The sequence below is a fragment of the Paramisgurnus dabryanus genome, chromosome 22, assembly GCF_030506205.2.
Source record: "Paramisgurnus dabryanus chromosome 22, PD_genome_1.1, whole genome shotgun sequence".
In the NCBI taxonomy this organism is placed as follows: Eukaryota; Metazoa; Chordata; class Actinopteri; order Cypriniformes; family Cobitidae; genus Paramisgurnus; species Paramisgurnus dabryanus.
In genome coordinates this window covers 7,526,088-7,598,176 of record NC_133358.1, presented here as the reverse complement: position 1 = coordinate 7,598,176, position 72,089 = coordinate 7,526,088, and the positions used below count along the sequence as shown (strand labels likewise).

General features: G+C 39.3%; 1 protein-coding gene and 2 long non-coding RNA genes across 5 annotated transcripts; all 3 read right to left on the bottom strand.

Moving 5' to 3' along the window:
* Positions 1 to 33,107: 33,107 nt before the first annotated feature.
* Positions 33,108 to 69,342, bottom strand: LOC135787811 (uncharacterized). Of its 3 annotated transcripts, none has more exons than XR_012335787.1 (6): positions 68,477 to 69,342; positions 67,624 to 67,785; positions 67,477 to 67,528; positions 36,590 to 36,748; positions 36,064 to 36,164; positions 33,108 to 33,305 (listed from the first exon to the last, which is right to left on the bottom strand). It is a non-coding gene; the product is annotated as an uncharacterized lncRNA (long non-coding RNA). The 3 variants fall into 3 exon arrangements; XR_012335786.1 differs by lacking the exon at positions 36,064 to 36,164 and having other exon boundaries at positions 67,624 to 67,667; positions 67,742 to 67,785; XR_012335785.1 differs by lacking the exon at positions 36,064 to 36,164.
* Positions 38,752 to 62,127, bottom strand: LOC135731867 (uncharacterized). The gene is made up of 36 exons (XM_073813221.1): positions 62,083 to 62,127; positions 61,925 to 61,990; positions 61,755 to 61,820; positions 61,558 to 61,623; positions 61,364 to 61,429; positions 61,168 to 61,233; positions 60,973 to 61,038; positions 60,778 to 60,843; positions 60,583 to 60,648; positions 60,388 to 60,453; positions 59,998 to 60,063; positions 59,803 to 59,868; positions 59,607 to 59,672; positions 59,412 to 59,477; positions 59,218 to 59,283; positions 59,022 to 59,087; positions 58,827 to 58,892; positions 58,633 to 58,698; positions 58,437 to 58,502; positions 51,957 to 52,062; positions 51,734 to 51,804; positions 49,658 to 51,623; positions 49,376 to 49,450; positions 48,590 to 48,622; positions 48,361 to 48,423; positions 47,985 to 48,035; positions 47,842 to 47,874; positions 47,648 to 47,710; positions 47,272 to 47,322; positions 47,129 to 47,161; positions 43,258 to 43,290; positions 43,033 to 43,092; positions 42,657 to 42,707; positions 42,514 to 42,546; positions 41,292 to 41,354; positions 38,752 to 40,154 (listed from the first exon to the last, which is right to left on the bottom strand). The coding sequence occupies exons 1-36, from the start codon at positions 62,125 to 62,127 to the stop codon at positions 39,895 to 39,897; spliced, it is 4,278 nt and encodes a 1,425-aa protein (XP_073669322.1). The 3' UTR covers positions 38,752 to 39,894.
* LOC141281444 (uncharacterized) lies at positions 62,203 to 64,189 on the bottom strand. The gene is made up of 3 exons (XR_012335791.1): positions 62,752 to 64,189; positions 62,484 to 62,646; positions 62,203 to 62,301 (listed from the first exon to the last, which is right to left on the bottom strand). It is a non-coding gene; the product is annotated as an uncharacterized lncRNA (long non-coding RNA).
* Positions 69,343 to 72,089: the final 2,747 nt, after the last annotated feature.

Here is a 72,089-nt window from a genome sequence, read left to right as displayed (position 1 = left end):
TACATCCATGCCGAGGGTAACCTCGGACAGAGGAAACAACAACAGGCAATGGGTGTCGTCCAATGAAGCAACAGGTCAACACATTCTATCCTCAAAGGAAAAAAAACGTGCGAGTTTGGGGAGGGTATCTGGCAAATATATTGCATAGCTGAGACAGATCTTACATAATACCAAAGGACAGGTTGATCAGCAAATCTATGCCAGAGAGTGTCAGTCTTGCTGCTTTTGTTTAGGTTGTTTCCTGATTAAACTAAAACTTCCCTCTTATTTTACACATTTTTGTGTAGGATTCTGTCCAAACCTTAATGCATTGTGCAGAAATCTTATTCATTTTAACCAATTTGAGTCTTGCTAATTATGTTTTTTTTTACAGAGGGTGATACAGGAGAAAAACGTTTTGTTTTTATCAATAATACCTGGATGTCATGGCATGATGCTCAGAGATACTGCAGACAGCATCACACAGACCTGGCCACCATTCGGAGTCAACCTGAGCATTTCAAGCTGACGGATATGATGATAGGATATAAAAGAACATGGCTTGGTCTGTTCAGACCCTGGAGGTGGTCAGACGGAACAAATGTCAGCACTTCCTCTATCACCTGGGGGATTGGACAACCTGACATGACTGGGACAAACAAGCTTTGTGGTGCTGCAGATCCTGATGGTCTAATAGACGATCTGTCCTGCTCAGATAGCCTTCCTTTCATTTGTACACAATGTAAGTTCCATGAAGAGCCGATTCTAGACTTCTGGGGGCCTAAGCACCTATGTGGGGGGGGGGCTGTCAGGGCAGTCATAAAAACTCATTCACTGTCTCTGCTTAAATGTAGCTTTCATCAAAATGTTGGCTAAAACATTATCTTATAGCTGTACATTTTTGCCATATGAACATTACTGTGACACTCAGAATACTTTCTAATTATAACATTGCCATGTGTTTCTGAAAAGCTCTTAACTCCTACCACGCCATTGACAAGTTATCTCGTCAATTAAGAGAAAACGCTTCCCTGCCAATGACGAGTTTTTACAGCAATCCATATTTATGCTATTGTCCACTAGGTGGTGCTCTTACACAACTTATAAAACACTGAAGCATCCACTGATCTAAAAACAGTAAAAACTCATGAAAAAATGCTGGTGCTGGGTGGCAACATTTTTTAAAACGCTGGCAGGGAAAGAGTTAATCTGTTACAATGGTTAGAAAACAAGGTCTACTGACAAATATATTAGTTAGAAAATGTAGAACATCACAGAAACAAATAAAAAAAGTATGAATAAAATAAAACCAAAATTGTATTTATAATACACAGTAGACTATTCATGCATTTATGGCAAATAACATACCCATTTATTTATTATATGATATAGTATAAAACCCAGCAACTATTTTTTTTAAGTATTTTAAATATTTAAAGTTTACGATTGTTTTTTTTATGAAGAAAAGAGCAAAAGTGATCACACTTCCCTGTAGATATCAGATCTGGTGTACACTTATTCAAAAATTGTCGCCAGAAGAAGCGATGATAAGTCATCTTTGATTGTGAAATAGCATTGGCTTTTGTGTGTCTTGTCATCAATTGCATAATTACGTTGACTGAGTATGTGAAGCGCTATTGGCTGTCGTGAGCAACTGCATCATGCTCTAATGTTCCGGTTTATATTTGAATGAGATCTGACTGTTTGCTTAGCATTTATGGATTTTTTCATATAAAGTGATTGTTTGGCATCAGTTCACAAGGTTTGCAACACGAATTGTTTGTAATACTTTTATACTGTTTTTTTTTGTTTCCACTAGATGGCAGTAGAGCACAGATAAGTACATGCAATAGAGAGTAAGCGAGGAAGTGAAGTGTTGTATTGCTGATAGTTGTGCAGATATGCTCTCGGACTTAAACACAAGTTTATTTGAATGTTGCTGGTTCTTTTATTCTTCATTACTTTATACAACACCACAAATTGGCGACGAGGATACCATGTACTGCAGTTTTGCTTTGCTTTTAAAAATGTCTGTGAATGTTCCTGCTCCAGCGATGTTTTTGCCCTGTCCGGGGGACCCGTCATTGCCATTTGATATGTGGCTGCGGATGTTTCAAAACTACTTGCTAGTGATTAATGTGACGGGGGATGCTTGGCCTGATGTCCGCAAGAGAGCCAATTTACTACACTGTTTGGGAACGGAAGGACAGGGGATTTTTTACGCTCTACCAGATACAGTTGAAACTTATGCCTCTGCTATCCATGCAGTGGAGAAACACTTTACTCCAAAAGTTAATATTGTGGTCGAACGGTATGCATTCAGAAAGCGAGCTCAATTCCCACATGAGACTACAGCACAATATGTAGCTACCTTACGTGCCCTTGCAGCCACCTGTGGTTTTGATGATAAATCAGATGACATGATACGTGATTAATTACTGGAACATTTGCTTAGTGACAGTATTAGAGAAAGATTGCTATTGGAGGCAGACCTTACACTAGATACAGCTGTTACTCTTGCAACACAGATGGAGGCTGCTGCTGACCAAGCCAAAAAAATGATTTCAGACAGAGGAGCGCTGAGTCCCAGTACAAGCTATGCACTACAAATCTCACAAACCTGTAAACAAACAGCATCGCCGCCCTGCTAAACCACACGCCACCGTTACTCCTTTGCATAGATCTTGCTTTAGATGTGGTTCTGATAAGCATTTAGCAAATTCCACTCAATGTCCTGCTGCACATGCTCAGTGTAAGTCTTGTAATAAAAAGGGACATTTTGCTCGTGTTTGTCGTTCTGTACCAACAAGTAAAGTACATGAAGTACAGTTACCTGATGTGACTATATTGTATACAGGCAATACTGATCATACCTTAAAGAGACTTTTTTGCAATGCAACCATCTATACACCAGCCTCTGCTGCCAAGGAGATACAACTTACTGTTGATACTGGCTCTGCAGTCTCCATTCTGCCACAACACGTCTACAAACAATATTTTAGCTCCACTCCTTTGTCATCATCAACTGCTAGACTTGTGACTTATACACAAACACACATCCCAGTGCTCGAATGTCTTCATGCCGAGGTGTGTATATCAAACTCCAGCGCTCCAGCCACATTCTTTGTGGTAGAAGAAGGAACTGCATTACTAGGAATGGACTTAATTACTACATTGCACCTCTGTATTAATGCTGATTCTGTTACCACCTCAGATAAAGGTCAGCGCACAGCCATATACCTCCATTCTTTCTTTTTGTAACGATTATAGGAGAGACCCAAGCAGAAGCATCAAGCTCTTCTATAATGCAAGGGGGTTTTCAAGAATTCATCTGATGCAAAGCTGACATCAAATGCTCCGCCACGTCTGATTACCATGGGTGTTGGAGGAAGAACCAAACTCTACCAAAACTTCTTTTGGGATTTATGGCACCAATATAACGCCATACTGGCAAGGCAAGCTGACACATGAACCTGGGGCTCTCAGTGTCTCTACCTACTAAAGGTGAGTACACAGGAGGAAACTGGTTCAACACCAACACTATAAAACCTAGTGAATGTATTGGGTTTTGCCCAGCCCTCAGCCCTACAAATGTCTTTCAGCGAGGCGCCGCGCGCCAGCGCCCATGAAGACGCTATGCTCCAAGTGGCATGCACCCGTAACCTGAGCGGGCACGGGAGGTCTTGCGATTGATATGCAAGGGAAACGGTGTCCACTATCCAGTGTGACAGCCTCTGCTTGGAGACAGCTTTTCCCTTCTGCTGTCCTCCGTAACAGACAAAGAGCTGATCTGAGGTCCTAAAGCTTCGCGTTCGGTCCACGTACAGTCGCAAAGCGCGGACGGGACACAGCAAAGCTAAGGCTGGGTCTGCCTCCTCTGGGGGCAGTGCTTGCAGGCTCACCACCTGATCTCTGAAAGGAGTGGTGGGAACTTTGGGCACATAGCCAGGGCTGGGTCTCAGTGTAACACTGGAGTCAGCAGGCCCGAACTGTAGGCACGACTCGTCGACCCTACCCTCTTTATCGAGGCCAATGCGAGTAGGGTCAAAGTTTTCATAGAAAGAAACTTGAAATGCGCTGACTGGAGAGGCTCGAAGGGGGCGTCCTGGAGAGACTTTGGCAACACGGACAGATCCCAAGAGGGTATGGAGGGGGGATGGGATGGATTCAACCTCCTCACCCCCCCTAAGAAACCTGATGACCAGGTCGTGCTGACCAACCGACCTGCCTGCTATAGGGGCATGGTAGGCGGAAATTGCCGCAGCATAGACCTTAATGGTGGAGGGGGACAGCCTTCTCTCCAACCGGTTCTGTAAAAAAGAAAGCACGACGCCGATCGGGCAATCCTGGGGGTTCTCTTGCTGAGAGGAACACCACTCGACGAATAGGTTCCACTTCAGTGCGTAAGCCTGTCTAGTAGAATTGCACTTGAGCATTGACTGAACACGTTCCTCTGTAAGACGTGCCGTAAGTTCGACCGAATCCAAAATCATACCGAGATAAGAGATCCTCTGCGTGGGGCAGAGTTTGCTCTTTTCCCAGTTGACCCGAAGACCCAAGCGGGCAAGATGCCTGAGCACCATGTCCCTGTGTTCGCAAAGCTGCTCTCGAGTCTGTGCTACTATGAGCCAGTCGTCGAGGTAAGCAAGGATGCAAATGCCATGTTCCCTGAGGGGAACGAGGGCACCCTCCGCGACCTTCGTGAAGACACGGGGGGACAGGGAGAGCCCGAAGGGCAGGACTTTGTACTGATATGCTCGTCCGTCGAACGCAAAGCGGAGAAAAGGCCTGTGTCGGGGGAGTATCGAGACATGAAAGTACGCGTCCTTCAGGCCGATGGCTGCAAACCAATCCCCTGGATGGACACATTGAAAAATACGTTTCTGCGTTAACATCTTGAACGGCAGTTTGTGAAGTGCACGATTCAAAGTACGCAGGTCGAGGATCGGTCGTAACCCACCGCCTTTCTTGGGTACTATGAAGTAGGGGCTGTAAAACCCCGACCTCATGTCGGCTGGAGGGACCAGCTTTATCGCGTTCTTCGCCAGAAGGACAGCGATCTCCGCACGCAAGACGTGGGCATATACATCTTTCACCGTGGTGAAGAGGACGCCCGCAAATATGGGGGGACGCCGGGCAAATTGGATCGCATAGCCGAGTCTGATGGTGCGAAGAAGCCACCGCGACGGGCTGGGGAGCTCTGACCAGGCTTCCAGGAACCGTACGAGCGGGACTAGAGGCACTACAGACGTACCCACAGTAGGGCAGCCAAGCGAAGCCGAGATGCCCACAGCGGTGCGCTGTATAGGCGCCCGTGAGGGGACAGGCGAGCGTATGGGAACACTCGCCCGGCTCCGCTGTTGGACGGCCGGGCAGCGAGGATGCCCGTGCACGTCCGCTGGCAAAGGAGGAGTGAGCGGGCGGGTTGGCTCCAGAGGGCCACCCAGCGTGCTCATCACTCTCTAATAACCTGGAGAAGGAATAGGAAATTGCTCTTTTGGTGAAGTTGTGGGTACCGGCTGAAAAGCCGGCCGAACAGAAAAGAACTGTAACAAAAGATTCTCCACCCGGCCCTCCTCCGGGGGAGGGAGCGGTGCGGTCACCGTCTCCCCGAGAGCAGTCCTCGCCATCTCCAGGTGACCCATCTCAGGGCCGCTTACCTCTGTGCTTCCTGCCAGGGTTCACGGGATGCTGGACGGGCGGGGCGCCCTGCCGACGACTGGATCCACAACGCCATTTAGGTTGCTGCGGGGGCAGCGCGGGACCTGAGGCGGCCGCCGGTGGATGCCCTCGGCGGGAAGCAGGCTGAGGCGCTGCCGCCGGCGCAGCGATGGTAGCAGCGGGCTGACGCCGAGGCAGTATGTGACGGATTGCCTCGGTCTTCTTCTGTGCGGCCGAAAACTGCTGGGTGAAGCTTTCGACCGCATCGCCGAAGAGGCCGGCCTGGGATATGGGGGCGTTCAAGAACCGTGTCTTGTCCGCCTCGCTCATATCGGCCAGGCACAGCCAGAGATGGCGCTCCTGGACCACAATGGTGGACATCGCATGCCCAACAGCCTGTGCGGTGACCTTGGTCGCCCGTAGCGCCAGGTCGGTAGCCGCACGCAGTTCTTTAAGGGCATGGTCGTGACCACCCTCGTGCAGGTCCCCCAGTGCCTTGGCCTGATGGACCTGGAGCAGTGCCATGGCGTGCAGGGCTGAGGCCGCTTCCCCACAGGCCCTGTAAGTAGCTCCCATCAAAGCGGACGAGTACTTACAAACCCGCGAGTGCAGGGACGGCTTATCCCTCCATGAGGCAGCGGTGGCCGGACACAGCTGCATCGCGACCGACCGCTCCACAGTTGGGATAGCCGTGTACCCCTTGGCAGCCTCGCCGTCGAGAGTGGTGAGGGGGGAAGGCTTTTGACTCGGTTTGCGCTGCGAGCCCCGACGGCGGCAGCGGGTCCGAGCCGACATCCGAGAGTGACTGCCCACCCTCCGATGCTGCGACCGACATACGGTCCTCATCGGGAGAGCCGAAGTATAGGTGTGGTACGCTTGGTCCACTACCTCCCTCCGAACTCTCAGCTGGCAGCGGAGCTGAAGAGTGAGAGGACCCGGAGGGTTGGTTCCCTGCGGGGAACACTCCCACTGTCACCCGTGGCAGCCCGGAGCTCTTCAACACCGACCCGCAATGGGAACATGAACCATCCATGAACGCTGCCTTGATCTGACCATCCGACGGTCCCATAAATCAACCACATCCAGAAACACACGGACGGAACGCCATCTTTAAAAAGCCGTGAAACCGCCCGTGGGGCACAGGGAAATGTAGTCTTTAAAAAGACACAAATCACTGGGCAGCTCTTTTTGTGAGGAAACTACTCTTTTAGTGCAGATGGAAGATGAAGCATACAGGGGAACAGTAACCACACGCTCTGACTTAAACTTAAAAATGAACACAGGCAGTGGAAGCCGCTGTAGCGCTATCACGCCAACAACTACACACAGGTTCCTACCAACAAACACACAAGTTGCTTCTAACACAACTGCAGAAGCAGTGCACAGCTGATGGCTCCGAAGCGAATTGCTACTGAATGCAGTCTATTGCTGGCATTTATACCCATCTGGCGGGGTGGAGCCAGCATTATGCAAATACTGCATGCCAACATTCATTGGCTCTTTTACATACAAGCGAAGCTGATTGGTCTCTCTATGCGAGTTCCCAATTCGTCGGTCACGACGTGACGTCGTAGTGACCGACTGAAAGGGAACCATACAGCAGACTGCCTTTCACGTCTCCCTCTGGATATGCCAGCAGACCTTTCTACAGATGTGGAACCTGAACTTGTAGCAGTAATTACTTCCACATTAAGTTCCCTTCCTGTCTCTGACTTTCTTACTGCTTGTTCTTCATGCCCAGAAATGCTAGCTCTACGTGAACAGATCACCTATGGCTGGCCTCCTTCCATACGGGCTGTTACACAAGATTACGTGCCCTATTACAAACTCAAAAATTAACTGTCATTTCAAGACCAGTAATTTTTCGTGGCTCCAGATTAGTGGTGCCTGTCTCTTAGCGCCATGCGCTGATCAACCTGGCTCATGAAAGCCATCAGGGGATTGTACTCACTAAACAGTGCCTGTGCAGCTTTTACTGGTGGCCTCGTATGGACTCTGAATCCCAGACCTGTATATCTGCCTGTGTCCCCTGCCAGACTAGCGATAAAACAGCTCTCACTCGTCCAGCTCCCCTATGACCTGTTCCACTACCGGATGGTCCCTGGAAGAAATTAGGCCTTGACATTGTTGGGCCGTTTGAGACTGCTGTCCCTGCTTGTCTTTATGCTGTAATGTTGACCGACTACTATTCAAAGTGGCCTGAACTTGCCTTTTGCCCTTCTGCTACTGCTGACTGTGTCATAGACTTTCTGACCACTGTATTCAGCCGTCATGGTAATCCAGAAACTATTGTTATGGACAACGGGACAAAGTTTACGTCAGCTGCCTTTAATGCATTACTTCAGGCTAGATGTATACATCACTACAAGACGTTTGTGTATTACCCTGCAGCCAATGGGGCCATTGAGAGGTTCCACCATGCTTTGAAAAGTTGTATACAAACCGCCATCCTGCAGTCAGAGCCTTGGAAGGAAGCAGTGACAAACTGGCTTCAAGTGTATCGCGCTACACCTCATGCCACTACTTCAACCTCACCTTATGAACTGCTCTATACGTAAAATGCGAATCAGACTGAACATTTTGCCCATTGCGCATGTACCAAATTCATCCATTCATGACACTGTGGAAAGGAAACAAGCCAAGATGAAGCAGTACACTGACACTAAGCGGCATGCACGCACTCCATCTTTTGTTGTAGGTGACAAGGTGAGGGTCAGACTCCCTCGGTTAGTGCCTAAAGCACATCCCAGGTTCTCTGCACCCTTAACAGTAGACAAGCGTGTGGGCCCAAACACTTTCATGCTAAGTGACGGGAAGAGATGGAATGCCACACACTTGGCTCGTTCTACTGTGCCTGAAAATAGACACCAAGATTCCACACTATCTTGCCTACATCCCCCTCAGGGGTCTTCTCCAAAGCAGCCACATGTTAGAGTTAAACCTAAGTGGCATAATGACTTTGTTATGTAATTGATTGAGATTTTGAGTTTTAAGGCTTATTATTTGGTTGAACTCAACTGTTGAATGTGTATACATTACAACTGTTCTTGATTTCATAAATGCTAAAGCAATCCATTGTAATTGTGAAAGCCTTGTCTACCTGACATAATAATTTTGCCAGTCCTTAATTTCTCTGTAACTATTGTTGCTAACTCGGTGGTTCATTCATTCTTTAAGGTGAAAGTGTTTAATCACTTAAGTAGGGTTTTCCCTAAACAGAGGGGAAATATGTTATGTTCTGTGAATCAATATTGTTCTGAGTTTCCACTAGATGGCAGTAGAGCACAGATAAGTACAAGCAATAGAGAGTAAGCGAGGAAGTGAAGTGTTGTATTGCTGATAGTTGTGCAGATATGCTCTCAGACATTAAACACGAGTTTATTTGAAAGTTGACGGTTCTTTTTTTATTCTTCATGACTTTATACAACACCACACTCCTCTCCTCAGATGCTGTGACGAAATGGCATTCCGCACACAATTCTCAAAACAGCCAAAAGATAGCGGCGTTTATTGGTCAATTTGATATTACAAAACCGATATCCCTTATCCTGGAAAATGCTTAAATATCGGTATGATAGTTAGAAGTTACACGAAGTATGATAGTTATGAAGTTAAAAAATAATGCAATCAGTACTTTTCATCCTAACTCTCATTAAGCCTGCATCTCTAAAATATCAACAGGGTCAAAGAAGGCAATTCTGAGATTGGAGGTGAAATCTAATGAGAATCTAAATGACCCCGCAGTGATGGAAACCATCTTAAAATCGGTAAGTATTAAATTATTTTTGTTGAAACTAGAATGCAGCAAAGGGCAAAATTCATTGAATACAATAGTCAAACTTTATTATGACTTTGGTGCAGGGGTTTATATGTTGATAATATCGGTGAGTTTTTGAAAAATTTGTAATATATTCGATTAAATTATTTAGCAAATTGTTAAAACAACAATTAAGATAAAATCTCAAACAATAAATCTTGAACACCCCTTCTTTGGTGTTGCATGTTTTATTTTAAACATTAAAGCAAGACTATTGTGTTCTTGAGCCATCCTGCAGGGTGCTAGAAACTAGTGATGTGACATCTGAAGCGAAGCTCCGGAGCTTGTGTCGAGCAAAAAGGGGCGTTCCAGATGAAGCCCCGATTCGAGGCTTGTATCGTTTCCGTGAAAATCACGTGACGATGACAAACGAGGCCTCGTTTTCTGTTGAATACGTCATTGCTTCACTCTAAGTATCGCCTCCGGATAAAAATGATTCGAAACTCGCGCCTCTTGTGGGTTTTGCAGTACGTTTGCATTGGTGTTGAGGTGTTGGTTGTACGTAGTGGCGAGTTTGTAGAGAGTTTGTAGTATATTTATCATTATATATCATAGCCTTTATTATATATTATGTTACACTTAGTTTAGACGATTATTAGAGTAAATTATACATAGCCTAAGAAAGTAGATCATTAGAGTAAATTAGCATTATATCTAGTTCTAATACCTATAATACGTAATTATTTTGCTATATATATTATGATATATATATAGCCTATATTAGTAGTAGTTTTTTTATTATATATATAGTATTGCTGTTATTATTATTATTATTATAAGACTAGACTGTATTAGGGATAGCCTAGGAGGACTGAGGATCCATTGGGATATTGAAACAAACAGAAGCTCCAATATCCCAATTTATATAAGCTGGCACTGACCTTCTAATGTTGTCCAGCATCATCAGTGCCTTGTGAAAGGGTGTTTTCTAAGGCTTGAGAGGAGCTTTCTAAAAAGAGAAACTGCTTCAATCCAAATACTGTTAAAAAACTTTTGTTTTAAATAAAAACCAGTAAACACTTTTCCGTGTTGCAGTTTGCTGTTTCACACTTCCAGTCCCATAAGCATTGCACTATTGCACCCCTCAGTCCCATAAGCATTGCACTATTGCACCCCTCAGTTCAATAAGCATTGCACTATTGCATTCCCAGTCAGCACTGCACTCATAATAATTTATTTATACTCATTCGGGGCATTCACGGTTATCAATAACCCAAAGAACTACTGAACAGTTGAACACAAAGTTGTGTATGTATGAGTTGTGTGTACATAGGTTAACACAAGCAGAGTAAAATACTTTATTTAATACACAGGCAATAGATAAAGCCCACACCACGACAATTTGGTTGCTCAGAATGAATAGATTTGTGTGCAATACATTGCTTTCCACAGCAGGTGTCACTAGAGAGCACACTGTTCATGAGGCTTCGGGTAACTGAACCTTTTGGCGAACCAATGGGCTGGAAAGCCTCAGTGGTTCAGGAAGCCTCATTTGGCCATCACAACTAGAAACAGTGCATTGTCACTGGCTAAAAATTTAGTCATTCTGATGTGCAGGCTAATTGGAACTATCTGATTGCAACACTGGGAACTATTGGCCTGCATGTCAAGAGTTTGATTAGATTAACAACACAACTCTTTCATTTACATATGACATAGGTCAGTCATCAGTGTAAGAGTGGTGTAAAAGCAGTAATGAAGCATTCATTCTGTTCTTCAGATAAATCAGAAACTAAAGGATCATGGGATAGAGAAGGAGACAACACTGACATGGAAAGTGCAACCAGATGAAAATGTTTTTACAAAAAAAGAGGACAAAAGAGGTGCTGAGGAAAAAAATCTTAACCAAACAGAGTGTTCTGACTTTCTTTTTGAACTACAGTAGCACACGTAGCACATTAAGATATATTTAGGATATATATACACGTAGCACATTAGGATATATTTAGGATATATATACACGTAGCACATTAGGATATATTTAGGGCTGTTATTTTACACTAACTCTATTTATAGCCTGTTCTAATATTCTGTGCTGATGTGTATTATGTTATACCTCTAAGTGAGATATATAGGATATATATATATATATATAACCAAAAAGCAAAAAGTTAAGGAACTTCTGCTTTAAAATTAAATTGAAGGTTTAAAAAAACTCTTCATTGTATAATTTATATATTTAGTATGTATGTTTCATGTATCAACTCTTTCCCCACCAGCATTTTTCATGATTTTCTCAGAAAATGCTCTTCTTTAAAAATATAAACATACAATATATCAAATGAAAGAACAGACCCTCTGCTTTCAAAAAATAAAAAACTTCATTAGTTATCTTTTATCACCTCTGAAATATTGGTAGGTTTCTTAAAACACAACATTTTGAGCAAAAAGCTGAGATAATTTTGCAGAGAGATCCTCAAAACTTAGACGTACATACAGATGGGGCGATACTTCTGGGTTTTATAAGTCGCGGAAGTGCGCCACCTGATGGATAATAGCGGTATTGCGGATTGACGAGATAACTCGTCAATGGCGGGGAAAGAGTTAAGGCTATTAATGTTTTGTTGCATTTCTAAAAGTTTTAAACTACATTAAAGATTGCACACAGAGCTATACCGTTTTCAATTTTCTTTCAGCACAGTATCACTCAAAAAAACGATTCCTGGCAATATTTACTTTTAAGTATTTGGATCATTTAGATTTTATTTAAATACTCGTTTTTCAAAATATATGTAATCCATACACGGATTGGCAATCTGTGCGTTCTGGAAAAGTCCAGAACGGCTGTTCAACGGAGGGCCGTCGCCCGGCCGTGGGCAAAAAAGTCTAATAACGCAACATGTACAGCCAACAGCAGGGGCACTAATACGATCACTTATATGCTGCTACGTGTAAAAAAAAAACGAAGAAGAAGAGTCGGCCTACTAGACGTGATTGGTCCACGGATTCCCGGAATTCGCGAGCCTGAGCATCCACAGCCTGGTCATGATAAGGGACAGACAGAAGCCGTTTCTCAATGTCAAGGAAGGATCCTCGGAAGCCAGAATTTCGAGGATGCTACATCATCGACATCCGTCGAATGACTGTTCCAATGTCTAGGATCCTCGAAATCTCAGCCAAGGACTGAGTCCTTCGTTCGAGAAATATCCCATAAACAGGAAAAGATCGAATGTGTATCCTTTGCGCTCTTCATGTGCTGAAATCACCCACAATCCTATGCGCGCAGCACCGAAAGCACACCTTTCAATCCCACAATGACGTGCACTTGCTAGCCTGTTCCATTTAACGTAAGGTATCAGACGTCCCGAAATCTAAGCTGCTGTCCCGAATTCTGCTCTAATTGTCCCGAAAATTATACTGAAGCAAAATCTTAAAGTAGTAGTAGTAGTAGTACATTTATTTATAGAGCACATATAAAAACAACCACAAGGTTGACCAAAGTGCTGTACAATACTTAAAAGTAACCACTTCAACAGAGCAAAATAAAATACACAGTAAAAAGTAATTAGTTATTAAACACTATGGATAAGAAATAAGATTTAAGCTTAAATTTAAAAGTGGAAAGGGATGGTACCATTCGAATAGATACTTGCAAGCTATTCCATAGTTTGGGGCCAGCCTTTGCAAAGGCTCTGTCCCCTCTATGTTTTAGCTTGGTCCTGCACACAGACAGTAATCCAAGATCACCAGACCTAAGTGACTTGGTTGGGTTATGAGGGTGTACTAAAACAGAAAGATAGTTTGGAGCCAAGCCATGTAGACATTTATACACAAAAACTAATATTTTATAATCTATTCTGGATTTAACTGGAAGCCAACACAAAGTCCTCAATATGGGAGTGATATGGTCATATTTTTTGCTGCCAGTTAAAAGTCTTGCTGCTGCATTCTGAACCATTTGTAAACGCCCAACAGATGAACAATTAGCTCCATAATAAAGTGAATTACAGTAGTCAAGTCGTGTGGTAATGAATGCATGAATAACGGTTTCAAAATTCTTAGCGGAAAGAAAAGGTTTGACTTTAGCTAGGCGACGTAGATGAAAAAAACATGATTTGACCACTGAATTGATCTGTTTGTCAAACCGGAGTTCTGAATCAATTAAAAAGCCAAGGTTTTTAGCGCACTGAGTAACATAAGGACTTAAAACACCAAGATCAAGAGTATTACGATCATAAAAGTCACTTGGTCCAAAGATCATAACCTCAGTTTTTTTTCTCATTTAAGGCTAAAAAATTTTGTGAAAGCCATGATCTAAGATCCTGTACACATGCTATCAAAGCCTTAATAGAACATGAATCATTGCGTTTTATGGGAAGATACAACTGTGTGTCATCGGCATATAAATGAAACGATACACCATGTTTGGAGAGCAGAGATCCCAGTGGTAGCATGTATAAAGAAAAAAGTGTTGGAGCAAGGATTGAACCCTGTGGAACACCACATGAGAGGTGTGCTACTGAAGAAGTATACTTTCCAATACATACTGAGAAATTCCTGTTTGTTAAAAATGACCGAAACCATTTGAGAACAGTACCCCGAATGCCTACATAATGTTCCATGCGAGAAATTAAGATGTCATGATCCACCATATCAAATGCTGAGCTGAGATCTAAAAGCACCAAAGCAACAGCATTCCCATTATCCGTAGACAACATAATATCGTTTGTGACTTTCAATAATGCAGATTCAGTACTGTGAAATTTTCTATAACCAAATTGAAAAGTTTCATACACTGAGTTTAAGGTTAGAAAGGCCTGAAGTTGTGTAAGTACCACCTTTTCTAAAATTTTTAAAATAAATGGGAGATTGGAAATTGGTCTAAAATTACTTAGCACTGAAACATCAAGGTTGGGTTTCTTCAGAATAGGTGTGACAGAAGCATGTTTTAAACAGTCAGGCACAATGCCAGTAGTCAAACAGATATTAATGAACGTAGAAAGATCGGACCCTACGATGTCTACAATTTTCTTTAGAAACCACGAGGGAATAACATCATATTGACATAAAGTGGGTTCCCCTTCGAGGGAACTCGAGCTGCGTCGCCGAAGCTACGCTATGGGAACGCCCTCTGCGTGATTGCGTCTGAAGCACGTATGTCAAATCAGTCCAATGGTCAAGTGACACGTCATAGGCGGGTGACGTGGGAACCAGGAAGCTATAAAAAGAGCACCCGGCAAGCCGACTTCAGCTCTTTGTGCCTCAGCAAGCGAGTGTGTGTCATTATCATGTCTAAGCAAAGTTTTAAGGAGTGTGCTTCCCCGTGTCCTCGTTTCATTACGAGCGAGGACTCGCATCGTCTTTGTGTTATGTGCCTCGGGGCACAACACGCACGATCATCTCTTGAGAGGGGTGGTTGTGCACATTGTGAAAGGATGCCGCTCCGTACGTTGCGCTCGCGGCTCGCTCTCTTCGAGGAGGGTGGTGAGCCGCGTGTTCCCCACGGTTCTGGCCCCGCTGCTGCCGAGGCAGGGCGGAAGCTGCGATCGTGGGGATCACAACTAGATCTCGCGGACGAGCTTGAGACGGGTCTCCCCCTTTCTCAGCCTTCACCCGCGGGATCTAGCGCCCCGTCTCTGGATTCGGAAGCACGCGCTGCGGTTTCTTCCGCCCAGGGCGGGAGCCCAGTTTTGCATGTATCGTCGTCCGAGGAAGTCGATATTATGTCTGTGGACGTGGTGGACGCTGAGGAGCCTTCTCATTCGTCCCCCGCGTTCGATGATTTGATGGAGGTTGTCACTAATGCTGTGGCTCGCTTAAAGTTAGACTGGCCGGCGGAAACACAGAGCGCTCGTCCTCAGAGCATGTTAGACGAGCGTTTTTTAAAGCAAAAATCTCAACCTTCGCGGCGCAACATGCCTTTTTTCCCTGATCTCCACAGCGAGCTGTCGAGATCATGGAAAGCTCCGTATTCGGCCCGTGTTCATACCCCTCACGCCGCCATGTATTCCAACATTGTGGGGATGGGTGAGCACGGGTATTTAACGATGCCCCGGGTGGAGCAGACGCTTGCGAGCTATCTCTCCCCCGCTGCGGCGTCATCTTTAAAATCGCCTTCGCTTCCCACGAAACCGGTTAGGTTAACCTCGTCTTTAGTGGGTAAAGCGTATAAGTCTGCAGGGCAGGCTGGGGCTTCACTGCATACCCTAGCTGTCTTACAGGCGTACCAAGCAGAACTACTTAAAGATTTGGATACCGAGGCGGGGGGTACGTCTGATGTTTTTAAAGAGCTTCGTCGAGTCACTGATGTGTCACTCAGGGCGATTAAAGAAACTGCGAAAGCCGTGGGTAGATCGATGGGAGCTCTCGTAGCCACGGAACGCCATTTATGGCTTAATCTGTCTGAGCTTAAATCCTCAGATAGGGCTTTCCTCTTAGACGCGCCCGTTGCGCCCTCTGGTCTTTTCGGCGATGCCGTTAATACTGTCGTCGAGAGATTTACGGAGGCTCGTAAGCAGTCGGCGGCGTTCGAACGCTATCTCCCCCGCCGTGCTCTTGATTCTAGGGCTGCTGGGCTTGTGTGCCTCGTGCGCGGGGCACGCAAGACCTCTCTCCGAGGAGGGAGGCATTAATATCACCCAGGTTGAACCCTGCCAGTTTGGTTCAGGGCACCGGGGAAAGTTTAAGCAGTACACAAAAAGCCAGTCTCGAGAGGCTGGTCCCCCTTATAGAAAATTCGGCAGCGTGGAAACTCCTGCCAAACGTGTCTCAGTGGGTTTTGCAAATAATAGAAAAGGGCTACAAAATTCAGTTTTGCAACCAGCCACCCCATTTCAACGGCGTGTTATCTACCATAGTGGGTGCTGGGCAGGCTCTAATAATGGAACAAGAAGTAGAAACTCTCTTGTGCAAGGAAGCCATAGAATGTGTTCCTCCTCACAACAGGGTTTTACAGCCGCTATTTCATAGTTCCAAAGAAAGACGGGGGGTTACGTCCGATTTTAGATCTACGTCATCTGAACCGGTCTGTTGCAAAACTAAAGTTCAAGATGTTAACTATAAAGCAGATCGTCACACAAATCAGATCCGAGGACTGGTTTGTGACGATAGATCTAAAAGACGCGTATTTTCACATATCTATCCTCCCGCAACACAGGAGATTCCTGAGGTTCGCCTTCGGGGGCGTGGCTTACCAATATCGGGTTCTCCCTTTCGGTCTATCTCTGTCACCCCGTACATTTACAAAGTGCATGGATGCAGCGCTGGCTCCATTACGACTCCGGGGCATCCGTGTCTTAAACTACATAGACGATTGGTTAATTTTAGCCCAATCAGAGAGTATGGCAGCGCAGCATCGAGATGCTGTGCTGACCCACATGAGAGAACTGGGGTTAAGGCTAAATGCAAAGAAAAGCATGCTCTCTCCAGTACAGAGGACAGCTTTTCTTGGCGTTATATGGGATTCAACGACAATGCAGGCACATCTGTCCCCTGCTCGTGTGGAATCCATTCTTTTGGCTGTAGGCAGAGTGAAGTTAGGCCAGTCACACACTGTAAAACAATTTCAGAGATTGTTGGGGCTCATGGCAGCAGCGTCCAATGTGATACCCCTTGGGCTGCTTCACATGAGACCGCTACAGTGGTGGCTCAAAACCAAAGGGTTTTCCCCGAGGGGCAACCCGTTCCGTCTGATCAAGGTCACGCGCAGATGTCTTCGTGCCTTAGATCTTTGGAAGAGACCATGGTTTCTCTCCCAAGGACTGATGTTGGGGGCTCAGTTCCGTCGAGTTACGATGACAACGGATGCTTCCCTCACAGGCTGGGGAGCAACTATGGGGAGCCATCTGGCTCATGGATTATGGGGGGCCAGGCAGCTCAGCTGGCATATAAATTGCCTAGAGATGATGGCAGTGTTCTACGCCCTGAGATGTTTCATCCCTCACCTGCGGGGCCATCACGTGTTAGTCCGGACAGACAATACGTCGGTAGTCGCGTACATCAACCACCAGGGGGGTTTGCGTTCACGCCCTTTGTACAAATTGGCGCGCCATATCCTTCTGTGGACACAGGGGAAGTTGCTGTCCCTCAGAGCAGTCTACATTCCCGGGTGTCTGAATCAGGGAGCAGACGTCCTGTCGAGACAGGGGCTGAGGCCCGGGGAGTGGAGGCTCCACCCTCAGGTGGTGGAGTCCATCTGGGCGAGATTTTACCAGGCGGAAGTGGATCTGTTTGCGTCCAGAGAGACGACACACTGTCCGCTATGGTTTTCTCTCACACTTCCAGCACCGCTGGGACTGGATGCCATGGTTCAGCCGTGGCCGAGGCTACGGCTGTACGCTTTTCCCCCGATCGCTCTGCTCCCGGGAGTTCTGGAGAGGGTTCGTCGCAACAACGTCCGCTTGTTGTTGGTAGCCCCACTCTGGCCGAACCGGATATGGTTCTCGGACCTGGTGTCCCTCCTCGACGGCTCACCTTGGGAAATACCCGTCAGGAGGGATCTCCTCTCTCTGGCGGGTGGCTCGATTCTTCACCCCCGTCCAGAGTTATGGAAACTGTGGGTCTGGCCACTGAGGGGGCCAGACTCATAGAATCTGGTCTCTCAGCTGAGGCTGCCGAGACCATTCTTCACTCCAGAGCTCCCTCCACGAGGAAGCTTTATGCCTTTAAATGGAGAGTCTTTACTTCCTGGTGCAGCAAACACCTGCACGACCCTGTGAACTGCCCAATTGGTACAGTCTTGGAGTTTCTGCAGGAAAAGTTCACCGCAGGGTTATCTCCTTCTACACTGAAGGTGTATGTGGCGGCCATCTCGGCTTACCATGTTCCTTTAGTCGGGCAGTCCCTTGGGAGAGACCCGCTGGTGGTTCGCTTCCTTCGTGGCACTCGGAGGCTGAGGCCTGTAGTCCGACCCAGGGTCCCAGCTTGGGACCTGGCCGTGGTGCTGGAAGGTCTGTCCTTGGCTCCGTTTGAGCCCATTGAGACCGTTCCAGTCAAGTTTGTGGCACTTAAGACAGTACTTCTGTTGGCAGTCACTTCTCTGAGGAGAGTGGGTGACCTTCAGGCCCTGTCGGTTTCCCCTACGTGCCTTGAATTTGCACCGGGGATGGTTAAGGCTTTCTTGTACCCAAGGCCCAGCTATGTGCCTAAGGTACCGACTAATGTGCCACGACCTGTTGTACTTCAGGCCCTCTGTCCTCCCCCATTTAGGGATAGGAATCAGGAAAAGCTTAACTTGGTGTGTCCAGTGCGAGCACTGGATGCCTATGTTCACAGATCTTCTTTGTGGAGAAGGTCTGAGCAACTGTTTGTGTGCTTTGGCTCGCCCAAGAAAGGCCTGCCGGCGACCAAGCAGACACTCAGTAAATGGATAGTTGAGGCTATCTCTCTGGCTTATGAGACCACTGGACGGCCTTCACCCATCGCCGTCAGGGCTCATTCTACTCGGGGTATGGCAGCCTCCAAAGCCTTGTGGCTAGGGGCTTCAATGCAGGATGTCTGTGATGCGGCAGGCTGGTCCTCTCCGCTCACATTCGTTCGGTTTTACGAGTTAGATGTTGGTGCTACGCCTGGAGCCCAGGTGCTTATGTCTTAAGCTGTGCGCATTTTTACACACAGACAGGCATTTGGTAGTATGGTGTTTTGGTACATCGTTCCCATAGCGTAGCTTCGGCGACGCAGCTCGAGTTCCCTCGAAGGGGAACGTCTCGGGTTACTAATGTAACCATTGTTCCCCGAGAAGGGAACGAGACGCTGCGTCTCCCTGCCATACTCCCTGCATCCCTGTCTCGCCTTGCTTCGGCACAATCTAGCTGAAGTTGGCTTGCCGGGTGCTCTTTTTATAGCTTCCTGGTTCCCACGTCACCCGCCTATGACGTGTCACTTGACCATTGGACTGATTTGACATACGTGCTTCAGACGCAATCACGCAGAGGGCGTTCCCATAGCGTAGCTTCGGCGACGCAGCGTCTCGTTCCCTTCTCGGGGAACAATGGTTACATTAGTAACCCGAGACGTTTTAAGTATGCTATAATATCTTTACAGGCTTGTACTGAAATGCGATCAAACACACTCCAAGTAACTGAAAGACTATTAATTTCAGACAAGGCATGTGGGGTCTGTGAGGATTGTGGTCTTGATGATTTAGTCTTATTAACAAAAAAGGACAAAAAGTTTTCACATAGTGAATTTGACACATCTGAGAAAACATTTACAACAGGATTTAAAACAGAGTCAATCGTTGAAAAGATTATTCTGGGAGTTTGACAGTTTTTTGCAACAATCTCAGTAAGAAATTTGGATTTGGCCGACCTAACAGCCTTTTGGAAGACAGAGAGAGACTCCTTTAACATTTCGTATGACACCTGTAGTCTGTCCTTTCGAAAATTTGCGTTCAGCCCTTCTACATACTCGCCTGAGTGAGCGAACAGAGTCATTAAACCAGGGCTCAGATTTTTCTTTAGAACGCTTACATTTCAGAGGAGCAATGTTATTAACAATTTTCAAACAGGTGTTACTAAAAAGATTGTAGTACTCATCAGCCTTGTATTCTGAAGTCCGAAACTTATCCAAAGACGACTCAACATTATATGCTGCCGCAAAATCCTCACAGGCTGCCGGGGCAAAATAACGAGAGACTCGATCGAGGGCAGGTGCTTCAGATGAGTGAGGAAAGCTAGTAGCAAATGTCACAGATTTATGATCAGAAAAGCCAGTCTCAAAGTTGGTAAGACAAAGATTGTGTGGGAAAACTAGATCCAGAGTATGACCGTGGTTATGCGTTGGACCTCGCACCAGAGATGGGGACTCGAGTTTGAGACTCGGACTCGAGTGCGACTTAAGTCGCACACACAGTGACTTCAGACTCGACTTGAGACTCGACCCTCAAAGACTTCAGACTCGACTCGGACTCGAGCCGCGCGACTCGTGAACAATGTTTATTTTTAGGAAACGTCTGATGAGCTCGCTGTCATAGCTCCCTCCGTTACCTACAACCTGCCCACGACGTAACACGTGACGTATTTGCTCCGCGCGCGCGGCCGCGAACATACATGTCGACTGTCCCTGCAGGCAGCTGCTGCTGTGGCATTCATCTGAAGCTATGGGTAGTGCTGTGACGGATCCGCGGTTCAGCTCGCATGCGATTTGCGGATTAATATGCAATTTAAATAGGGTACGTTTATCATTAACGTGTTTCTAAGGCTTGCAATTGTTTAAATGGTTAAACAATTTAACCGCAAAAAGGGGCTCAAGTGAGCAGATTTCTGTACGCACATGCGGTTTAGTGTATCCGGTCCGGCTCCAGTCAGGTCCAGAGTTGCGCTACTTTGTGTCATACTGTACCTGCCGAACTGCGCGATCCGATCGGCGTATGAAATCAAATTAATACTATAGCAGATCTAGAGTGACTGGGGAGCAGACTGCTGTGGCGCCACAAGAACCCACAGGCGAGTGACAACAAAGTACCGCGAGAGCGATTTCAGTTATCACATGGAGAAATCTGCTTTGAATCGCTCTCGTGGTACTTTGACATCACCAAGAGGTCTGCTTAGCGCCAAATGAACTCGAACCTGCAGTGTAGCTGCTCACGCGACACTGTAAACAAACAGGAATTGTCCATATGGAGAAGTGAACGAGTGGAGCAGTGCTTCAACATGAAATCCGAGAGTTAACAACGCACATGTGAGTAAACAACATTTAAATCATCAGTCCAGTTTAATAGATAAGGTTTCAAGTGCAATAAAATAAGCCCGTGATTATATCCTGATGGTTTTTAGCTGCCTTCAGCATGTTTGCTTGTGCTTCACAGTGTTAAACTTCCCTTCTCTGTGTTCATTTATTTATCTACGTTCAAGATGTATATGATCTTAAACTTCTGTGAGGAAATTCATGTCTGCGTTGATGTTCAGTTCAGACTTGCAAATTAAAGATAATTTTCTTCACTTTGGTTTTGGTGTCTAATATTAGGCTACATGATGGTCTTGTAATAATAAAAGTAAAAGCCTATTTTCATTTTTAGACAATGCTTGTATTATATGCAAAAAATAAGCTTTTTATATCAATGACTATGCAAATTAGAGTTAATTCATGGTCATCTTAAATGTGTATTAATTAAAAACATTTACACCATTAAATTACACATGGTAATGTTATCAATAGTTGTCAGATAATAGCTATTGAAAGAGTGGATATTTTTCTTCTTCAATGCGTGTGTTAGCCACGGATTGAAGATTGTAAACAGTTTATTTAATTTTAATTAACAGTTGAGTAAGTTTTGGCCCCAAGTTAGATGTTAATTAACACTAAACCAGTCTAAAAATTTGTCCAGTTTCCCCAGCTGTAAACCCATTGGCTGTTAAACTCTTTTTTTTTCTTATAATAAATTGACATGTTGATAACACGTTCAGTTTATGTGTTCATGAGTACACTTTCAGAATGCTCTGTTACATGAAGATCCATACTGTATGCATCTGTGAGTGTGAGTGGTGTGTTGCGCTGGGACGAGTGTCATAAGGGTGAGAGGGAAAAATCCCAGTATACTCACTACAAAAATCTAGACTACACCACTGACCTTACTTAATGTGCAACTTTGTTTTTTTTTATAAATGTTTATAATTTCTTTTTGTTATTAGAGTTTTATTTGTTACAACGAGACTTGAGACTTGACTTGGACTCGAGCCCAGAGACTTCAGACTTGACTTGGACTCAAGCTCAAAGACTTCAGACTTGACTTGGACTCGAGGTCAAAGACTTCAGACTTGACTCGGACTCGAGCTCAGAGACTTGTGAACATCTCTGCCTCGCACCCATTGAGAAAAACTGAAAGAGTCCATTAGATTGCAAAAGTCCTTGGATAGCGGTTTGTCGGGGCAACAAACATGAATGTTAAAGTCACCCAATAATAAAAATTTTTCATGGTTTGCAGCAAAACTCCCCAAAAACTCAGCGAATTCAATCATAAAAACATTATTATGCTGCGGAGGTCTGTAGACAATTACACACAGTACTGGATTTACCCTGTTCATTAAGAGTTATTGAGCCTCGAAACTCTTATAGGAATCTGTAGAAATAGCACGACACTGAAAGCTATTTTTAAAAACAGCTGCCAATCCTCCCCCGCGTTTGGATGATCGTGGAAAGTTTAAAAAAGAACAGTTTACCGGAACAAGTTCAGAGAAAGGACTTAAATCCCCAACTTTAGTCCAGGTTTCAGTCATAAACATGAAATCCAGCTCACGCGAGATAAAAAAATCACGTAAAATAAAGGTCTTGTTTACCACAGACCGTACATTAAGAAGGGCCATCCGAAGCGGGGGTGAATCATTCACTGTTTGAAAACCTCTGTTCAGCTGCCGTAGAAGTTGTTGTGGATGCACTCCGCTCCGATGAAACAGGCGAAGAGGGCATAGCATCAGGGCATCGGAACAGCTAACGTTAGGGACGATAGGCCGAATCCAACGGTGGCGGTAGCGGCGATCCGAAATATCTATTCCAACTTTAAATCTGCTAGCAACACCACCTGGTTTGCCACGTCTCCTGCGGCGTTTCTTTCGTAGAAAAACACTGGGGCGCCGTGGGGGGGTGGGAGAGAGAGATAGAGGCGCAGGCACGATTGAACAGTGAAAACGTAAAAACAATACATACTCCGTCATTTTGTTAATATGGGACATCATTTAAACTGCAAAGTGTTTGCTTATATTTGTGTAACGTTACAGTCGCAATAAAACAAAACATTGTGCTTTTGTCAAACTGTAAACTCTTGTCAAACTGTAACCTACAACTGTCATCTAACCAAAATCACACACACCGAAGCAAAAAATATTTATCCAACCCCATTTAAAACAGCCTGTGGGTGCATTCATTGTATTGCATTGGTTTTCATATCTTTCATTGACTTTGTTGTATATGAGAGGTTGTAGTGAGCTCACATTTTCTGCTACAATGAAGACTAAGGTATTGAATTAAACAGGAAAATATCAGGCATGCATTGCCACCACTCTAAACGTGCTTACAAGAAAGGGGGCTAAATAATTGACCAAATATTAGTTTAACAAAAAAATCCTAGCTTGCACTTTCTGTCTGTCTTCCACCAAAGTGCAGTTTTTCTTTGTCCTTCATATTTGTGTTTAGTATTGTGAAATTTGCAAACACCTGGTGGTTGTTTGTGAAAGTTTTACAGACAAAATTAATAGAGCATAGCCATTTTCATTATTTCACAGCCTTATTATACATCAAAGTGTAATATGACATTGACAAAATATTAAATAGTCTGATAGTCTGACAGTATTGTGGCATAGTATCAGGACATCCTTGTGTCTGTTGCGCACGGCTAGGGGTAAATGGCCGGATGATGGGCCTATTTGGGAGAAAGTCCAGGGCTGTTTTTTAGCCCCAGTATTTCCCTGATGTAATCCGATTTATTAGAATATATATAAATCTGTTCAATTTAAAAACTATTAGATTTAATCAGTTAAAATGTATGAATATGAATTAAATAAAGCTAGCCGTGAAACAAACTGGATAAATTCTATGAGATTGGTTTACATACAAATTTAAGGAAACTGACTTTAGTAGAAGCGGAAATGACGCCTATCCATACTCCAGCCAGGAGGTGGCGCCAAAATCAAAAACAGACACTACAGCACATGGACTTCGCCATTTTCTATTGGACTGGATCGTCATCTCACTAGTCTACGATCGCCAAATTGTATGTGAGTAAAGTTAACAAGTTTGATGTGATTATCTTAAATATAATCGTCTGTTGTTTAATTACATGTGTGACGCGTTGCGTGTTTCAGAGTAAAATACACCTCACTACACAGTCAGACGGTCTGTTGGAATGTAAGTTACCCTGTCAGTGTCTGTTGCTTTTATTGGTTATTTTTTTGTGGTTTAATGTTTGAAACCTAAGAAATAAATAAAGTCATAGGCTACTGTAGGCTAATCAGAATAAAATAATCATGTAATCTCTGTGACTTTAACAACAAAAGAATGTTACAATTATACTATGTTGTTGAGTGCATTGTGTGTGTCTAACTAAAACTTTTTTTACAGATACAGCATCATTTCATCGTCTATATGGTGGAACAACCTGCTAGACAGGGTATGTAAGTTATGCTACAAAGATATTGATTTCTGTGATGCAAAGCTGGATTTTCATCATTCCAGTGTCACCAGTGCTTTAAGTGGGCCGGAACGCGCCGATACTCAGTACTGGCACTTCTAAATATAGCTCTTGAGCGTACCACCACCTCTCCGTGCGCCAGAACTTGCTTTCAGCGTACCGGAACGCTCATTTGCACATCTGTTTAAAAATCAGAGGTTTAATTTAATCATTTTTGCTGCGCTGCCGCTTTTCAGAGCGCCCTTCACAATGTACGCTTCCTAATTCGTCCCACCGAGAGCAGAGACTACATTACCCATACACCCTTGCGTCGCTTTTGCCGCTGACTCCCAGCTAAGAATCCTTGGTTCCCAAAACGTTCCCGTAACGTTAGTTTTTGGTTCTCAAAACGTTCCCCTAACGTTAGTTTTTGGTTCCCATAACGTTATTTTCCAAGGTTTGTTTTTGGTTAGCCATGAAAGTTTTCTTTACAGAAATAGAACGTTATTTTTAGGTTATTTTACTTATAAAATAATTATTTACAATAACGTTAGGAAAACGTTACAATAACGTTAGGAAACGTTACAATAACGTTAGGAAAACGTTACAATAACGTTAGGAAAACGTTAAAATAACGTTAGGAAAACGTTAAAATAACCTAAAAATAGCGTTCTATTTCTGTAAAGAAAACGTTCCTGGCTAACCAAAAACAAACCTTGGAAAATAACGTTATGGGAACCAAAAACTAACGTTAGGAAAACGTTAAAATAACCTAAAAATAACGTTCTATTTCTGTAAAGAAAACTTTCCTGGCTAACCAAAAACAAACCTTGGAAAATGCACAGTTGACATGGAGTGAAAAATGATCTCACCAGGGCGCGAGTGCGCGTTGCCGCGCCTCCATGCACGCACTGACAGAGCGCGCAGAGCTCAAGACTCCAGCCTCAGTGAAGAAGTGAAGGCTTACAAAAGTACGGCACGTCTATTAGTACATCCCATGCTGTGTTTTTATCTATCATATCTATCTAAAATAAGTAAAACACATTTCCATATAAGGAGGAATAAAATAATTGATTTAATACAAAATCTATAATAATTAAATTATGCTATTACTGGAAAAAATGTCTATTAAAATATTATACCATTATATAACACAGGTTATTTTATATAAAAAAACCTCAACACATCACATATTATGTATTTAGATAACATTCTATTTTATCAAATATATAAATAACCAGTGACTTCAACACAATAAAGAAGACTTAAAACAGATATTTATTGAAAATATATAAACATTTAATTCACTTTAGTTTAACAGACCTTACAGCAGCCGCCTCTCCATTATTAAGTAACAACAATCAGCATCTCTCTCTCAGTTTTTACAATAATCAAAAGCTTCTAACTTCATATTCTCTTCATGGAAATAATTAAAATATATTTTCGTTTTCACATATTTAAGCTACTAATGAAGAAACAAAAAAGAAATCGCTAGAATGTTATACTCTGAAGTTAAAACGCAATGACAAATAAATCAGTCACTTTAGGTTAAAAGATCTTACCACAGTTAGTCGGCTATCCATTTTTACAACAATAAAAAGTTTCTAACATTATATTCTCCTCAAATTCTCCTCAAATCGATTGGAAATCACTCGTATATATATTTCTTCTCACATATTTAAGTTAATAAATCAAGAAAGAAACAAAAGAACCGCTAAAATAATGTTAGTCTCTGAGGTAAAAACAAAAGGACCGTTATTTTTTTAATTAACGACTTTTCCTGAGCACAAGATAAAGCGGGTACTCGTGAAGAAGGCGGTAAGCTCGTGCAGACAAGCATGCGCATATTAGACGTGCACACTAAAGGAATAATGGGTTTAATTATGCATTCACTTCATTTCCTAAAAAAAAACATAACCAAAAAATAACCATTAGAGAACGTTATGTATAAGTTATTTTTAGGTTATTTTATGGTTCCAGAAAATAACCAAAAAATAACGTTCTGTATAAGTTATTTTTAGGTTATTTAAAAATAACCACCCTGCAACGTTACGAGAACGTTATTTTATGGTTCAAGAAAAAATAACCAAAAAATAACGTTCTGTATAAGTTATTTTTAGGTTATTTTAAAAATAACTACCCTGCAACGTTATGGGAACGTTATTTTATGGTTCCAAAAAAAACCCAAAAATAACCAAAAAATAACGTTCTGTATAAGTTATTTTTAGGTTTTTTTTAAAAATAACCACCCTGCAACGTTATGGGAACGTTATTTTATGGTTCCAAAAAAATAACCAAAAAATAACCAAATAATAACGTTCTGTATAAGTTATTTTTAGGTTATTTTAAAAAATAACCACCCTGCAACGTTATGGGAACGTTATTTTATGGTTCCAAAAAAATAACCAAAAATAACCAAAAAATAACGTTCTGTATAAGTTATTTTTAGGTTATTTTAAAAATAACCACCCTGCAACGTTATGGGAACGTTATTTTATGGTTCCAAAAAAATAACCAAAAAATAACCAAAAAATAACGTTCTGTATAAGTTATTTTTAGGTTATTTAAAAATAACCACCCTACAACGTTATGGGAACGTTATTTTATGGTTGCAAAAAAATAAAACCTAAAAATAACGTTCCCAGAACGTTATTTTTTGGTTCCCAAAAAAAATAACCAAAATATAACCAAAAACTAACGTTAGGGGAACGTTCTGTGTTTGCTGGGCTGTCAATCAGTGTGGTCTGTGTGGTCTGGACTGGAGAGGTGTGTGTTTGTGTGTGAAACGCGCATCTGCTCGGTTAAAATGAAAATACAATGAACACTTAATATGCCCTCCTTGTTTTAGACTCTGAGTAGTAAAAGAACAAGGTCAGAATCAGAGGACTCGCTGGCTGATAATCCTACCAAGCCAGAATGACAGCTACAGGTCAGACGCAAGCTTTATCCAATACCCTTTTGTAGGTACGTGACAATCTCCGCTGTGTCACGGCTTGTCAGTTTGGTTCAAGCACCTTCGGATTTTCTCAGGCAATGTGCAGAGTAAAAACATTCTTGAAATTGTAATGGACATTTAGTTTAATTGCTAAACTACAAGTGAACGAAATTTCAATTAATTTGAACGACGACGACCACGGGAGTTTTAACACCCGCAAAATGGAAAACATTGGGACAAAATAAAGTGATGACTTTTTAGTTTCAAATGGCCAGTATTTTGTTATTCTTGAACCCATGGACATGGTCTTAGTGTCATTTTAAAGTTTTTTTCAAGCTCTTTCTATTTTTAACCATGCTGAAAATTTTACTCACATATCTACCTTTTGCACATTTTGTTTATGTTCATTAGATAGTTCTAGCTCAAGCAAATCCACAAACTTATAAAAGGATTTATTATTTTTTACAAGGTCGTCTGTTGACTGCTGAATATAAAACCCCTTCAATATAGGAGTCGAGTCAGCAAAAAAAAAAAAAAAAATAGAGTACCGGCACCTCTTTTGGGCCACTTAAAGCACTGAGTGTCACATGATTATTTAGAAATCATTTTAATATGATGATTTATTGTCAATATTGGAAACAGGTATTTTTTTAAATAAATGCAGGCATGATAAGCATAAGAGACTTCTTTCCAAACATTTCACCGGTAGTGTACACACATGGTGGGACACAATATTTCTGAAACAGAAAAATACATACTCTTCGTCTCACAAAATCTTTATCTGTCTCTATAAAAACTATTATCTAAAATATTGTTCATGGAAATTATTAAATAATGTGTTTTTTTGTCTTATTCTAGTTGAAGACATCTGTATCTACTCAAAGAAGGCATGGAGAGACACATTAAAGAATATGTGGTAAGTGTATGTCAACCTACTCTATTTTTATATCTATCTATTTATATGTGTATGTATACTATAGTATGGATGTGTGTGTGTGTGTGTGTGTGTGTGTGTGTGTGTGTGTGTGTGTGTGTGTGTGTGTGTGTGTGTGTGTGTGTGTGTGTGTGTGTGTACCTGGTACAGTAATTATCACGTTGTGGGGACCAATTGTCCCCACAAAGATAGGAATACCAGTGTTTTTGTGACCTTGTGGGGACATTTTGATGTCCCCATGAGGAAACAAGCTTATAAATCAACCAAGATGATGTTTATTGAAAATCTAAGGTACAAGAAATGTTTTTGTGATGGTTGGGGTTAGGGAATGGGGCAGGTAAGGGGAATAGAATTTACAGTTTGTATGGTATAAAATGCATTACATCTATGGAATGTCCCCACAAAACATGGAAACCAGAGTGTGTGTGTGTGTGTGTGTATAAATATCTTATGGATAACTAGATGTTTAAACAAGGTGATTATCTGTTTTCAGGTCTTTTGGTGGTTTTGTGACTAATGTTCTATTATTTTACACATTTGAATCAGTCTACATATTTTAAATATCAGAGTTTGTAAAACAATTTGCCTGCACATTTTTTTTAAATTTCACTTTGACTGCTATTGGGACTGATTTTTTTTTTGTTGTTCTTCTCCAGAATTGTGAAATTGGTGGGTTGGGGATTGCACAGACAGTGGAAGTTTTGTAAAACCTACTTGGTGTCACACATGGGTGTGAGATTGTTTTTTTGACTCATTTATGCACTTAAACTGAACTACCTGAAGAACCTCAAGTGCACCTTTGACCTTTCAAAAAATCCTGGTGGAACTGGACTTGATACAACCAAGCAATCACTGAAATATGCTTCAGTGAATACCTGACAGACACGCTGATACATCCCCCTCAAAGTGGGTACATTTTTGTACATTTATAAGTGAACTTTTTACTTTTTTGCACTTTCATTAAACAAAAATCCTGATAATTTACTGTCTGTCATCCAAGATGTTTGTCTTTTTTTGTTCAGTCGAGAAGAAATTAAGTTTTTTGAGAAAAACATTCCAGGATTTTTCTTAATTTAATAGACCTTATTGGACCTCAACAGTTTAGTTTCAATGCAGTTTAAAATTGCAGTTTCAAAGCAGCTTTAAAGGGCTCTAAACGATCCAAACCGAGGCATAAGTCTTTTATATATATATAAAAAAAAACATCATTTTTGGCAAGAAAACTTTTAAAACACAACTTCTTGTCTTGCATTATCCATGTGACACACAGTGCGACATTGCGTACTACGTAGTAACGTTGAATGGTTACACATCACAAATGTGAAACGCACATTTGTGGACCATTTTAAATAATAAACGGACCCAAAGACATTAATTAGTATCATTCCACAAACAACAACATCTGAACGCTCCTCTTTCTCCTCGCTTGTAAACACTGGAGCGGTAGTTTCAATTATGTCATGCTAGCGTGTCACACAGATAGTGCAAAACGCTGTGATTTAAAAGTCCTCTTTTATTTTTATTTTTAAAAATGACAATCGTTTAGCTAGATAAGACCCTTATGCCTTATTTGGGATAATTTAGAGCCCTTTTAAATCTGCATTAAAACTGTAAACTTGAGGTCGAATAAAGTCTTAAATTGAAAAAAATCCTTGAATGTTAAACTCAAACTTTATTTCTTCTTGACTGAACAAAGTAAAACATAAACATATGGGGTTAGAAAATTATCAGGATTTTTGTTTTATTCAATTGGAATATTTCTTTAACAATTATAAAAGTTGAAAAGTTTTTGATAAATGTAATTGATGTATATCTAACATGTAATTAAAGATGCATGAAAATTGTTAATGGCACACAGCCAATCAAAACACTAAGCCATGTGCCATTTTTTTTCATTCTAAATTATTATAACATCATGTCACAGATTTCTGAAAATGTTAAAGTAATGTTGTTGTCCCTGATTTACCTGATTTATGTCTACCTCGAGTTTTACAGGGTTTTTTGTATTTCTGCAGCCTGTTAAAATGTTTGCTCTTATTTGTGGAATGAGGTTGATTGTGGCTGAAATGTCTGAAACACACTAATTTATTTTTGCACACAATATGAGGTGTATAAGCCATGGCTGTCATGCTAGTTGTTAGCTGCTCTTTTTTGCTGCCTTATGAGTAATGCCTTGAAGTATTAAATAAATTGATAAAATGTAAAACCAAGTGGCCTGGCTATTCTTTTTTTTTTGTGTTTTTGTTATAGCATATTGTGATTTAGGAGGGTGAATGGGGGAGGAATATATACAAATCTATAAATGGTTTATTAGTAAGATACCTAAATGTAATGCATTTTAAGTGAATTGGGTTTATTAATAAAGAATACATAATCCATTTTATAATGCATTTAAAACACAGTGGATTAAGTAAAACTATTACATAAAAATATCTATCATATAAAGTTTATTTGTTTGTTTTAGATTAAAAGTATGTAATCCAAATGGATGGAAATGTTACATGTAATCAAAATACTTAAATCTTATGAATTAGGCCTAAATATTTTTTTGAGTGTAGTTTAATTTTGAATAGTGGCAGATTTGATTTGCTTGGTGGAGGTATAGTTAAATGTTAATATCTGATCTTAGAAATACTTTTTTTGTTTTAATAAAATAAGAACAGCTGTTTAAGCTAAGCATTTTACACGTTTAACCCTGTATGAACCATACTATGGAAATTAAAAATGTCATGCATGGCACTGGAGTAGAAAGGGTCATAGCAAACTTAAGAAAATCATCTTTTCACATGCAGATAAGTTTGTGAAAAACACTTTGAAGCAAACTTGTGGCAGACATTTGTACCAAAACAAGGATGCAATCAACTGCACTTATTGAAGACTACTAAAACTAATAAAAACTAACAAATATGCTTTTTTAAAATAAAAAGATAATTAATATAACAATGTTTGTTTTTTCACTCAAACTATCTGAAAAAGAAAAGAAAAATTTCACTCATGTAATTTCAGCTGAGTTGACTAAATGCTGTCCTTAGAGCAATAAATAAACTTAACTAATATTTTACTAAATTCTGAAAAGACAGAAAAGTTTATATATTTAGGTTAAAAAACAGTAAAGAAATATTAGCATAGGCCTACTTTTGAAACATATATCCATGCTGTTGGCATTTTATTTTCAAATTCCTGCATGTTTTTATACCGAAACCAAGATGTCAGGCATGACATCTCATATTAGGTTAATAATTTCACTCTCAGAAAACGTTCAAATAACGATCATTTTAGATGTTTAATAGCTAGAGTATTTGGATGCTAGACGAGGGATTAATTTAGGCTGCTTATTTTTTTTCTGAAAACCTCCCACTCATTTAGACAGAATGGGTCACATATGTAACTGTGCTGAAAGACACAATAAACGCTTAAAGGTGATGTACAGTCAATGCACTCTCAAGTTCAACGCACATAGGCACAAGCTGTATGAGAGTAGTTGTATGGGACCGGCATTCGTCAAACTTTTATGACCCCCTCCCCCACCCGGTGACAGTTGCTGTCTGACAGGTCGTTTTTATGACCTTTTGACAGGGGGGCGGGACCATCAATCAAAATCTGTACAAGTTGTCAACTTTAGACAGAGAGTATTTAATGGTTTTATTGCCGGTCATTTAGAGTGATTGTTTTTCCTGAGTGTGTTTTATGTCAAGCGTATGGTGTCATGTTTAATGACGGCTCGTGTTTCGACATTTTGCTGTTTATTGACATTTGATGTCAGATCTCAACCATCCTCCCTCCTTTGCTCGCCCCGTGCGCTTCTCAATACAGACTTTCACACCGCGGGTGTGTTGTTGAATCTAAAGTTTTGCAACAGCATAAGTTTATTTAAAGGCAATCACTAATCATATATATATATATATATATATATATTAGATGTACCTGCCCAGCTAACAAATTTATGTTCTGAGAACGTTTTCCTAACGTTCCGTTTTGGTTGTGGGAACGTTATTTGGAATGTTCCAAAAATGTTGAAATGTCCAGTTTGCTTAACGTTGCTAGAACGTTATTTTATGGTTAGCATAACGTTCCTACAACGTTCTTACAACCTAAATTTCACTAAAAATATAACGTTCTACAAACGTTTACTTGGAACGTTCTAAGAACGTTGAAATGTCCAGTTTGCTTAACGTTGCTAGAACGTTATTTTATGGTTAGCACAACGTTTCTACAACGTTCTTACAACCTAAATTTCACTAAAAATATAACGTTCTACAAACGTTTACTTGGAACGTTCTAAGAACGTTGAAATGTCCAGTTTGCTTAACGTTGCTAGAACGTTATTTTATGGTTAGCATAACGTTCCTACAACGTTCTCACCACCTAAATTTCATTAAAAATATAACGTCCCACAAACGTTTGTTTGGAACGTTCTAAGAACGTTGAAATGTCCAGTTTGCTTAATGTTGCTAGAACGTTATTTTATGGTTAGCATAACGTTCCTACAACGTTCTTGCCACCTAAATTTAATTAAAAATATAACATTCTACAAACATTCATTTGGAACGGTGAAATGTCCAGTTTGCTTAACATTGCTCCCACAACGTTCTTGCTACCAACATTTCTTTTTAAAAATACAACGTTCTGAGAACATTTATTTGGAACATTACAAAGTTTAGATAAAAAAATTTTGAGCTTAGCAGTGATCCTTCATTCTCTTTTAACATAATTTTATTAAATGATAACATTCCAGGTGCAACGTAACTCATTAACAGATCAAAATGTAACATAATACTTAATAACATAATACTTACGACAATAAAATATAAATTGACAGCAAAACATAACTAGCTTTAATAAAAACATTGAATCAGTGAGAACTTTATAAATTTGTGTGTGTGTGGGATGTGAGTGCTGAAAACTAGCACTGTCCATGGCCTGTGTCTTCATGCCCCATCTGTAAAGTAAATAGAATAAAATTTATTAGGTACAGTGCAATGAGTACGACAAATATAAAATCTTAAAAGTCAAAACAGCTATTATAAACTATAAAATATTAGCTAATCTTTTCAAGTTTTCTGGTATTCAGAAACAATATATTTTATAAAATGTAAGTAGCTATAAAACTGTAATTTTTTTTACATTTACACAATTACAAATTAAAACAGATTTTTATGACATTCATTAAAAATGACAAATAAACGTCTAACCAAAATGAACTTCCTTTAAACAAGAGAAACGTACATCTGTCAGTGAACACAAATGCAAATGTTTTCATCTTTACAATGAAACAATTTGCTAATCTATAATTTATTATGCAAGCAAGGCTTTATAGTTAGCTCCTGTTCCAGTATCTTTGTTAAGCATCATGTTTCACATGCACCAAAAATGTGTTGGCCAGCGTGAGGAGTTGGCGCCTGGCAAACTCGATTCCTTTTAAGGATCTGGGTTATTGTGAGTCACTCACTAAAGTCATCCGGGTTGTGTGAGTCACTTGAGTCAGTATTGCTTAATCGCCAAGGAAACTCAGTACAGACCCACTTGTAACCGGCTAATCCACGCGACTTGAGATTCTCAGAGCTGGAAACATTGCAGACTCGCAGACCATGGGACTCATGAGACCTCACTCGCTCTACAGATCCACTAACCGGCTGATTCACGCGGATCAACCGGAACCGGTTAGTGGATCTATAGAGCGACTGAAGTCTCCTCAAAAGCAAATCCACAACAAAAGCCTTTTACTTCTGAAATAACATGCTTATAGGTTTTAGGTTTGGTGTGTATGGTCGACCATTTAAAAAAATAGGCCTAATAATAATAGCATAATAATATAGAGAAAATATAGAAAAAACTGTGTCCTGGTTATGTAGCCACCCGAGCCGGAGAGTCTCGAGTCTGCAATCTTTCCGGCAGATCTGCGAATCTGCAGTGTTTCCGGCTCTGATTCGAGAGACAGTTTGTGCGGATCAGCCGGTTACGAGTTGAGAGATTCTCGAGTCAGAGGCGATTCACATGTCTCTTGAGTCCGCATTGTTTCCGGCTGCGAGTGAGAATCTCAGGTCAGTTTGCAGCTTGGCGGATAAGCAGGTCTCTCGAGTTTGCAATGTTTCTGGCTCTGAGTGAGAATCTCGGGTCAGTTCTCGCGCGATCAGCCGGTTACGAGTGGATCTGTAGAGCAAGCGAAGTCTCATTAATAATGTTGAAAGAGGTTTGTGTATGTGGTGGGGCTGTTTATGGTTTTACATTGAATTGTAGTAGGACTCAACTGATCCGGGTTAATGATACTAGAGACTCGCGACTCATGAGTTAATTTAAAGATCCGGGTGAAAGATCCGAGTGGGTCACGACTCAAACAGGTCTAGCTCACACTACTGATTGTTAAACGTGTGTGACTGTGAAGGGTTTAATAATTAAATTGTAATGTCAATACTATAACTGATATTATTTTTGTGTGACTCTGACGTTTTAACAGCAGAGACTACATAAAATCAGTGGCGGCTGGTGACGACTTTTTCGAGGGCGCACGATGCGAAGCATGTCACATGTATGTGCCCGTTACAGGCCCGGTACTAGGCTTGCTGGACTGGGGGGGCAGTCAGGATTTTTGGGTGGGCAGCCATTTCTCGACTAAAATGATTCATACACTAAAATTATGGATGTTTCAATGTCTTAAATAAAAGGGCATTTATATGTCATTTTGCACATTCAAATTTTAAAAGTAGATGCAATTAGATTAATGATTTATAATGTTATAATTATTACACTAGTTGAATGAATAAATAATGAGGTGAGTCCAAGAAAGGATAAGGGGATATTTTGGGCATGTTTTACTATAAAAAAAGTTTTAAATTAATATGTGTTGGGTTATTACGTTTATGTAATACAAAATTGCATTGTTTCTGATATATATTTTAAATATGTGTTTTTTTTTTAGTTACCGTCATAGAGAACAGTAGTGCTTTTCCTGTGACTTAAATACTGCTGAAAAGACCTTCAAAGCTTGAACAAGCTAATCAGATGAGAGTGGGCGGGAGCTGTAAACGCTAGCGCTTGGCTAATGAAGACATTTTTTGTTTAAAGACACTCCGTTATTTTAAGGTTGGCTGGACATTTTTGGGGGGGCAGAAGGAAAATCTGGGGGGGCAATGCCCCCCAGCCCCCCGTAGACCCGGCCCTGGCCCGTTATGTGTGTGATTCGTCGTTTCAAAATGTTTGTTCTGCGCATCATGTGAATGTATGTGCATTATGGTTCTTGTCAAAATAAGTGCACACGTGTCTAAAGGGTTTATGATAAAAGAGACGCTCTTGTTTGTCACAAACTTAATCTCATGTGTAATCAGAGTTATTGTTAAGTAAGCGTTTCGACGTGTGTGCAGGAGGCACTTATTTTAAAAAGACGCATGTTGCACATGGTTCACATAACGTAACAAACACATATTTTTGAAGAGCAGTCACCGGTCGCCACTGCTTAAATACTTATTTTTGGTCAAATGGATAGGATTAAGACATTCAACAGTGTGTACACTCACAATAAAAACAAAAAATTGTTCCTTTTTAAAATAACGAATATGCACTTTCAGTCATCTCGTTTTTGTAAACTGAAATAAAACTGTATTTTTGTTATGCATTTTTGCTTCTTTGATTTAATTAATGTGTTATTATTAAAAAAAAACTCTTTTTTAATAATTCTGTCATAATTCTGGGGGGTGACTCACTCTTGAATCACGATGAGGAACGTACTTCAAGTTGTCTGCAGTGCATTCTTCTTACACCTTAACTGGCACTTAAATGTCCACTAGAGGCGTACAGGTGGCGACTAACAAAAGGGACAGTATTGAAAATTTTTAAATCTTTATGTTTTAGTCAGCTGTGTTTCATTAAAATTAAAAAGCAAAGAGAACAGTGTAAGTCGGTATGCATCTCACCCATTTGCATGCGTATGATTATAAACAAGTACCAAACAGCACAAATCAATTTAACAAAGACGAGTGGATGTTAATTTCTGTGTGTGTCTGCTTCGCAACTTTTAAAAATCCTGCGTCAGAATGAACAAACAAAATGACTCTTGTGGACATTCCATTGAAAGCTGCAACGATTTTTACCAGGAGTAACGCATTTCAGGTTATGCAGACACGTAGGCAGAGGAATGTATCACGAGTGAGCCTGGGTTGGACATGCTCAATGACAATGCATCTTATTATTAAGTGTTAGTTCTGTTAGTTTCAAAAATGTAATACTTACAAATGATCACGCTGCAAATGTTTAGCTCTCCAAATTTCCTTTCCCCTTTTTTCCTTTCATGCTGTATTAATACCAAACACTGTTCTCTCCAATTGTTTGCAAGACCTTGCACATGCCATCTCCAGGTGTTTTGCCTCAGAGGAGGCTTAGGTAATGGACCTATAGTAAAAAATAAATGAATATTACTTTGGAACAGATAGCTGCTTCCATTCATAATCCATGTACTGTGTATACTTGCAATTAAAAATGTTGAAAAGTAACCCAGATAAAAAAGTATTGAATGTACCAAAATACACTTAAAAACCAGCAAGTACATCTGAACATAGGTGAAAAGAGTAAGAAAATATTCTACTTTAGTAAAAGTACGGTTACTTTAATTATATTTTACTTGAGTACAAGTTAAGTTACTGGTTCAAAAATCTACATAAGTAAAGGAAAAAGTAGGTCAATTTAATCAGGAAAATTTTAAAGAGTTACTTTTTACAGAGTTTTTTTTTTTTTAGGTGGGGGATTCTAGTATAGTTCAAAAAGGACAAAGCAAAATAAGTCTCAAACTAGTTGCTTTTAAGTGAAGTAACAACTTTACAATTAAATTGCAAAAACAAAAAGTAAATAAAATAAAAAGCTTTTTTCTAACTAGGAAACATTTATGAATTGTTTTGTGAACTTTTGAAGCAAAAAATATGAGGTCAGCAGCTGGTAAATACAATAACTATAGTTAGGTTGTAATTGATTTATTGGTAACATACATTACTTTATGGAACTTTTAAACTTATTCTTTTCTCTCTCGCTTTCTCTGCAATGTCTAATGACCCTATGCATTCTTGAGGACGTTTTCAAGTTGTTTAACTTCACGCAAAGCTGCTAGACCTTGGAAGATAATGAGCATAGTGTCAAAAACGATTGACGCGTCATGCAAATGAGCGGTAAAAACTCAGTCAACCATTCCACACTCACAAGCGTCCTGGCTTGACTGTGTTATAAAATCCGCCACTACACACTACACTACTGGGTAGGGCTGCAACAAACTATTATTTTGATAATCGATTATCGGTTAGGAGAATGATTAGTCGACTAATCACGGATTATTTCACTGACTAATCACGTTTTGAACGATTATTCAGCTTTTTCAATTAGTTAAAACATTAAGTTATACATATTTTAACTAATAAATAAAAACAAAAAATCACTTCACCATTTAAAATGGCGGTTTTAATTAACTTAGTTTGAGCAGATCGTTCTCTGAAAGGTAGGGTTTCACATTTTGAAAAATGCTAACGGTTGCCGCCTATCAATGAAATCACGATCCCACCCTCAAGTCAAATCGCCATCCAAAGTCACGCCTCTTTCAAAACACATGAACACACACAGATCAGACAGATCTCATGTCTCATTCACCAGTGAGAAAACTTTGCATTACACATCATAGGTGTGATTGGCAAAGGACAAAAAAGCAGGAAAATATATGGCACACCTACCATGACGTGGCGACATACATACGCACGCATGCATGTACGCACTCACACACACACACACACACACACACACACACACACACACACACACACACACACACACACACACACACACACACACACATACGGGTTTATGTGTATTACAAGGACACTTCAGCCCAAACCAGTTTTTTGGTGTATTAGGGGGACACCCCTTTCCACTTGCTCTACAGAGTTGTGGTGCATATCAAAAAAATTTGTTTTAGCCACACAACACAGATTTCACTTCAGAATTCGTTTACACTCAACACAAGTGATATTGTAACAACCTGACAAAATACATAATTATGAGGACATATTATAATTACATGCAAGCCCCGCCTGTGACACAAACCTCTATTATGAGGACAGTAGCTATAATACACACACACATGCCATTATCATGTATTGAAGGGACACACATGTATTAATAGGACATATCTAAACGTACACAAAATTAAGGCATTGAATATTAAAATAACATTGCTGACCTTAGGATAAATAGTATAAACTTTAATATATTTGTGAACTTTTATGAGACTACTGTCAGTAAAACCCTTCTGGTCACAAAGTCCAGAACTTTGTTAATAATGCCCTGAAAATAAAAACTTTAAAAGGTAGTAAACAGTTTTCTTATTTTGCTCCTAAACTTTGAAAGCCACCACAGCCTTGTTCAGAATTTAGACACACTTGATCATTTTAAGTCTACAAACTCATCTCTTTAACCAAGCATACACATAATTCAATGCAAAAACAATTTAATGACGCAATAATTAACTCAATCAGAATCAAGATTAACTATTTTTCTGTTTATCTTTTACACTGAGTGTGAATGTGTGAGCTTCACCTTCCAATGTCTTATCCTTGGACAACCATATATTTTTATATGCACCCCCAGGAACACCTTTAATTGAAATATTGAAAAACCCAAACACAAGCATGAAAACATTGTGTATTATAAGGACAAAAGTGATCTATGAGGACAAACGGTTTAACACAAACACAAGCCTGAAAACATTGTGTATTATAAGGACAAAAGTGAACCATGAGGACAAACGGTTTAACACAAACACAAGCCTGAAAACATTGTGTATTATAAGGACAAAAGTGATCTATCAGGACAAATGGTTTAACACAAACACAAGCCTGAAAACATTGTGTATTATAAGGACAAAAGTGATCTATCAGGACAAATGGTTTAACACAAACACAAGCCTGAAAACATTGTGTATTATAAGGACAAAAGTGAACCATGAGGACAAACGGTTTAACACAAACACAAGCCTGAAAACATTGTGTATTATAAGGACAAAAGTGATCTATGAGGACAAATGGTTTAACACAAACACAAGCCTGAAAACATTGTGTATTATAAGGACAAAAGTGAACTAGGAGGACAGACGGTTTAACAAAGTGAAAACAACATTCTCAGGTCTGTTGTAACTGCAAACACAAGCCTTATCCAGGGACTGCAAGTCACTGCGACTGGTGCAAATTAATGACATTTATTAAAATAATAATACATCAAAATATTTTGATTTTAAATGGGCAAAACTTATTTCAAATCAGTTTGTTTTCCTACATATATATATAAAATGCAAGAACATATAACAGTACACCAAGTATGGTAACAAGTAGCAAAGTTTAATGTGTACTTTACTTTTTCAAATAAAAAAATAAAAAATAACCAAAAATGCCTTGAGGTACCATTTACCTTTGATGAACCTAAAATTAACAAAGCAATGAACTTTAAAATTAACAATGTATAACCTTGCTCATACATATAAAACCAAAATTACCACCATCAGAACACTAAATGTTTTGTGCCTGTCTCTTTCTCTTCTCTGTCAGACCCCTATTTCTTACGAAGTCTCTAATATTTTGTAAAGACCGATTAGCCAATGCAGGATGCTCAGCATTCTTGCACTGCTGACAATCAATTTTAGTAGCAAGTTTTCCCTGTGTAATATGTTTTTTAAAGTGTCTCATTACTGCTGTGATTTCAGTTGGAGACCATTGCTGTTTTTGTTTCCTTCTGGCATTCTTCTTTTCAGCAGGATTTACAGGAACGACTACAAAAGAGAAAAACAGATTCCTACGATAAACACATTGCCTAGATCTCATCTTTTATTCTTCCAACCAGTCTAATAATTATCTTTAGTCTAGCCAAGTGGTTCCCAAACATGAGGTGACAATAGGGGGTAGGCGAATAAAATGCTAGTTAATTTTACTCTAAAATAACATTAAAATCAGTACTGTCAGTATTTACTCTATTTTGCAATGAAATGATAGTTCTAATGAAAACCACAGCAGAACTACAACACGCATATGTGTTTCAAGAACAATTATGCAGCTAATATTTAAAAGTTTTATTTAGTTTTACCATCATTGCATTTTTCTCTATTTAACATTTTTCTTTAAAACATTAATTATTTTTTATTTGTTTTTTAAAAAGGTAAACAAAAATGCAAATATTGTCCCTTAATGGTAAAGGTGTGACTGCAGTTGAAGTGGAAGAGAGGGGGTAGCCCTTCAGGCTAAAAGTTTGGGAACCACTGGTCTAGCCCATAGATATATATATATATATATATATATATAAAACTAGATGCCGCCTTCAAGGGCTCCAGGCACGTAGATTGTTATAAGCTTTATAAATTATTGCATTTTATGTCGTGTTTGCTAACGTTCCTGTTTAGCAGTTTAAAAAAACATCAACCAAAAATATTTAAAAGGGTTTTTACCACTATTTTTATTAGCTTGTGTATGAATTTTTTTAACATTAAAGATAACCATAATCATATAAAAATCATTTGCTTTAACTCTACGGCAGATGTAGACCATTATACACAGACATAGCTACCCCTGCAGACTCATTCAGCAGCTCTGTGCACAGACCTGCTTGGCGTGGTTTCCAGAACGCTGTAACATTACATAATACAATTCTATTCTCAACACTATAACCTTACATTTTTATTTTAAATCTTTATTATGCTTAAGACAGCTGGCAATTTTTTTTAACCTTTAAACCACAGAAGAAAAATACACTGCAAAAGTTTAAAAGTAGCGTAGTTTAGTGGGATGTCATGGACTTTGACTGTTCTAATATGAATAATGGCGTATAGCGGCTCATAGAAGCAGATACTAAAGTGGCTCGATCTACACGATTGTCTAATAAAGTGTTCATTGTGCATTTTTGTTGGTGTTTTTACCAGCTTGTTCATTCTCTTCCCTACTGCTGGACGACTTCTTCTTTTTACTTTTTTGGTAAAAAGCTTAAAAACAAAACAGAAACACATGAACATCTAATTTAAATCAATCAGGCAAATGCAAAAAGTCATCCAGACCAAAATCTAGATTATATACAGTGCTCAGCGTAAATGAGTACACTCCCTTTGAAAAGTAACATTTTAAACAATATTTCAATGAACACAGAACAATTGTCCGAAATGTTGACAAGACTAAGCTTAATATAACATCTGTTCAACTTATAACATGAAAGTATGGTTAATAATTTAAGTGAACATACAGATTTTTCAGTTTAACTCAAATCATGGTAATGCAAAAATGAGTACACCCGACTGAAAGTGTTTGAAGCAAAGCAAAATTTTAGACTACAAATGTCTAATTTAACAAGAATTCAAACACAGGTGAGTCTAATTATTCATTACACAGGTGTCCAGCAGGCAGTTGACTATAAAAAGGTGTTAGGCTACATCCCATTCCATGCTGTAAGCAATGGCACCACATGGAAGAGTATTTCCCATGACACAATATGGCGTACACTGCACAGGAATGCCATGCATGGGTGCCATCCATGAAAGAAACCTCTCCTAAAGGCCAGGCACCCTTGGTTGTCATGAAAATGACAATGATCCTAAACACACATCTAAGGCCAATGGTGGATTCTGAAGAAAAACAGGGTAAAAGTGATTCAGTGGCCAAGTATGTCTCCTGATCTGAATCCAATCAAACACCTAATTCTGAAGAGAAAAGCTGAGCATCACTCTCCATCCAGCATCCAATTTCTAAAAGAGGTAATTCTTGAAAATTTGAAAAAGATGGATGTCGCAAAATGCTGTCAGCTTGTCCATTCCATGCCTAGAAGTCTTGCTGCTGTCATTAACAATCATGGAGGCCATACAAAGTACCAGATATAGTCTACTTGTTGTGGGGTGTATTCAATTTTGCATCACCCTAATTTAAGTTAAATTATTATTTTTACTTTCATGTTATAAGTTAAAAAGATGCTATATTAAACTTAGTCTTGTAAACATTTTGGACAATTGTTTTGTGTTAATTGAGATTAAATGTTACTAATTAAAGAGGGTGTACTAATTTATGCTGAGCACTGTATGCCACTGATTTTTAGATTCGACTAGCATTTATATATCCTTAAAATGGATTAGTTAAAAACTTTCCGTCTTGTCTTACCTGCAGCTGTGCTTTCTAAGGCAGGGTCATCATCTGTGAAAGGGATAATAAAATACTATAACATACAGAAGGTACTGCTTGGTCTACATGAACTGAATCAAACCTTGCTAAACATGCTAGTCAAATAAGATAAATGTCCATACCATCTGAGGTGCCTGGAAGATCCTCGACAGGTCGCCTAACTCGCTTTAGTGCTGTGGTATGAATAATATAGTTTACTAGTAAGGTTTTGGTGTCACATGTTTATTTATATACAAGCATAAACTAGAGTAAAAACCATGATGACTAGATCTCATCTCACTATTCTTTCAACTAGTCTAATAATTATCTTTGGTCTAGTCTTGTTAGAATGATTGCTAGTCTTGACTAAAGTGCTGAGTGGCTGTTTTGGCCTGCTTGTGTTTATTAGGGAAGCAAATATAAAGGTAAGATTTTACAATTTTTGTAAAGGAGTTTAAATATGATCTACATGACTGTCTAATAAAGTGTTCATTGTGCATTTTTGTTGGTGTTTTTTACCAGCTTGTTCATGCTCTTTCCTATTGCTGGACTTCTTCTTTTTACTTTTTTGGTAAACAGCTTAAAAAAAACAGAAACACATGTATATCTAATTTACATCAATCAAGCAAATGCAAAAAGTCATCCGGACCAAAATCTAGATTATATATGTCACTGAATTTTAAATGCGACTAGCATTTATATATCCTTAAAATGGATTAGGTAAAAACTTCTGTCTTGTCTTACCTGCAGATGTGCTTTCCAAGGCAGGGTCATCATCTGTGAAAGGGATAAAAAAAATACTGTAACATACAGAAGGTACTGCTTGGTCTACATGAACTTAATCAAACCTTGCTAAACATGCTAGTCAAATGAGATAAATGCCCACACCATCTGAGGTGCCTGGAAGATCCTCGGCAGGTCCCTAACTGGTTTTATTGCTGTGGTATGAATAATATAGTTTACTAACGATACCCTCAGGAATACCAAAATTTCGAAAAACATGATTAAAGAGGGCCTCAGGTGCCTCAAGGATGGTAGGAAGTTTGGGCAGAGGAATTGATTTGCATCCTTTGGAGAATCGGTCCACAACGACTAAAATGCAGGAGTCTTCTGGGGGTGTTGGTGATGGCGCAGACAGAGCAATCCTTGACATACCGTGATACATCCTGAGAGAGGGAAGGCCACCAGTACCGATGACTGAGGAGCACGAGTGTACGCCTGCTACCTGGATGTCCAGAGCCCGGAGCACAGTGCGCTGAGTCCAGAAGTTCAGTACGTAGGTGTTGAGGCCTTCGGGGGTCTCCGGCAGAGTGGGATGGTGTAAGTTTTTCTGGTTAATCTGTTCATTGATATCCCAGATGATGGGACTCAAACAACACGGTGGGAGGTAATATGGGTTCAGGTAAGGTGTCTTCAGAGGAGGCACTATGGATGCGAGAGAGGATATCAGCTTTGACATTCTTATTACCAGGTCAGTAGGAAACAATCAAATTAAAGCGGGTGAAGAAGAGGTCCCAACGTGCCTGTCGGGGGTTTAGTCTTTTGGCTTCTCAAAGATATTCCAGATTGCGATGGCCCTTGATAACTCCAAACTGGTGCTTAGCTCTCTCCAGCCAGTGCCTCCACTCTTCGAGAGGAGTTTAATGGCGAGCATTTCTCTGTATGTCATAGTTCTGCTCCGCCGGAGACAACTTCCTGGAGAAGTAAGCACATGGGTGAAGTATAGGAGGATTCCCCTGCTGCTGATATAGGACAGCTCCAACTACGGTGGAGAACGTGTCAACTTCAACAAAGAAAGGGCGATCTGGGTTAGGGTGGATCAGGACTGGTGCAGATTGGAAAGATTCTTTGAGGAGATCAAATGCTGAGATGGTTTCTGGAGACATGGTTAGCGTCTTGGGACAACCCTTTAATGCAGAGGTAAGGGAGGACTGATTAGACTATAGTTATTATTGAATCTTCTGTAGAAGTTGGCAAAACCCAGGAAACATTGTAGATCTTTCACAGAAGAAGGTGAGGGCCAGTCCTGGATCGTCTCTACCTTACGTTGATCCATCTGTAATCCTTGTTGATTGAGTATATAACCCAGTAATTGGACGCTGGTGGTGTGGAACTCGCATTTCTCCAGTTTTAGATATAGTTGATGTCCAGGTAGCACGTTAATGGCGCAGTCCCATGGCCGGTGAGGTGGTAACTTTGTAGCTATCTGCTTACTGAACACATCCTGGAATGCCCAGTAGTCGGTGGGTATCTCCGTTTGGTGTTAAACTGAAGGACTCTTCACAGATGTGTAATAGACGGGGTAGAATGTTTCAGCAGAGTTGAAGACAGAATATTTTAAAAATTTCTGGATGGAAATAAGACAGGATTGGAAGCAATCATTTCCCCAACTGAGGACCTCACCGGTGCACCAGTTAAATGTGGGTTGGTGTTAAATAATCCAAGAGCATCCCAGGATGACGTCAGCAGTGGATTCATCCACCATCAAAAAGGAGATCTCCTCTTTATGTAACATCAAAACATCCAGTCTGAAGAGTCATGTTGGGATGCGACCCTGGCCCAGCGGTTTCCCTTGTATTGTTTGTACCTTGAGTTTCTGCTGACAAAGCTTACGTATGTTCAATTCTTGAAGGAGTTGTGTGGAAATGAAGTTGGCCACTGAACCGGAATCGATGAGGCCTTGCACGGAGACACAGACACAGTAGGTTAACAGATGTACAGTGGTACGATTGAGAGTTTCAACTCTAGGGAGTATTTGAATGGAACTTACTGCCGGGTGCAAAGGTCGAATGGGGCATTCACGGATGAGGTGTTTGTCTCCACTGCAGTAAAGGCAGAGCTTGAGCTGGATGCGATGGAAGCATTCAGTGGCAGACAGGTGAGTAGAGTCGATCTGCATAAGTTCCAGTGCTGGAGGAATCTGGAGGGGAGCTGAGGCGGATGATTAGCAATGGTAAAGGATTCGACACAGGCTGTAAGACGCTGAGACACTCTTGATAGTTTTCTGGATCAGATTTTCCAATCCCATATTGTCGTTGTAAACCACTATTTGTTGACGTATCTGAGGACTGAGACCATGACAAGAGGCGGTGATCCGAGTTGACTCATTCCATAATATTCTCATTCCAGATATCCATGAAGAATATCTTCGGGTACCAAAGGAGGGTTTATTGGAGGTGAGGGTAAAAGTGACAGACAGACTACCTGAACCAACTCCGCGAAAGGACTCGGAGGAATCCTGCATCGTTGGTCTGGTCTTCTGTCACACACACCATCTGACTGTCTGTCTCTCCGTGTGTAAGTTTGACAAAGTTTATTAAAACACAGATGTAATCAAATGGATAATGGTAAGCAGTATGAAACAGTTCTTCAGATGGTGACTTAGCTGTAGCTTATAGTGTCTCTGTGGTTGTAGTGGTTGTAAGTGGTGAGGATCCGAAGATGAAGAGAAAGAATGGAACGAGGGACAGATGGCGGCGAGGGAATGACAGGTAAGTCCTGAAGGTAAGTTGAGAGGTTTAGTCGTATCATCACTGACAAGACCAGACAAAGGAGTGGCAGTGAGTGAGCTGAATATAAAGTGTAAGGGTGATGAGGTCCAGGTGACGATAATTAAAACTCAGGGAAGTGAGAATTAGTGGGTGGAGTGAATGAGGATGCTGGTGATGGAGATGCAGTCCTGACACTTTGAAGGATAAAGTACATTCATAACAACAAGTGCAATAAACATGAAACACGATAACTATGCTAAAAATAACAAGGTAAAAAATACAGAGCAGCCTTGTGAGAGAAATGGCCCTGTTTCACTTGGTATGTCTGTATTCTGTGGATAGTGCTGTTCAAAATATCTGTTTCATTTCATAGTGACATTTGCTATTTCCAATCTCACTGCAAATCAAACAGAAGGGCTTTGTGCTAAATTTGGGCAAAATAAACACATACTTTTCTGTCCAGTCTTCTTTAAAAACTCTATTTTCTCCGTCAACTTTTCTTTTTTAGAAACTAGCATCCTCAACCATCTGAATGCTCACACCATAAGGAAGTGGCGGTTCCGCTCTCATTACGTCAATGGTCAGTATGTCACAGGCTTACTGGGTGTCATGGCTACAGCTTCACACAGGAAATTTTTTAATAACTCGTTTTATTTTTGGACCAGGAATACTCTTATTAAATCTAAAAAGAAAACTAAACTAGACAAATTGTTTAATATGCGTTTTTAACGTAGCAAAAAAACACATTTAATTCATCATACTGTATAGAAATTAATGCACTTGAAATATGAAGTGCACGCAGGTCCGGAACAAGTTCACTTCGGGTCCGGACTTGAGTCTAGACTTTGAGATCCCCCACGATTGTCTAATAAAGTGTTTATTGTGCATTTTTGTTGGTGTTTTTTTAACAGCTTGTTCATGCCCTTCCCTATTGCTGGACTTCTTTTAACTTTTTTGGTAAACAGCTTAAAAACAAAACAGAAACACCTAATTTAAATCAATCGAGCAAATGCAAAAAGTCTTCCAGACCAAAATCTAGATTACATATGCCACTGATTTTTAGATTCGACTAGCATTTATATATCCTTAAAATGGATAAGTTAAAAACTTCTGTCTTGTCTTACCTGCAGCTGTGTTTTCCAAGGCAGGGTCATCATCTGTGAAAGGGATAAAAAAATACTGTAACATACAGAAGGTACTGCTTGGTCTACATGAACTGAATCAAACCTTGCTAAACATGCTAGTCAAATAAGATAAATGTCCATACCATCTGAGGTGCCTGGAAGATCCTCGACAGGTCCCCTAAATCGCTTTAGTGCTGTGGTATGAATAAAGTTTACTAGTAAGGTGTTGGTGTCACATGTTTATTTATATACAAGCATAAACTAGAGTAAAAACCATGATGATGACTAGATCTCATCTCACTATTCTTTCAACTAGTCTAATAATTATCTTTGGTCTAGTCTTGTTAGAATGATTGCTAGTCTTGACTAAAGTGCTGAGTGGCTGTTTTGGCCTGCGTGTGTTTATTAGAAAAGCTAGTATAAAGGTAAGATTTTACAATTTTTGTAAAGGAGTTTAAATATGATCTACATGACTGTCTAATAAAGTGTTCATTGTGCATTTTTGTTGGTGTTTTTTACCAGCTTGTTCATGCTCTTTCCTATTGCTGGACTTCTTCTTCTTTTTACTTTTTTGGTAAACAGCTTAAAAAAAAACAGAAACACATGTACATCTAATTTGTGATCTCTTATTTTTCATTAAATGTATAACTATATACAGTCTTGTTAAATACTAATAAAACAGATTTAAAATAAAAACTTCCGTCTTGTCTTACCTGCAGCTGTGCTTTCTAAGGCAGGGTCATCATCTGTGAAAGGGATAATAAAATACTATAACATACAGAAGGCCCTTCTTGGTCTACATGAACTGAATCAAACCTTGCTAAACATGCTAGTCAAATAAGATAAATGTCCATACCATCTGAGGTGCCTGGAAGATCCTCGACAGGTCGCCTAACTCGCTTTAGTGCTGTGGTATGAATAATATAGTTTACTAGTAAGGTTTTGGTGTCACATGTTTATTTATATTCAAGCATAAGCTAGAGTAAACACCATGATGACTAGATCTCATCTCACTATTCTTTCAACTAGTCTAATAATTATCTTTGGTCTAGTCTTGTTAGAATGATTGCTAGTCTTGACTAAAGTGCTGAGTGGCTGTTTTGGCCTGCTTGTGTTTATTGGGGAAGCAAGTATGTAGGTAAGATTTTAAAATTTTTGTAAAGGAGTTTAAATATGATCTACACGACTGTCTAATAAAGTGTTCATTGTGCATTTTTGTTGGTGTTTTTTACCAGCTTGTTCATGCTCTTCCCTATCGCTGGACTTCTTCTTCTTTTTACTTTTTTGGTAAACAGCTTAAAAAAAAACAGAAACACATTTATATCTAATTTACATCAATCAAGCAAATGCAAAAAGTCATCCAGACCAAAATCTAGATTACATATGCCACTGATTTTTAGATTCGAATAGCATTTATATATCCTTAAAATGGATTAGTTAAAAACTTCTGTCTTGTCTTACCTGCAGCTGTGCTTTCTAAGGCAGGGTCATCATCTGTGAAAGGGATAAAAAATTACTGTAACATACAAAAGGCTCTGCTTGGTCTACATGAACTGAATCAAACCTTGCTAAACATGCTAGTCAAATGAGATAAAAGCCCACACCATCTGAGGTGCCTGGAAGATCCTCGGCAGGTCCCTAACTCGCCTTAGTGCTGTGGTATGAATAATATAGTTTACAAGTAAGGTTTTGGTGTCCCATGTTTATTTATATACAAGCATAAGCTAGAGTAAACACCATGATGATGACTAGATCTCATCTCACTATTCTTTCAACTAGTCTTATAATTATCTTTGATCTAGTCTTGTTAGAATAATTGCTAGTCTTGACTAAAGTGTTGAGTGGCTGTTTTGGCCTGCTTTTTAATAGGGAAGTAGGGTTTTACCATCCAAAGTTTTTACCATTCTTGTAAGATTAATGTTTAATCTGATCAGGTATATACTGCAGAGCTGCAATTTTGGAGGTGAACTGACCCAATTGTCTAGTCATCACAATTTGGCCCTTGTCAAACTCACTCTTTATACTTAGTAATTTTTCACAATTTTAACACATCAACTTTCTGGACAAAATGTTTACTTCCTGACAAATATATCCCACCCATTAATAGGTGCCATGGAGAAGAGAAAATCAGTGTTATTCACTTTACCTGTCAGGGGTCATATTGTTATGACTGATCAGTGTACATAGTGTTGCATCATATGGTAAACTGTACTTTAATAATTTGCCATTGTATATTAATGCACTTACCAATTTCACTTTGTGTTAGCTGATCTGCCTCCTCAGCATCACTGTCATCACTTGAATCAGTTAAGTCTAGGGTTTCTAACAAAAACAAACAATTTGAGTCTTAAGTATAGCAAATGTTAGGAGCAAATAAAAGTATCAAATAATTCTGAAACTATTACTTTGGTTAATATATATTGTCTGTATGTACCTTAGCATATACACTTGATAACCTTTACAATAAAATATACTATAAACCATGCAGCAAAAATCACAAAAATCAAATTTTAACTTTAATAGACTTACCTTCAATGTCAATTTCTTCAAGTGATTTGCCTTGAAGACTTGTAAGAGAACCTTTTTCCATGGCAAGAAGAAGTTTAGAAATTTTTGCCAGCTGGGTTGTAGCCTCTGGAAGCCTGTAATATTCCCTGTGGACACGTATATCATGGCCCAAGAAGTCTGCCACTTGATCCAACTCATGGTTTTTTAAGTTCAGGACCTGTGATAATGTTGCTACATGCTTGCGCAGCTGTGTTGACCGGAGGAGCTCAGGGTTCTGGGCACCACACTCTTCTGCGTAAATCCGTAGACTGTCTTGACCTCGATATGAAGTCAAACATCTGGGTCTTGCAAAAAGAAATGTATTGTCTTGTGGAACTCCACACTCTTGTCTTTTGCTTATCAGAAGTGTTAAAGCATCGACCATGTCTGGTGATAGCAAAATTGCTACTTTACGCCCCCTTTTCCCCCTAATTTCTACTCTACTGAAATGTGAGCAAAGTTTCTGCTCAAATGCTGTAAGGCCAACAGCAACATCTTTGTGAAGAGGAGTTGTGTCCCTCTCCAGGAAACATTTTAATTGCATCCTTGCAACTTCTCCTACACGTCGTCGATTGAACAGAATAATTTTGGCAAGAGTCGATCTGCACAGTTCTCCATAGACTTTTGTTGAAGCAGTCTTCTTCAAGTTGTCAGTAGCTAAATCAGCGACTGTTTCGAGATGTTGATGAAGACGCTGAACATCTTCTGTAAACGGAAGGGTGGATGGTTTATTAAAATGACCTTCATGTAAAGTGGTTAAAGCACCATGAGACACAAGTTCCGACCATTTCGAATTAACCAACTTTTTGAAAGTCTGAGTTGACTTAATCCTTGCATCATCTTCAGCCATTAACGCTCTACAGTGTATGATGTCACATAACTTGTTCAAAGAGTGACCAAGCTTAAGAGCAAGGCTTGGAGTCTGGTAAGTGTGTTTTGCTGCATCATACCCAGATACTCTTTTGACAGCCTGTATAATCATCTCAAAATTTGCAGGCTTAACAGCATCCTCAATCGTATGCAATGAGAATTGCTTTCTCAGGACCAACAAAAGTCTTCCAACCTCTCTTAGCTTCTGCCGAATGTAATCATGTTTAGACGGATCTTGGCCATGTTTATTGAAAAATGATTGTGCCAGCTGTAGGATGGTGAAATCACTCCGCACAGCAGCAGAGATGTCATCATCTTTCATTGGTGTTAGGAGTTTCCAAACACTCTGTGACATTTGCTGACAGAGAACTGAATCAGACATTGTCGCTAAAGCCAGTACCTTATTTCTTCCTGGTTGTTCCTGATCCCCTGACTTAGAAGGACAGTTCCGTACATGTCTCCACAATTCTCTGCGTAGGAACATTGCATGGCAATACATGCAATTCACATAATCATTTGGATTGTAATTTTTCTTCGGTTTACGTTTGAGTTTTAACTGCCCCGATCCACTGGCTAAAACACTTGCATTATGTTCATAATTTCCTTTATTTCTTAGTTTGTCCAGCAGTTTCTTACGTTCCTTGGAATGCTTCGGCAAGGCCAGAGCCCTAGCAACATCCATATTTGTGTTTTCATGAATTTTTAGGTGTCTTGTGAATTTCGATTGGGGCTTTCCACAAATATAACAGTAATTCTTATGTCCTGAAGTGGATATTTCAGAGGATGGTACTGATGGACCTTCCCCACATTCTGTGGTATCCTCAGACCCTGTATTATCAATCCCTGTTTTGTTGGGTACCTGCTCGCCTTTCCTGCATGACTTTTTCAGTTGTGCTGTGCAGACTGCATCTTCAGGTAGGGAATCTTTTACTAAGACGCTTTCTTGGCAGTCTATGTTGGAGAGTGGTTTAGGGCACTCTAGTTCTAAAGACACCATGTCCGACTCCGAATCCTCTGAAAAACTACTGGGAACATAGTCCTTATCTGAGTCCTCCTTAAATAATTCTTCTTCAGAATTCTATAATAGAAAACAAATATTTATTAAATTAAAATATAGATATTACATACTTTTAAAAAGTATTATTAGTGAACTATTATTTTAAAGATTATTTGATAAAATTCACTTACTGGTTCAAATGAGTCAAGGTAAGGCATCACATTCTTGTTGTAGCAAGATTTATGCCAGAAACATGAGCAAACTAGACAGAATAGTAAATACAAGTTTAGATCCTGAGATTTGCTCTAAATTAGATCGTATCTACCAAAAGGGTTGGGAAATTAATAAATCAATAGAGATTGGTAACACATTACTGTACACATTAGAGTATCTTAGTTAAAACATGATACTTACTCTTACACTTTACACCAATCCATTTTAATGCAGAATACGGCCCACTACAGCTGGCACAATTATCCAAGCTTGACACGGTTGAAAGAATGATGTCATGTTTGCAAATCTGTTGAAAAAAATAATAACAATAACAAAATCTATTAAAAAATTGAATTAAAATGAATCTGATTAACCCATCTAAAGTGAAGTAAACTTCAAAAAGATGTTAAAAGTTTAACTAAAAGGTTTGGGGTTTAAATTAATTAAATATCATAACCAATGTAGGTTTTATCAGTAAATTATAAGTAAATATAACATCCAGTCTGACTGTAGTAAACTAAACCTCGATCTTCAACCAACCCCCACAACATGACATTTACAGTAAATATAAGGACATAAAACACCACACATATTCCAATCTGGCTGTAGTAACCCAAACCTGGATCTTCACCCAACCCCCACAACATGACATCAACAGTAAATATGAGGACATAAGACACATCACATATTCCAATCTGGCTGTAGTAACCCAAACCTGTATCTTCACCCAACCCCCACAACATGACATCAACAGTAAATATGAGGACATAAGACACATTACATATTCCAATCTGGCTGTAGTAACCCAAACCTGTATCTTCACCCAACCCCCACAACATGACATCAACAGTAAATATGAGGACATAAGACACATTACATATTCCAATCTGGCTGTAGTAACCCAAACCTGTATCTTCACCCAACCCCCACAACATGACATCAACAGTAAATATGAGGACATAAGACACATTACATATTCCAATCTGGCTGAAGTAACCCAAACTGTATCTTCACCCAACCCCCACAACATGACATTAAGAGTAAATATGAGGACATAAAACACATTACATATTCCAATCTGGCTGTAGTAACCCAAACCTGTATCTTCACCCTACCCCCACAACATGACAACTACAGTAAATATGAGGACATAAAACACCACACATATTCCAATCTGGCTGTAGTAACCCAAACCTGGATCTTCACCCATACCCCACAACATGACATGAAGAGTAAATATGAGGACATAAAACACCACACATATTCCAATCTGGCTGTAGTAACCCAAACCTGTATCTTCACCCTACACCCACAACATGACATCTACAGTAAATATGAGGACATAAGACACATTACATATTCCAATCTGGCTGAAGTAACCCAAACCTGGATCTTCACCCTACCCCCACAACATGACATCAACAGTAAATATGAGGACATAAGACACATTACATATTCCAATCTGGCTGTAGTAACCCAAACCTGTATCTTCACCCAACCCCCACAACATGACATCAAGAGTAAATATGAGGACATAAAACACCACACATATTCCAATCTGGCTGTAGTAACCCAAACCTGTATCTTCACCCTACACCCACAACATGACATCTACAGTAAATATGAGGACATAAGACACATTACATATTCCAATCTGGCTGAAGTAACCCAAACCTGTATCTTCACCCAACCCCCACAACATGACATCAACAGTAAATATGAGGACATAAGACACATTACATATTCCAATCTGGCTGAAGTAACCCAAACTGTATCTTCACCCAACCCCCACAACATGACATGAAGAGTAAATATGAGGACATAAAACACCACACATATTCCAATCTGGCTGTAGTAACCCAAACCTGTATCTTCACCCAACCCCCACAACATGACATCAACAGTAAATATGAGGACATAAAACACCACACATATTCCAATCTGTAGTAACCCAAACCTGGATCTTCACCCAACCCCACAACATGACATCAACAGTAAATATGAGGACATAAAACACCACACATATTCCAATCTGGCTGTAGTAACCCAAACCTGTATCTTCACCCTACCCCCACAACATGACATCAACAGTAAATATGAGGACATAAGACACATTACATATTCCAATCTGGCTGTAGTAACCCAAACCTGTATCTTCACCCAACCCCCACAACATGACATCAACAGTAAATGTGAGGACATAAAACACCACACATATTCCAATCTGGCTGTAGTAACCCAAACCTGGATCTTCACCCAACCCCCACAACATGACATCAACAGTAAATATGAGGACATAAGACACATCACATATTCCAATCTGGCTGTAGTAACCCAAACCTGTATCTTCACCCAACCCCCACAACATGACATCAAGAGTAAATATGAGGACATAAAACACCACACATATTCCAATCTGGCTGTAGTAACCCAAACCTGTATCTTCACCCTACACACACAACATGACATCTACAGTAAATATGAGGACATAAGACACATTACATATTCCAATCTGGCTGAAGTAACCCAAACCTGTATCTTCACCCAACCCCCACAACATGACATCAACAGTAAATATGAGGACATAAGACACATTACATATTCCAATCTGGCTGTAGTAACCCAAACCTGTATCTTCACCCAACCCCCACAACATGACATCAAGAGTAAATATGAGGACATAAAACACCACACATATTCCAATCTGGCTGTAGTAACCCAAACCTGTATCTTCACCCTACACCCACAACATGACATCTACAGTAAATATGAGGACATAAGACACATTACATATTCCAATCTGGCTGAAGTAACCCAAACCTGTATCTTCACCCAACCCCCACAACATGACATCAAGAGTAAATATGAGGACATAAAACACCACACATATTCCAATCTGGCTGTAGTAACCCAAACCTGTATCTTCACCCTACACCCACAACATGACATCTACAGTAAATATGAGGACATAAGACACATTACATATTCCAATCTGGCTGAAGTAACCCAAACCTGTATCTTCACCCAACCCCCACAACATGACATCAACAGTAAATATGAGGACATAAGACACATTACATATTCCAATCTGGCTGAAGTAACCCAAACTGTATCTTCACCCAACCCCCACAACATGACATGAAGAGTAAATATGAGGACATAAAACACCACACATATTCCAATCTGGCTGTAGTAACCCAAACCTGTATCTTCACCCAACCCCCACAACATGACATCAACAGTAAATATGAGGACATAAAACACCACACATATTCCAATCTGTAGTAACCCAAACCTGGATCTTCACCCAACCCCACAACATGACATCAACAGTAAATATGAGGACATAAAACACCACACATATTCCAATCTGGCTGTAGTAACCCAAACCTGTATCTTCACCCAACCCCCACAACATGACATTTACAGTAAATATGAGGACATAAGACACATTACATATTCCAATCTGGCTGTAGTAACCCAAACCTGTATCTTCACCCAACCCCCACAACATGACATCAACAGTAAATATGAGGACATAAAACACCACACATATTCCAATCTGGCTGTAGTAACCCAAACCTGGATCTTCACCCAACCCCCACAACATGACATCAACAGTAAATATGAGGACATAAGACACATTACATATTCCAATCTGGCTGTAGTAACCCAAACCTGTATCTTCACCCAACCCCCACAACATGACATCAACAGTAAATATGAGGACATAAGACACATTACATATTCCAATCTGGCTGTAGTAACCCAAACCTGTATCTTCACCCAACCCCCACAACATGACATCAACAGTAAATATGAGGACATAAGACACATTACATATTCCAATCTGGCTGTAGTAACCCAAACCTGTATCTTCACCCAACCCCCACAACATGACATCAACAGTAAATATGAGGACATAAGACACATTACATATTCCAATCTGGCTGAAGTAACCCAAACTGTATCTTCACCCAACCCCCACAACATGACATTAAGAGTAAATATGAGGACATAAAACACCACACATATTCCAATCTGGCTGTAGTAACCCAAACCTGTATCTTCACCCTACCCCCACAACATGACAACTACAGTAAATATGAGGACATAAAACACCACACATATTCCAATCTGGCTGTAGTAACCCAAACCTGGATCTTCACCCAACCCCCACAACATGACATGAAGAGTAAATATGAGGACATAAAACACCACACATATTCCAATCTGGCTGTAGTAACCCAAACCTGTATCTTCACCCTACACCCACAACATGACATCTACAGTAAATATGAGGACATAAGACACATTACATATTCCAATCTGGCTGAAGTAACCCAAACCTGGATCTTCACCCTACCCCCACAACATGACATCAACAGTAAATATGAGGACATAAGACACATTACATATTCCAATCTGGCTGTAGTAACCCAAACCTGTATCTTCACCCAACCCCCACAACATGACATCAAGAGTAAATATGAGGACATAAAACACCACACATATTCCAATCTGGCTGTAGTAACCCAAACCTGTATCTTCACCCTACACCCACAACATGACATCTACAGTAAATATGAGGACATAAGACACATTACATATTCCAATCTGGCTGAAGTAACCCAAACCTGTATCTTCACCCAACCCCCACAACATGACATCAACAGTAAATATGAGGACATAAGACACATTACATATTCCAATCTGGCTGAAGTAACCCAAACTGTATCTTCACCCAACCCCCACAACATGACATGAAGAGTAAATATGAGGACATAAAACACCACACATATTCCAATCTGGCTGTAGTAACCCAAACCTGTATCTTCACCCAACCCCCACAACATGACATCAACAGTAAATATGAGGACATAAAACACCACACATATTCCAATCTGTAGTAACCCAAACCTGGATCTTCACCCAACCCCACAACATGACATCAACAGTAAATATGAGGACATAAAACACCACACATATTCCAATCTGGCTGTAGTAACCCAAACCTGTATCTTCACCCTACCCCCACAACATGACATGAAGAGTAAATATGAGAACATAAAACACCACACATATTCCAATCTGGCTGAAGTAACCCAAACTGTATCTTCACCCAACCCCCACAACATGACATGAAGAGTAAATATGAGAACATAAAACACCACACATATTCCAATCTGGCTGTAGTAACCCAAACCTGTATCTTCACCCAACCCCCACAACATGACATCAACAGTAAATATGAGGACATAAAACACCACACATATTCCAATCTGTAGTAACCCAAACCTGGATCTTCACCCTACCCCCACAACATGACAACTACAGTAAATATGAGGACATAAGACACATTACATATTCCAATCTGGCTGTAGTAACCCAAACCTGGATCTTCACCCTACCCCCACAACATGACATCAACAGTAAATATGAGGACATAAGACACATTACATATTCCAATCTGGCTGTAGTAACCCAAACCTGTATCTTCACCCAACCCCCACAACATGACATCAACAGTAAATATGAGGACATAAAACACCACACATATTCCAATCTGGCTGAAGTAACCCAAACCTGGATCTTCACCCAACCCCCAAAACATGACATCAACAGTAAATATGAGGACATAAAACACCACACATATTCCAATCTGGCTGTAGTAACCCAAACCTGTATCTTCACCCTACCCCCACAACATGACATCAACAGTAAATATGAGGACATAAAACACCACACATATTCCAATCTGGCTGTAGTAACCCAAACCTGGATCTTCACCCAACCCCCAAAACATGACATCAACAGTAAATATGAGGACATAAAACACCACACATATTCCAATCTGGCTGTAGTAACCCAAACCTGGATCTTCACCCAACCCCACAACATGACATCAACAGTAAATATGAGGACATAAAACACCACACATATTCCAATCTGGCTGTAGTAACCCAAACCTGGATCTTCACCCTACCCCCACAACATGACATCAACAGTAAATATGAGGACATAAAACACCACACATATTCCAATCTGGCTGTAGTAACCCAAACCTGGATCTTCACCCAACCCCCAAAACATGACATCAACAGTAAATATGAGGACATAAAACACCACACATATTCCAATCTGGCTGTAGTAACCCAAACCTGGATCTTCACCCAACCCCACAACATGACAACTACAGTAAATATGAGGACATAAAACACCACACATATTCCAATCTGGCTGTAGTAACCCAAACCTGTATCTTCACCCAACCCCCACAACATGACATGAAGAGTAAATATGAGGACATAAAACACCACACATATTCCAATCTGGCTGTAGTAACCCAAACCTGTATCTTCACCCAACCCCCACAACATGACATCAACAGTAAATATGAGGACATAAGACACATTACATATTCCAATCTGGCTGTAGTAACCCAAACCTGTATCTTCACCCAACCCCCACAACATGACATCAACAGTAAATATGAGGACATAAGACACATTACATATTCCAATCTGGCTGTAGTAACCCAAACCTGTATCTTCACCCAACCCCCACAACATGACATCAACAGTAAATATGAGGACATAAGACACATTACATATTCCAATCTGGCTGTAGTAACCCAAACCTGGATCTCTACCCAATGATTCATTTTTCATAAACACTCACCGGCTGTGATGTTTTACGCCCATCTCCACGGACGAATGAGGCAGGTTCTTCAGTCTCTGAAGTTACCTGTTCAGATTAACAAACAAAGTAATAACAAATTGAATTCTCAACATGATTGATAAACCATTTTAACAGAAACCTGTGTGTTTGAATGAGAATATATAGATTAAATGATTCACTTTTCATAAACACTCACCGGCTGTGATGTTTTACGCCCATCTCCACGGACGAATGAGTCAGGTTCTTTAGTCTCTGAAGTTACCTTTGTAGATTAACAACGAAGTATTAACAAATTAAGTTCTCAACACGATTGATAAACCATTTAACAGAAACCTGTGTGTTTGAATGAGAATATATAGATTAAATGATTCACTTTTCATAAACACTCACCGGCTGTGATGTTTTACGCCCATCTCCACGGACGAATGAGTCAGGTTCTTCAGTCTCTGAAGTTACCTTTGTAGATTAACAACGAAGTATTAACAAATTAAGTTCTCAACACGATTGATAAACCATTTTAACAGAAACCTGTGTGTTTGAATGAGAATATATAGATTAAATGATTCACTTTTCATAAACACTCACCGGCTGTGATGTTTTACGCCCATCTCCACGGACGAATGAGTCAGGTTCTTTAGTCTCCGAAGTTACCTGTGCAGATTAACAAACAAAGTATTAACAAATTAAATTCTCAACATGATTGATAAACCATTTTAACAGAAACCTGTGTGTTTGAATGATAATATATAGATTAAATGATTCACTTTTCATAAACACTCACCGGCTGTGATGTTTTACGCCCATCTCCACGGACAAATGAGGCAGGTTCTTCAGTCTCAGAAGTTACCTTTGTAGATTAACAACGAAGTATTAACAAATTAAATTCTCAACACGATTGATAAACCATTTAACAGAAACCTGTGTGTTTGAATGAGAATATATAGATTAAATGATTCACTTTTCATAAACACTCACCGGCTGTGATGTTTTACGCCCATCTCCACGGACGAATGAGGCAGGTTCTTCAGTCTCTGAAGTTACCTTTGTAGATTAACAACGAAGTATTAACAAATTAAGTTCTCAACACGATTGATAAACCATTTTAACAGAAACCTGTGTGTTTGAATGAGAATATATAGATTAAATGATTCACTTTTCATAAACACTCACCGGCTGTGATGTTTTACGCCCATCTCCACGGACGAATGAGTCAGGTTCTTCAGTCTCTGAAGTTACCTTTGTAGATTAACAAACAAAGTAATAACAAATTAAATTCTCAACATGATTGATAAACCATTTTAACAGAAACCTGTGTGTTTGAATGAGAATATATAGATTAAATGATTCACTTTTCATAAACACTCACCGGCTGTGATGTTTTACGCCCATCTCCACGGACGAATGAGGCAGGTTCTTCAGTCTCTGAAGTTACCTTTGTAGATTAACAACGAAGTATTAACAAATTAAGTTCTCAACACGATTGATAAACCATTTTAACAGAAACCTGTGTGTTTGAATGAGAATATATAGATTAAATGATTCACTTTTCATAAACACTCACCGGCTGTGATGTTTTACGCCCATCTCCACGGATGAATGAGTCAGGTTCTTTAGTCTCTGAAGTTACCTGTTCAGATTAACAAACAAAGTAACAACAAATTAAATTTTCAACATTATTGATAAACCATTTTAACAGAAACCTGTGTGTTTGAATGAGAATATATAGATTAAATGATTCACTTTTCATAAACACTCACCGGCTGTAATGTTTTACGCCCATCTCCACGGACGAATGAGTCAGGTTCTTCAGTCTCAGAAGTTACCTTTGTAGATTAACAACGAAGTATTAACAAATTAAATTCTCAACACGATTGATAAACCATTTAACAGAAACCTGTGTGTTTGAATGAGAATATATAGATTAAATGATTCACTTTTCATAAACACTCACCGGCTGTGATGTTTTACGCCCATCTCCACGGACGAATGAGTCAGGTTCTTTAGTCTCCGAAGTTACCTGTGCAGATTAACAAACAAAGTATTAACAAATTAAATTCTCAACACTATTGATAAACCATTTAACAGAAACCTGTGTGTTTGAATGAGAATATATAGATTAAATGATTCACTTTTCATAAACACTCACCGGCTGTGATGTTTTACGCCCATCTCCACGGACGAATGAGTCAGGTTCTTCAGTCTCTAAAGTTACCTTTGTAGATTAACAACGAAGTATTAACAAATTAAGTTCTCAACACGATTGATAAACCATTTTAACAGAAACCTGTGTGTTTGAATGAGAATATATAGATTAAATGATTCACTTTTCATAAACACTCACCGGCTGTGATGTTTTACGCCCATCTCCACGGACGAATGAGTCAGGTTCTTCAGTCTCTGAAGTTACCTTTGTAGATTAACAAACAAAGTAATACAAATTAAATTCTCAACATGATTGATAAACCATTTTAACAGAAACCTGTGTGTTTGAATGAGAATATATAGATTAAATGATTCACTTTTCATAAACACTCACCGGCTGTGATGTTTTACGCCCATCTCCACGGACGAATGAGTCAGGTTCTTCAGTCTCTGAAGTTACCTTTGTAGATTAACAACGAAGTATTAACAAATTAAGTTCTCAACACGATTGATAAACCATTTTAACAGAAACCTGTGTGTTTGAATGAGAATATATAGATTAAATGATTCACTTTTCATAAACACTCACCGGCTGTGATGTTTTACGCCCATCTCCACAGATGAATGAGTCAGGTTCTTTAGTCTCTGAAGTTACCTGTTCAGATTAACAAACAAAGTAATAACAAATTAAATTCTCAACATGATTGATAAACCATTTTAACAGAAACCTGTGTGTTTGAATGAGAATATATAGATTAAATGATTCACTTTTCCTAAACACTCACCGGCTGTAATGTTTTACGCCCATCTCCACGGACGAATGAGTCAGGTTCTTCAGTCTCAGAAGTAACCTTTGTAGATTAACAACGAAGTATTAACAAATTAAATTCTCAACACGATTGATAAACCATTTAACAGAAACCTGTGTGTTTGAATGAGAATATATAGATTAAATGATTCACTTTTCATAAACACTCACCGGCTGTGATGTTTTACGCCCATCTCCACGGACGAATGAGTCAGGTTCTTTAGTCTCCGAAGTTACCTGTGCAGATTAACAAACAAAGTATTAACAAATTAAATTCTCAACTTGAATTGATAAACCATTTTAACAGAAACCTGTGTGTTTGAATGAGAATATATAGATTAAATGATTCACTTTTCATAAACACTCACCGGCTGTGATGTTTTACGCCCATCTCCACGGACGAATGAGGCAGGTTCTTCAGTCTCTGAAGTTACCTTTGTAGATTAACAACGAAGTATTAACAAATTAAGTTCTCAACACGATTGATAAACCATTTTAACAGAAACCTGTGTGTGATTCACTTTTCATAAACACTCACCGGCTGTGATGTTTTATGCCCATCTCCACGGACGAATGAGGCAGGTTCTTCAGTCTCCGAAGTTACCTGTGTAGATTAACAACAAAGTATACTAAAGTATCACAAATTTACAACATGATTAAAGCTTATGTTCGAATAATTGTTTAGAGCAAAATAACATTGAAGAAATAACTGTTATCTATACCTGGTGTCTCCATGGCCATTCAGAATCTCCATAGTTATAACAGATTTCTTCCCCAGGACTAATGTCCTTTCTAGCAAATAAACACAAATGGGGCTTTTTGTCCACTGTGATAATTTTCAATTTGCTGTTGGGGTTCACGTGATCATCATTCACAAGACGTCCTAAAGATCCATCTTCTTTGGCAGCATCAACCCTGAAACATTCAAAAAACATAATGCTACTATAACTTAAGTTATAATAACAGATTCAATTACACACCACATAAATGCAAGTCAGTAGTTTTCTATAACTGTTGCTATTACTTGCAGTAATACAGTTTGACTTATAACAGTATATTCATAAGACATTGTACATTAAATAAAACCATATACATACCATAATTGTTTTCCATTAAAACGGAATTCAAATAAAAACACTTCGAGTGAACTGTCATATAATTTGAGTCTTCTTTCATATTCCTCTTTTTTTATGACCTCTCCTCGGTATTCAAGGAGAAAATCTCCTCTATGAAAGTGAGAAGTGGTGAACACTCCCCGACCTAACAAAGAATTAGTCTGATTAGTCACAGAAAAGTTTTAACTAAAGATTTAGAGCATGGTTGAAAATCCATGACTTAACCATAGGTCTGTGTTACTTACTGTACCTTTGAATGAATTGATATATTTTGCTACAAATCCAGCATTGTCTTTACACATTGATGCATAATATACTGCCTCCTCTTCTGGTTTTTTTTTACATCTCCTGGGCCTTATTCCTGCCATTTTCTACAAAGGTCCAGAAAAGCAAGTCATTTTTTTTGTGATTTATTGTTTTATACCTTAAGAACATAATTAATAACCCATAGTGATCTATAGGCTCAAACTAAGTAAAATTACAACATTAAAGTAATCATACAGTTATAAACATAAACATAACATTTCTTGAGGGCAATTTTTGAAGGGGACACAAATAATACAGCCAAATTTTACATATAAAGGACATGTAATGTTACACAGAAGAAAACCTTACTACTATTATTAGTGTAGCATGAAGACTGTACCATATGCTCATTATTTCTCTTTGGTTCAATGAAAAAACTGACTAAATGGACCAACATTTTCTTCTTTTAAACTATTTAACTTATTTACTGGAATATTTTTGAAGTTGTTTACAACCAAGTCACCAAAATAAGATAAAAACACACTGAACAAAACCCATCACACAACAGTAAATCTATTAGCCTTATTACAGTTCACATATGCTTATCACAATGATAGTTGTAGTTGGTATGGGTGACTTGGTATACGTTACTGTAAACAAGCTACCAGACAATCTAGGTAAATTTATAATCACTAAAAAGCTTACTCACGGAAAAAATCATCAGTTAACATATTTTTTTTGTTGATATAACTAATTACACAGCATCGTCAGTATTAAACACAAACTAATCACTTCGATGTTTTTGAATAAAATAGCCTGGAACTCCTCTCAACCACTGTCTATAGAATAATGTGATCTTGAACGACAATAACTTAAATCGTTATAAACTAAAACAGATTTTAACATAAAGAGTAGCTTTATGCTTATCATTAAACTTACCTTACAGCGATGAGTGATATCGTCGTCGTCTGACATCCACGGAGAAAATTCATCGGTCAGATGGGAGAAAAGGGTTCAGTGTGCAGTGCTTTTTATATATAACTTTGTAAATGTAACATATGGCTATTATTTTATACTTGGATTATATATTTTCCAATACCGTCGTTGTCGTAGATCAGTGTTTACATCGCTTGAGGTTGACAAATTCCGACATTATGAAGACTTCTGGCGGTCAGCCAATCAGAAGCCGCGATTTCATACACACGTATTAATAATCAATGAGGAGGCGCAGTACCAAGTCCGGCCTACAGAGGCGCACTTCCGATACACACGTCATACACAAATTCAGGTTTATGTGAATTATAAAGACATGTGGAGAAAATTTGGATTTCAGCTCCACCTAGCTGTTGGAGGACTTCTACATTGCCCGAATTATGAGGACACAGGCCATGTCCTTGTAATCCAAAATGTCCTTATAATGTGGCGTGTATTCATATGAAATGTCCTCATAAATCACAAAGACCAACACACACACACACACACACACACACAGGTTTCCATGTTTTGTGGGGACATTCCATAGACGTAATGCATTTTATACTGTACAAACTGTATATTCTATTCCCCTAACCTACCCCATTCCCTAACCCCAACCATCACATAAACCATTCTACTACTTCACATTTTCAAGATACATCATTCTGTTTGATTTATAAGCTTGTTTCCTCATGGGGACATCAAAATGTCCCTACGAGGTCACAAAAATACTGGTATTCCTATCTTTGTGGGGTCCCCACAACGTGATAATTACCAGGTACACACACACACACACATAAAATGAAATACAGTTGAAATATAATTTGAGCTCAAAATTGATAGATCTGAGTGGCCCATCGTCAATCTGCGTGGGCAAGTGCCACCCTGACCATTATATAGCCTTGCCACTGTATCAGACAGAACAAAAACAGTCACTTTGTGCATTTAAAGGTAAATATATGAGTGTGATGCATTTTGAGAGTAAAAATAAGTGACTGGATCTATGAGGATTTTTATGTTTTTGTTAATAAATTTGTGCCCTTTTAGTAAAATCTTTGGTTGCATATGGTAATAATAATAATAATAAGGCACACAAGCCACTTACACAACTTGATAAATAAGATTTGCCATTGGTCAAAACATGTTTAATGTTTATAGAATAATTAGTGGGGGCATTTAATACAGATTTATTATTGATTACAACATTTTAACGCTGAATTTAGAGTGGATACTGTTACATTAAACTTACTTAATTCAAATGTTGTGACTTTCTGGAAAGGCAGTCAAGTCGAGCTACGCGTTTCACACACACACGGGCAAACCAGATCCATGAATGTGTTTGTTTGTCATTATATTATTCTGTAATCGCAAGATTCACAAACCATTAAGAGGAGCAAATACAGGCGTGTGTTCGTCAGGATGACGTTGGATCCGATTCGCGCATATGCGTGCGTTAACGTAAGTGATTACAGAATAATAATGCAAGCAAACGTTTTGACACAAACGCATCTTTATATTTATATTCCGAGACAGCATTTCACCTCGACGGGAAATCTGATATTTACATTACTGGCATAGCCTGATTTGAAACGGACAGTTTTGTCAAAGCAGCAAACACCTGGCTGGTTCTCTTAATTTTGCTGTTTGTCTCTGCCTATTCCTTCTATCCGTGCCCAGCGCCACTGATTTAAGTCCTTTATATATAAGGTCGTCTTACCTAGGCTAGGCTTCATTTACTTAATCTTCATCCTGCTGAAAACGTTAACTTGTTGAGACTTTTCCGCGGCCGCGCGGCATAGAGACAGAGCACGGCGCGTCATAACCTGAAAACCACGCCCACCAGGGGGGAAAGCAATCCAACCCTCTCCATTGACATTGTATTGCGAGAGGACGCCTCCTTGTCATTTCTGGCTTATAACAAAAAACTGAATAATGCCTAAAAGCTACTGTGTGACAATATGTACAGCTAACAAGCCAAAGAACCCAGAAATAAGTTTTTATAAGCTGTCGAGCCGTAAAACCCAGCCTTTAAGGAGAATAAAGTGGATCACCGACTACGTTTCCCCCTACTGGACGCAGTTTTACTAATAGGAATACTATGAAAAGTTGCCTGTTTCCATTTCTGTGTCTTTAAACGCTCGTTTTTTGAAGTCGAAAGCTTATAAAAACGTATTTGTTTTTTTGGATTGTTAGATGTACACCTTGTCACACAGCAGCTTTTAGGTATTATTCTGTTTTTAAGTTTAATCTGTAAATAAGTTTTTATAAGCTGTCGACCCCGAAAAATGAGCGTTTAAAGACACAGAAATGGAAACAGGCAACTGATGTAAACTTTATATTAAACAACAACAGTATTTGTCTTGTAAACTGATTTATAATGATCACGTGCTGACTGTTGCATGTCACATAGACGAGTGAAGTAAGATCTGCTTAACTCAGCGGTAAGTTTTATTTCTCAAATATCAATGGTTTGTGCTCTCTATCATTAAAAACGGTCAAGCAAACAGCACGCGCAGGGTTAATGTATATGCACGCGCGCATACATAGGTTATGTATGTGTGCTTGTTGTCAGTGACGATTACTTTTCAGGATGTGTGTGCTTGATTTTTCTCAAAATTGACAGCCCTAATAAGAAGATCCTTTATAAAGACAGTACATTAAACGTATACAGACAGGAGCCATCTTAGAAAACAGCCTCGATAAGTCGAGCAACGAATGTCGTGCTATATACATTTGACACCCCTATAATCCCTCCCACTCTGAAGTGTTGCTAAACTCAATGGAAAAGCTAACCAAGCCAAAGTAAAGTAAGCTGACTCGACCTTACCTGTAGGGTACTATACGGACTACCGGCACATCCGGGAACTTGACTGCAAATTTCGTCACCATCCCTTTTTGGGGGATAAAAAAGCAGACATTCCATTGGCTTGCATTCAAAATAGCGGAACAAAGCAACGTTTTTACACAGCCGGCAGGCGTAAATAACTTATGAAATCATTCAGATTAAACATGTCGAGTATTTATCTGTCCACCCTGCCTGCCATAGAGCCCGAAAGATACATTAACACATTTAATTTGGTCAATATAAAAACATGTCGCTTTCATTCTCACAGCGTCAAATTTGTGTAACAACGCCATCCAGTGATTGCTGGAAATATCGCTAAGCCAGTTAGTTGTATGGCTGGACGGAAAAGTGCACTCATTCCTCTAAATATAAAGACATAATAAATAAATACGAAGTAACTTTCAAATACGAAGTAAAATCATTCACTTGCTTCTCTGTTGACTCGATGAGGTACGAGTAAATGTCCGGGTAAGACACCTCTGGCCAATAGGGAGCGTTGTTACACAAATTTGATGCTGGGAGAATGAAAGAGACATGTTTTTATATTGACCAAATTAAATATGTTAATGTATCTTTCGCGCTCTATGGCAGGCAGGGTGGACAGATAATTACTCAACATGTTTAATCTGAGTGATTTTATAAGTTATTTACGCCTGCCGGCTGTGTACGAAGGTTGCTTTGTTCCGCTATTTTGAATGGAAGCCAATGGAAAGCCTAGTCTGATTTCCCCCAAAAGTGGGCGTGAACCTTTTCAGAGACATTCTATGACGTTGCGCCGGTTGTGCGTATGCAATGGAAAAGCGCCTTTAGGGTGCAAAACCCCTTTAACCATAAAACAGGGTTAAAATGACGTGCTGTCTCTGATATATTATATATAACTACAATATAAAAACGTAAGATTTACATTACCATAACATCTTCACTCTGAAGAGTCGCTCAGCTTCTTCTAACTCGGTCAAGTCTTTTAGAGAGAGTGATAGAGGTAATGTGATTAGTAGCTACTGAATACACTACAGTTTATACATTTAGTACATTACTTAATTACTTTCCATTTACCTTTCATTATGTACCGTGACTGGATAATCCATCCATTCGCTGACCTTTAATAAAAAATACAAAGATAAACTTAATTAACACCTGTCACCGGTATCAACTGGCAGAAATTCACTCTTACCATACAGCATATGTGAAAGAGCTCAGGAAAGCACTCTGATGGGCCTACAAAAAGAGAAATAATAAAAGGGAAAAACACTGCGATTAGGCAAGGTTTGAGCCAAACATTAGTTTTAATTTTGGTGAGGTAGTATTGATTCCAGCCATGTCAGGCATAAGTGCTTGGCCTGCTTGCAATGTCTGCTTAAACACAAACATAACCCTCTCACTAAAATAAAAGTATAACTCTTACATAAAGATAAATATAAGGGATGTCAAAATGCATTAGATATGAACCTTTTAAATATATTAACTAAAGCACACCACCTGTTACCAGAAAGCTGTTTTTATCTATATAATTTACATGCAGATGTAACAGTTACATTATTTGTCTGTGAAAATGTCTGTACACGTTATTTTTCTAGAATTATTTCTCAAGTGATAAATTATGAATTAACAGCATAAATAAGTGCCTTATTAATCACTGTTCCTTTAAGAACATGCTTCATTAGGTTAACCAGAATAATATAAACTGAAAGATTCTGAACAGTTTTGTGCATTGTGCAATAACATTAAATTAAGACATACTTACAAAAACACCCAAGAAAAATTAAGCATCAAACCATAGTAAACCGCAAGCTACACGATTACTACGACAAAAACTTGCAAACCTCCCCTAACAGTAATGACTAATTAGGCTGTAACAAACTAGACAGCAAGAAACTTATGCAAAATATATTAAAAATTTTAAACTTACTTCTGAAACCCTGCTGTGCTGTTATCATCTTCTCAGTCCTGTCAGATTTTCCCGGTCATTTTGTTCTTCTGCGCTTTTGGCCTGAGTGGCGGTTGGCAACTGAAGGGTCATTAGCGCCTCCTACTGGACTGGGTGTTGCGCATTCAATAGGCAGTGGAGGAAATTCCATGTTCTTTTGACTATTTGTTATTAATAAAGCAATACATTTAACACTGTTTAATAATAATAATAATAATGTGTAAATTCGCTAAACAAACACTATACTAAAAGATATAAAAGCAACCAAAAAATAACATTTGGTTATTTATGTATTTATTAACTTTACCAATCCCTGCACAGATAAAATAAAAAAGAAAATAATAAAATAAAAATAATAATGTAATTGATTTGTGATTATTAATAATAATCAGTATCAACTTCTCACTGTTTGTTAATATACAGAGACTTAGTTGGCAGTTTTCTGATGATGGTAAACTAATGCAGTCTTTTTTGTTCAAAGTAATTAAAATAGCTGTTGATTCCCCATAATGATCATACATTTCAAATCTTCTTGAACACTCACTTACATATTTAAAGATGATCTGACCAGATAATTTTTACTTGCTGTATAAAAGCAAAAACCTGTCTGATGGTGATCCTGGGGGGGGGGTCTTTAGGTCACAAAACTAACAGGACTTCATAATATAGTATTTTTAATACAATAATGCAGTGTTTACTTTGTCATTTTTGACAAATACATCCACAAAGTACCATAACCATATGCCACAGCTTTAAAAATGCTTCAGTATCACATGCATGTATGTTTACATACATTTATTAAATATGTGGAAAACAAATATGTATGTCACATATTTATGATTAATGTTGTCCATATATGCGAGAAACCAATACTATAGTGTAATATATGCAGATATATGGTATCATATATTGATGGAACCAAATATTTTGTTCATATGTTTGGACATATAAATGTACATATATGTTGCAGGCATATATTGTGTTCTCAGATAAGTCAAATATATGTATAGATATATGTCATACTATGTAAAATATAAGTACATATATGGCCATATATTACATTTTTGTATTTTACTTTATTGAAATGCTCTACCTAAAATAATCAGTGTGATATAAATTATAAGGTGACACAATTGAAATAAAGGTAATTAAACAAAGCTAACACTTAATATTCTATAAGAAGAAAAATCATTGGCACTACACCTTTTCTAGAAGTGTTCTGCTGTTGCTGTTTACAAGACCTTTTTGTTGTTTTGTGCGCATGCGCAAATGGCAATCAGATAAACCTTGGAGTGTTGCACAGTAACATAACCAGGAGTTTTTTTTTACCAGGAGTTGACCAGATAGCTATTTAATTATTTATATACGCATCAAGCTTCAAATGCAATAAATTACTTTTAATTTGATTTTTGTAATTGTTTTGCCAATAAATAAATACATAAATAAGGATATAATTGCAGAAGTACAGGTGTAATATTATTTTTTAAATATTATCACAACAGCCTAAGAATAGAAGCACCATTACAACACACGCACACACGGATACACACACACACACACACACACACACACACACACACACACACACACACACACACACACACACACACACACAAAGAACAAGTTCTAAGAACGTTTTCTCTCGTCATTATAAGAACGTTCATCAAGTATGAATAATGTCTCTAGGACGTTCCAAGAACATTGTTCTAAGAACGTTTATGAATAATGTCACTAGGACGTTCCAAGAACATTGTTCTAAGAACGTATTCTATCGTCCTTATGAGAACATTCATCAAGTATGAATAACGTCACTAGAACGTTTCAAGAACATTGTTCTAAGAACGTTTTCTATTGTCCTTATGAGAACGTTCATCAAGTATGAATAACGTCATTAGGACGTTCCAAGAACATTGTTCTAAGAACGTTTATGAATAATGTCACTAGGACGTTCCAAGAACATTGTTCTGAGAACGTTTTATCTTGTCGTTATGAGAACGTTCATCAAGTATGAATAACGTCATTAGGACGTTCCAAGAACATTGTTCTAAGAACGTTTTCTCTTGTCATTATGAGAACGTTCATCAAGTATGAATAACATCACTAGGACGTTCCAAGAACATTGTTCGAAGAACGTTTATGAATAATGTCACTAGGACGTTCCAAGAACATTGTTCTGAGAACGTTTTATCTTGTCGTTATGAGAACGTTCATTAAGTATGAATAACGTCATTAGGACGTTCCAAGAACATTGCTCTAAGAACGTTTTCTCTCGTCATTATGAGAACGTTCATCAAGTATGAATAACGTCACTAGGACGTTCCATGAACATTGCTCTAAGAACGTTTATGAATAACGTCACTAGGACGTTCCAAGAACATTGTTCAGAGAACGTTTTATCTTGTCGTTATGAGAACGTTCATCAAGTATGAATAACGTCACTAGGACGTTTCAAGAACATTGTTCTAAGAACGTTTTCTATTGTCCTTATGAGAACGTTCATCAAGTATAAATAACGTCACTAGGACGTTCCATGAACATTGCTCTAAGAACGTTTATGAATAACGTCACTAAGACGTTCCAAGAACATTGTTCTAAGAACGTTTTCTATCGTCCTTATGAGAACGTTCATCAAGTATGAATAACGTCACTAGGACGTTTCAAGAACATTGTTCTAAGAACGTTTTCTATTGTCCTTATGAGAACGTTCATCAAGTATGAATAACGTCATTAGGACGTTCCAAGAACATTGTTCTAAGAACGTTTTTCCCCAACATTCCCAGAACGTAAATTTTTACTAATAACGTTCTAAAAACGTTCTAAAAACATTATTTAAATAACGTTTTGTCCTAACATTTACACAACCTTTAAAGAACGTTAGCGAAAGTTGTGGGAACGTTCCCTGTTAGCTGGGTGGCTATGCTTAAAGCCGATGTTTTCTATCGAGCTATAGTTTCTGATCAGACACAAAGTCTGAACTAAATAAAATTTTAAACGGTTCACGAAGTCCGGGAATCTTTTCATGACCTGGTCTACAGTTTAACGCGTATTAAAGATCCGGCGGTGTCTGACAAAGCGTCGGGTGATTGTTCATATCTGTCATTTAAAATAAAGTTAATAAATGTAATTCTGTCCACTATGGCAAAATAGGAATTTATTTTAGATTTAGGGGAATCTTTAACCATGTCTCTGATTAAAACTTTTGATTGTAACATCACAAGTTATTTAATTAAATATTCCGTATACGGGTATAGTTTAAGCAATGACCTGAGCCATTACCTTCGGAGCCGTCAATACTACAATCTTTAGACGATAGTCTAAACTAAATAAATTTTTTAAACGGTTCAGGAATTCCGTGAATCTTTTCATAACCTGCACTATAGTTTCACGCGTATTAAAGATCCGGCGGTGCCTGACAAAGCGCCGGGTGAGCGTTCATATCTGCCATTTTAAAATAATGTTAATAAATGTAATTCTGTCCACTATGGCAAAATAGGCTTTTATTTTAGATTTAGGGGAATCTTTAACCAAGTCTCTGATTAAGACATGTGTATACGTGCACAGATGGTGACAGAGAAACTTATAAATGTCGTTAATA

What these genes read in the sequence shown, in the direction of transcription:
- LOC135731867 (XM_073813221.1), bottom strand. Translation starts at nt 62,127, where the DNA reads ATGGCCATGGAGACACCAGGTATAGATAACAGTTATTTCTTCAAT. An exon ending in GGCGTAAAACATCACAGCCG is followed by an intron (nt 59,088 to 59,217) that starts GTGAGTGTTTAT and finishes TAATCTGCACAG; the next exon opens with GTAACTTCGGAGACTAAAGA. An exon ending in GATTGGTGTAAAGTGTAAGA is followed by an intron (nt 51,805 to 51,956) that starts GTAAGTATCATG and finishes TATTCTGTCTAG; the next exon opens with TTTGCTCATGTTTCTGGCAT.